This window comes from Salvelinus fontinalis, chromosome 22, assembly GCF_029448725.1.
Source record: "Salvelinus fontinalis isolate EN_2023a chromosome 22, ASM2944872v1, whole genome shotgun sequence".
NCBI classification, from domain to species: domain Eukaryota; kingdom Metazoa; phylum Chordata; class Actinopteri; order Salmoniformes; family Salmonidae; genus Salvelinus; species Salvelinus fontinalis.
Window position 1 is genome coordinate 9991359 of NC_074686.1, and position 72089 is coordinate 10063447.

At 42.3% G+C, this 72089-nt stretch overlaps 4 protein-coding genes across 4 annotated transcripts; 2 read left to right on the forward strand and 2 right to left on the reverse strand.

The window, feature by feature from the left end:
* Positions 1-15604: 15604 nt before the first annotated feature.
* On the forward strand, positions 15605-21454 carry LOC129819754 (E3 ubiquitin-protein ligase RING2-A-like). The gene is made up of 7 exons (XM_055876321.1): positions 15605-15887; positions 16517-16616; positions 16852-17012; positions 17185-17400; positions 17608-17931; positions 18066-18303; positions 18494-21454. The coding sequence occupies exons 2-7, from the start codon at positions 16539-16541 to the stop codon at positions 18644-18646; spliced, it is 1170 nt and encodes a 389-aa protein (XP_055732296.1). The 5' UTR covers positions 15605-15887; positions 16517-16538; the 3' UTR covers positions 18647-21454.
* A 3639-nt stretch (positions 21455-25093) lies between these two features.
* Positions 25094-27520, reverse strand: LOC129819764 (40S ribosomal protein S18). Its single transcript, XM_055876334.1, has 6 exons — positions 27412-27520; positions 26692-26790; positions 26499-26585; positions 26136-26237; positions 25862-25953; positions 25094-25216 (listed from the first exon to the last, which is right to left on the reverse strand). Exons 1-6 carry the CDS (start codon positions 27412-27414, stop codon positions 25141-25143), a joined length of 459 nt encoding a protein of 152 aa, XP_055732309.1. The 5' UTR covers positions 27415-27520; the 3' UTR covers positions 25094-25140.
* Positions 27521-28798: 1278 nt separating this feature from the next.
* On the forward strand, positions 28799-41397 carry vps52 (VPS52 subunit of GARP complex). The gene is made up of 19 exons (XM_055876325.1): positions 28799-28935; positions 29535-29622; positions 29798-29850; positions 30011-30086; positions 30202-30269; positions 30494-30669; positions 30858-31008; positions 31142-31242; positions 31367-31499; positions 31741-31932; positions 32355-32510; positions 32700-32818; positions 34126-34249; positions 34330-34425; positions 34548-34655; positions 34969-35034; positions 35147-35258; positions 39941-40059; positions 40315-41397. Exons 1-19 carry the CDS (start codon positions 28846-28848, stop codon positions 40459-40461), a joined length of 2175 nt encoding a protein of 724 aa, XP_055732300.1. The 5' UTR covers positions 28799-28845; the 3' UTR covers positions 40462-41397.
* Positions 41398-42340: 943 nt separating this feature from the next.
* Positions 42341-46723, reverse strand: LOC129819761 (uncharacterized). Its single transcript, XM_055876330.1, has 6 exons — positions 46594-46723; positions 43678-43721; positions 43212-43562; positions 42861-43130; positions 42705-42752; positions 42341-42567 (listed from the first exon to the last, which is right to left on the reverse strand). Exons 1-6 carry the CDS (start codon positions 46620-46622, stop codon positions 42488-42490), a joined length of 822 nt encoding a protein of 273 aa, XP_055732305.1. The 5' UTR covers positions 46623-46723; the 3' UTR covers positions 42341-42487.
* Positions 46724-72089: the final 25366 nt, after the last annotated feature.

Genomic DNA, 72089 nt, shown 5'->3' on the forward strand with positions numbered 1-72089 from the left:
ATTTTGGTGTAAATGGCCAATGTGTTATTTTTTTTTTACCACACTGGGCTTTTTCTGCATACTTATTTTCACCTCTACTATCCTCCAGCTTCTAAATGTGGCTCACGGTGGCGGCTAAGAGCCAGAACAAGAGGTTGAGTCTACTTGGAGGCTGAAGTCGTGAGATGGAGAGATGAATAGCACTTATCATGTTAAGTACAGTTGAATGTGTCCGGTTTGCACTTCGGTCCTTGTTTTCTAGGTTGCTTTTTCTTTCACAGCTATTTAGACAAGGTCCTAAAAAGATACGCACTTCTAGCAGGAACGGGGAGAGAGTGAGAGAAAATTTGATTGAATGAATTGAAGTGTGTGTGTTTGCATTTGCCTGTGTTTGGCAAAGTTCAGGGGTCAGGCTAAGGAAGAATAGGGAAAACGAGAGCGAAAGTAAAGGATTTGGAGAAGGTGGGGAGAGAGGGGGCTTGGGGCGAGAGAGGGGGATTATCAGGGAGGGAGAGATTTCGGAAGAGAAAGAAGAAGGAGGAATAGAGGGCAAGATTACATTTTTGGAGGGAAAGACTAGAGAAAGAGAAAAAAAATTGGTAAAGTCGAGACAGGCCCAAACCCAGTGCACACTCTTAGAAAATAGGGTTCAAAACGGGTCTAGAGCTGTCCCCAAACGATAACTATTTTTGGTTCCAGGTAGAACTCTTTTGGGTTCCATGTTGAACCCTCTGTGGAAAGGGTTGTACATGGAACCAAAAAGGGTTCTACCTGAAACCAACAGGGGTTCTTCAAAGGATTCTCCTATGGGGACAGCCGAGGAACCCTTTTTGGTTCTAGATAGCACCTTTTTTCTAGGAGTGCATAGAGAGAGGGAGAGTGCAAAATAATGAAGTTGAGAGAAAAATGGTCAGGGAGGAAGTTCGAGTGAGACTCGGCGCAATATGTATAGAAAGAAAAGAGAAAGAGAGAGCGAGCGAGGGGGAAAGAGAGAGGCAGAGAGCGAGAGAGATCAAGAGGGAGGCAGCATTAATATGCTAATGGCCTGAGTGAATGCACAACAGGCCCACTGACCAGGCTAATCACGGGTGGACACACACTGGGGCTAATCCTTAACGCAGAGCTTTCACACACACAGAGACGCGCAAACACTACAACACACACACACACACACACGAATTCAAACCCACCCACACATATACTATTTGCACTGACCCACACAAATAACACAATTTCTGAATGCAGATGCTTATTGACCACATTTTGCTTGTAATAGCAAAAAGTCACAGGAACATGGGCGCACAATGCTCTCTCTCTCTCTCACTTACTCGCTCACTCACACACACAGTTGTTAAGTCACTATCACCATGGTTATTGAGCTCTCTGAAGCCATGACTGGATTCTGTGGACAGAATGTGTCCTCTGATGGGGTTTCTACCACTCGTTTTGTGAGGGTTTTCTCTTCACTCTTCACTGCTCTGAGCTGGTGTCAATGAAGCCCCTAATATTTCCTGAAGAGATTGGCTGCAATATGTGGGTCTAACCCAGGCTGAAGGAGTGGAAGTTTTGAGTGAGCACAGGAAAGTAATGTCCGTTATTCAAAACAATTCCTGTAATAAATACTGTGTTCATAACTATGAGCTTCCATGTTACATGTATTATCAAGTCTTTCACTTAAATAAACACTTATCAAATTAGTTGATGTGACTTTTTCTGTTTTTGATTAGTAGCTATATATGAATGGAATCAAAATGCTTTACATGAATACAATTAAGTGTATTTGTTATTCATCTGAAGAGTTGAATTCAAAACAGGCACACTAAGACTGATATCTACAGTAACACAGATGTAACCTGACTAAGATTAGGATTTAGGTATTGTATCTTGAGCGGTCAGTTGGCTACCCAGGGTTAAGCACAAGCGGCCACTCAAGTCGAGTGGGGCTTAGAGGGGAGCAGTGGAGACAGCTGGTGGTCGATATTAGAGCAGCACCTAGGGGCAACCTAGCCCGACACTGACATAATGATCACATGGCTCAGCTAAGCTAGGCTAATGCTAACTGTGCTCTTGCCAACTCTTACGTCTGGCAGCAATTATGACAACAGTACAGTTGGAGTGACACAAAACCTTTATTTATAAAATGTATTATTCTACATTGCACAAATAGCACTCTCTAGGCAAACAATAATAGTACTGTACTGAGCAATTGTTTATGAAATAACATGAGAAGTATCACATAATGCAGTTAAAACATGATGATAATAATAAAATAAATTGCAAGGAAGTGCAGCCATAGCACAACCAATAGAAACTTAACACTCATTTAATTTCATTGGGTTTGGATAAAATCCCATCAAGTCTACACCAGTCCCATGGTATCTGGAAAACAAAAAACGGACCTAAGTTCAGCGTCTCTACGGTCAACTTCAGTTCGTGCTATCCGGGAATCTTGGGACGCCTACCCTAACCTAACCATTATCCTAACCTTAACCTTTATACATTTGAAATGACTTCAACTACATTTGAAACATTTTACATTTCAACTTCAATGGGGTGACGTCAGAGTTGGATGTGCCATGGACCCCACTTTGACTTTTCAGTCAACTTCGCCCTAGTCTGTCACCTGGGCTGCTCTCTCCAGGTCCGGCTTCAGCTCTGGTCCTCAGGGAAACCATCTCCAAATTCACCCCTTCCACTCGCCTCCTGGTGGTCTCAGAAAACACACACCAAGAGTCAGTAATGTAAAAAAATCCAACAGATTTTTTCAGTGATTAAACCAAGACTTCTAAAATATTAATTTTGTTCACCTGACTTGTCACTTTTTCATGTCTTTACCTTGATGTACAGATAGATGGCGGTGTTGGCTGTCAGTGACATCAGAAGTACTACAACCAGTCTGATGATGAAAGCTGTCAGAGGAGAGGCTGCAGCAGAAACACATTTAATTAGTGGATTGCTAAATATCAGATTCATCCGTGGAAAATCTGTTAATGTCAAAGTTCTAAGTATGGTTCATGTTCAGTTACCTGTGACAGTCAGGGAGAGGAGATCACTCTCGGAGGAGAAGTTATGAGAAAAAACATAAATCTCATAAACACAGCTGTAGTTCCCTTGGTGGGAGTCATCTGCAGTGAGAAAGAGGAAGGCAGCAGAGTGATTGACAGCTGGCTGAGTCTGGGTTATGTTGGAGTCAGGGTATGTGAGGAGGGAGCCTCCTGGGTACTGTGGCTGAATGGAGCAGGTGATAGTGAAGCTGTGGCACCTGAACACCTCTAGAGTCCCCTGGTGGCCCCTGGAGAACACTCCCATTGAGATGGTCAGGGAGATATTAGGCTTAAGCAGGAAATCTATAAAAAGAGAAAAAGAAAAACATCTTTAAAGGGGTAATCAGCAGTTGCTACATCCATTTTTTAACTAATAAATTCATGCTATGTACACATTGATTCTTGAAGAATATGACTTTTAAATGCCTCATGAGCTTAGTTCAACAGACAAACCCCATCAGAACCCAAAATATAAGCTTGTTTTATTCCATTGTTTGTAAATAAGATTAACGCAAACAAACACTATATAGCCTAAACTAACATTTTGATATCTTAGACGGTCAGTCCTTGCATCCATAGCTCTGTATACGAATTTGAAAGTGGTTACATTTTCCCAAACCTCATCCCTCAGTTTTTGATCGAAACAAGTGAGGGAGGAGCTTTGTTATTGTTTAAACTGCTGATTGTCGCTTTAACTAGTTTCATCATATACTGTAGATATAACCATAACATTAGCATGTAACCGTGCTAGCCAGCCTCCCTTACAGGGCAAAATCTGTGATGGGCCTATAGTGACTGAAATTACATTCAAATACAAAAGCATTGTGTGATACTTGAGGTAGCATTGCTATTGAATTATTACGAGTTCATCATTATTAGCGGCAAAGCAGCCATACAAGTTCAACCGTGAGAGGTGTAAAGTAAGTTGTATGTAAACATATTAAAAATCAGCTGTATACAACAACTTTAGTATTACCTGAGCAGATCACCTTTAATGGAGTCACCAAGGTTGGCCTTGAGGCTTTGCTCCCGATGTGCATGTTCAAGTCCATTACAGTAAACTTCAAACCCTCCAGTGCGGTATCTAAGCAGTGTTGAAACAGTGGAACGACGACAGCCCAGCTGTCTACAAACTACATCAGCGACACCCTTCAATTTCCAGAAATACACAGCCGACATATTCCCCTCTCCCAGTTGGTCCCACTCTACTCTACCAGCACAGCGACTGCCTCCTCCCACTAGCCTCACATCAGCAGGTTCTGGAAAGAAAAGTACATACTGTTTATTCATATATTCTCACCAACAAAACACCCCGACAGCGAAGTCCAAACGTTTTTTGGACATTGACACATTTTTTGTTGTTTAGGCTCTGTACTCCAGCACTTCTGAAATAATACAATGACTATGAGGTTAAAGTGCAGACTGAGCTTTAATTTGAGGGTATTTGCATCCATAACGGTTGAACCGTTTAGAAATTACAGCACTTTTTGCACATAGTCCGCTTTTAGGGAACCGAAAGTATTTGGTCAAATTCACTTGTGTATTAATGTTGTCAAAAGTTTAGTATTTTGTCCCATATTCCTAGCATGCAATGACTACATCAAGCTTGTAACTCTACAAATGTATTCGATTCATTTGCAGTTAGTTTTGGTTGTGTTTCAGATTATTTTGTGCCAAATAGCAATTAATGGTAAATAATGTATTGTGTAATTTTGGAGAGACTTTTATTGTAAATAAGAATATAATATGATTCTAAACACTTCTACATGAATATGGATGCTACCATGATTACAGATAATCATGAATGATGAGTGAATAATGATGAGTGAGAAAGTGAGAGGAATAAATATCCCCCCCTAAACGCTAACCTCCCCTGTTATTTGTAAAGGTACATGTTAGGTTAGCATATCTTGGGAGTTTAATCTTTGAGCCTCTGTAACTTTCTCCCTCATCAGTATTCACAATTCATTCGGTATTTAACCTCATAGTCATTGTATCATTTAAAATCCAAAGTACTGGAGTACGGAGTTAAAACACCCAAAAAATGTGTCACTGTCCAAATTAAGATTTTCTTTCCAAAGCGCTTTATATACATTTTCAGAATGTTGGTCAATTTGATTTTATTGTTTAAAGAACTTAGAAAAGAGATTGGTGGGTTTTTCATTATCTAATCATGATGTGGGGTTCAATGAGTCATCCCAGCTAGTGCATAACGTTCTGAGAACCATAGGTTTCTTAGAGCTTGGTGAGAGCGTGGTTGTCCTATGCTTATACCTTCCCACAACTTTCTGCGAATGGTGCAGGATAGTTGATTGCCTTTTGAACATTCTCAGCACATTTAAGGAACTTGACAAAAATAAAGTTTCATTTCATTACTTTAAACAGAATGTTTCCTAAAAGTTAAAACATGGTTACATTTCATTCCAATCTTGGTAATGTTCTAGGAACGTTCTCCAACTAGTTTGACACTGGGTATGTTCTCAAACAGTTTAGAGAACGTTAAGAAACAACGTTCTTCTGTGGGAATGTCAGTAATTCAGGACAATGTTTTGGTTCTATTTAAAGTTATGTTCTGAGATCATTAATAAAATCTTTCCATATAAACCACAAAAAAACATTAGTAATGTTCAAAGAACGTTGTAAGAATGTTATTTAAAGACATATACATTCTGTTCTCTGTGTTGTTAATTAATTGGCCACACCTGATCTTAATGAGTGCTTGTTTCCTTGAAATATTGTCTGTTTCAATAGGATAAAATGAACAGCTTCTCACTAACGCCATTCCACACAAAGAAAATACATGTGTTTGCATGATTAATGCCTAAGCAAATTCAGTTCCATGTCCCCTCTCTATGCTTGGAGTTCAAAACAGTAAACCCAAACTGAGCTAGCAGTGTTATTAAAAGTCTTATTTAAACATTCAGTAAAGGTTTTAAGTTATTCAAAAACCTCAAAATAACCTATAATTTCCATTCTTAGAATGTTAATAAAACCTTTCAGGAAACCATAGTAAAATGATCTCAGAACCTCCCTGAAACCTAAAAATGTACAGTACCAGTAGGATACACCTACTTATTCCAGGGTTTTTCTTTAATTTTACTATTTTATACATTGTAAAAGAATGGTAAAGACATCAAAACTATGAAATAACACATATGGAATCATGTAGTAGCCAAAAAAGTGTTAAACAATCAAAATATATATTAATATGAAATATATTCTTCAAAGCAGCCACCCTTTGCCTTGATGACAGCTTTGCACACTCTTGGCATTCTCTCAATCAGCTTCATGAGGTAGTCATCTGGAATGCAGTTCAATTAACAGCTGTGCCTTGTTAAAAGTTAATTTGTGGAATTTCTTTCCTTCTTGATGCATTTGAGCCAATCAGTTGTGTTGTGACAAGGTAGGGCTGGATACAGAAGATAGCATAATTTGGTAAAAGACAAAGTCCATATTATGGCAAGAGCAGCTCAAATAAGCAAAGAGAAACGACAGTCCATCATTACTTTAAGACATGAAGGTCAGTCAATCTACAAAATGTCAAGAACTTTGAAAGTTTCTTCCAGTGCAGTCGCAAAAACCATCAAGCGCTATGACCGCCATAGGAAAGGAAGACCCAGAGTGACCTCTGCTGCAGAGAATAAGTTCATTAGAGTTACCATCCTCAGAAGTTGCGGCCCAAATAAATGCTTTACAGCGTTCAAGTAACAGACACATCTCAACATCAACTGTTCAGAGGAGACTATGTGAATCAGGCCTTCATGGTTGAAGTTCTGCAAAGAAACCACTACTAAAGGACACCATTAAGACAAAGAGACTTGCTTGGGCCAAGAAACACGAGCAATGGACACTAGACCAGTGGAAATCTGTCCTTTGTCTGATGTCCAAATTTGAGATTTTTAGTTCCAACCTCCATTTCTTTGTGAGACGCAGAGTAGGTGAACCGATGATCTCCGCATGTGTGGTTCCCACCGTGAAGCATGGAGGAGGTGTGATGGTGTGGGGGTGCTTTGCTGGTGACACTGTCTGTGATTTACTTAGAATTCAAGGCACACTTAACCAGCATGGCTACCATAGCATTCTGCAGTGATACGCCATCCCATCTGGTTTGCGCTTAGTGGGACTATCATTTGTTTTTCAACATGACAATGACCCAACACACCTCCAGGCTGTGTAAGGGCTATTTTACCAAGAAGGAGAGTGATGGAGTGCTGCATCAGATGACCTGGCCTCCACAATCACCCGACCTCAAACCAATTGAGATGGTTTGGGATGAGTTGGACCGCAGAGTGAAGGAAAAGCAGCCAACAAGTGCTCAGCATATGTGGGAACTCCTTCAAGACTGTTGGAAAAGCATTCCAGGCAAAGCTGTTTGAGAGAATTCCAAGAGTGTGCAAAGGTGTCATCAAGGCAAAGGCTACTTTGAAGAATCTAAAATACAGTCTCACTATTATTCTACAACAGTGGTTCCCAAACTTTTTATAGTCCCGTACGTACCCCTTCAAACATTCAACCTCCAGCTGCGTACCAGGGTCAGCACTCTCAAATGTTGTTTTTTGCCATCATTGTAAGCCTGCCACACACACACTATACGATACATTTATTAAACATAAGGATGAGTGTAAGTTTTTGTCACAACCCGGCTCGTGGGAAGTGACAAAGAGCTCTTATAGGACCAGGGCACAAATAATAATCAATAATTTTGCTCTTTATTTAGCCATCTTACATGTGAAACCTTGTTTATTCATCAAACATTGTGAATAACTCACCACAGGATAATGAGAAAGGTGTGCTTGAAATGATGCACATAACTCTGCAATGTTGGGTTGTATTGGAGAGAGTCTCAGTCATTTAAATCATTTTCCACCCACAGTCTGTGCCTGTATTTAGTTTTCATGCTAGTGAGGGCCGAGAATCCACTCTCACATAGGTATGTGGTTGCAAAGCGAATCAGTGTCTTAACAGCGCGATTTGCAAAGACAGGATATTCTGAGCGCAGCACTATCCAGAAATCTGGCAGTGGCTTCTGATTAAATTCCATTTTCACAGAACCGCTTGTTGCAATTTCGATGAGGCTCTATTGTTCAGATATCGGTAAGTGGAATGGAGGCAGGGCATGAAAGAGATAACGAATCCAGTTGTTTGTGTCGTCCGTTTCGGTAAAGTACCTGCGTAATTGTGCACCCAGTTCACTCAGGTGCTTCGCTATATCACATTTGACATTGTCCGTAAGCTTCGGTGGCAGAAACATTATGTACAAAATAAGTTACAAATAAAAAACACACACAATAACACAACTGGTTAGGAGCCCGTAAAACGTCAGCCGGCGCCAGCTCAAATTGCCACATAGATGATTGTTGACAATTGATAATTTGGAAAACAAATGGCTATGGCTATAAAGTGAAGACAATGAAAAAACGAATCAGTCTTTTATAGTTTTCAAAATTCTCAACTTAATTGATTGAACAGTACAGCCTTATTGGCACTAGCATCAGCCATATTCTAGGCGAGTGCGCATATTCACTCTTTATCATTATTGGGTCAGTGCCACATGAAATTTAATTTAGCTGAACACTAGATGGTTTAATTGTATTTTTGACAGTGAAACGAGGCTACTCAGGCGAGAAAAAAACATCACCCAAATGTATAGCCCCGTTGGAAAATCTAAATGGACTGTTTGAAAATGTGATTAACATTTTTATTTGGGGTACACCCCACGGCTTTGCGCATACCCCAGTTTGGGAATAGTTGTTCTACAATGTAGAAAATTGTAAAAAATTATGAAAAACACTTGAATGAGTAGGTGTGTCCAACCTTTTGGCTGGTACTTTATTTTCCCATGACAGGCAATTTTCTTTACTTCTGTGGTCAGAACGTTTACAAAACGTTCAGTTTTACCAGTCAGGAAACGTATGGTTTCGTTGGGAAACCAAAACTCTACGTTCCCACAACTTCAAAGGAACCAAATCTGCTAATTGAAATGTATTTGTTTTAAATCTATCACTTAATGGTTTCATTTCAGAGAGACAAATAATCCTGTTTTTTTTGTTGCAAAACGCTATACAGTATATCCGCCTCACTCTCAGAGAAATAGGTAGTACTGCTAGGCTTAAAAAATGATTAAATTCAGTAATATGAGATCTGTATTTAAGACATTTAAATTGAACAGTTTAGTCATTTAGCCGATGTTCCTATCCAGAGCGACTTACAGTTAGTGCATTTATCTTAAGATAGCTAGGTGAAACAACCACATATCACAGTCAAATATACAGTATAAAAACATTACATTCCAGCCAAACAATGGATATATAGCGTTTTCCAAAAAAATTACATTTTAATACAGACCTAAAATCTATTAATACTTTTTGTTGTTGTGGATATAGCATTTTAGAAATAAACTCTTCAAATACTTTTGGACTCTTTAAAATATATCTCATATTCACTCCAGGTGAGAGAAAAAAAAAGTGAGTGAGTGATTGACTGACTGAAACAAATTCTTACCTGAGCAGTGGAGTCCAACAGCATTACCAGGTAAGCAGGTTTTACTTTTTCTCACTGAGGTGTCACAGTCCAGAAGAAGAGACTGATTGCCTTTACACAGGAATCCTTTAGGCCAGATTGGACCCTTAGCTTCTCCATAGAGCCCCCCCCCCCCCTGCAGAACTGAAGGAGCCCCACAGCCAAGCTCCCGACAGACTACCTCTGCATCCTGCCAGTCAAAGTCAGCTTCACACATTGAGACCCAGGACTGATTGGACTTCACCTCCACTCTCCCAGAGCACAAACCAGCTCCATCCACAAAGCTCACAGACTCTGAACAAAAGATGGTTCAATGTTCAATCGGTTTTGTTGATGCTACCAGCTATGTATTGGATAAAAGATTGTAATATGTTTCGATACAATGTTCGACACAATCCCTATCAATCTTAACTGAACAGATTACATTAGCATAATTACGACAACCATCACCTGCAGTAAAGGTGAAGTCACACTTCTCAAGAGTAGAATCCAGTGGTGAGCAAGCAATAAATCCTATTTGGTATCCTTCAATTCCCTCTCCAAAATGAGGTATGCCAAGTGCAGCTACAACATTCTCACAGCCCATCTTTCTACACACAATATTAGCATCTTGCATGGCCCAATAATTGCCACATACAGTCCTCCAGTGTCCAAATAAAAACACCTCTGCTCTTCCAGCACAGGAGCTGGTCCCATTCACCACTCTGAATTGACCTTCAACTGTAAACACCAGGGAGGGAAATACAATGGTTGGTGAGGACACATTTTGTGCCAGAGTTATTTTATCAGCAGTACACGCTTAGAAAGAAAGGTGCTATCTATAACCTAAAAGTGTCCTTCTGCTGTCCCCATAGGATAACCCTTTGAAGAACTGTTTTAGTTTCCAGGTAGAACCCTTTTGCTTCCAGGTAGAACCCTTTTTTGGTTCTATGTAGAACCCTTTCCACAGAGGGTTCTACATGGAACCCAAAAGGGTTTTACCTGGAGTCAAAAAAGGGACCTCCGATTGGGACAGCTGAATAATCCTTTTGGAACCTTTTTTCTAAGAGCGCAGTGTCAGTAATTGTGTGTGTGTGTGTGCTTTTTAATGCCACTAATCTAGACACATTTCCCACAATCAATATCCTGTAAAAAATGTTATGCTTAAAACCATTGAATCATGAGTACATTTTGTCTATGTGCTTTGATAGTATTGGCATTCAGTGAACAAGATAATGAAAATACATGAACTACAGAGGTAGGATAACACAGTCCTACATTTGCCAACACAGGTGGATATAGGTTTAATAGAATCCTACCTGTGCTCCAGTACAGGGTCATCAGTAAAAATGCAGGTATCATGTCTGTTTCAACATGGGGCTCCACTGATCTGTAAGCCTGCTGTGTGAAGAGTGGACTGAAGAGTGGAAAAAACTGGTACATCATGTTGTTATATGACTTTTAGCATCTATTTCTTAGTCAAACCTCTTCCAGCTAATCTATGATCAGTTTGAAGAAAACCACAGGAAACAGCTCAGCCAAAGTAAGTCAGGTTCAGCCTATAGTTTCCCAATGTGTGTGTTCGCTGTGTCCTCTGCTGAGGCTGTCTCCCCACTGGGCACAAACTGGTTGAATCAACGTTGTTTCAATGTAATTTGTCAACGTATTGTGACGTGACATTCTTGTGGAAATTCTACCACAGGATTATGTCATCATTGTATGAATTTTCAACATAGACAAACCTTGTATAAAATATGTAGAATTTTTACCTTTGAAACAAAATGATATCCACTATCAGAAAACTATAGCCTGGGCTGCACCTCCTGCAACCTGGTCTCAGAGCATTTTTTATTATTCTGTATGTACTGTAAATGACACTCCATTTAGTTTGATATGTTACGTTTCCTATGGTATGTACTAATTTGTGGAAGTCCATCACCCATTTCATATGATTTGTTACGAATTACAATTTGTATTATATGTTTCGAATTTGCAAAAGGGATGAAATGGCTAACATTAGCTAGGCTAAGGGTTAGGGGTTAGGGGAGGGGTGAAAGTAGATAACATTTCTTACCGGTGCGGGACACCCAAGTTCGCACACACTTTTTTTTAATACTACAAAAATGACAGGGTAGCCTACTTTGCTGACAGTGGCAAACAGGCCAATAAAAACAATGTTGGCCGATCCATTTAATGGGCCTACAAATAGGGGAGACACAAATACAATATAACATCTAACTAACCTGGAGGAAGAAATGTGGCACTGACCCAATGACAAAGACAGTGAATATGCACACTCACCGGGGATATGGCCGAGGTTCTCTGCTAGTGCCAATATGGTAGTCTACTGTTGGCTCATTTAAGTAGAAAATATTGATAGCCTGACTAAAAGACAGAATGGAGTCTTTTCATTGTCTCTCTTTACAGCAACAGCCATTTGCTTTCCAAACAGTTTTTCCGCGATTGTATATTTAAATATTGTGATATGCCTTTCTGAATCTTTCTGCTTTTCACTGACATTCGCAACTCAACAATCATCTATTTGATATTTGCAGCGTACGCTGCCCAAATTGCAGGCCCTTCCGACTGTAGGCTATGTGATTTAAAACATTCCACAGCTTTTTTTAAAGAAGCTAATGATCCTGTCACGCCCTGACCTTAGAGATCCTTTTTATGTCTCTATTTTGGTTGGTCAGGGCGTGAGTTGGGATGGGCATTCTATGTTTTTGTTCTATGTTGTCTATTTCTATGTGTTTGGCAGGGTGTGGTTCTCAATCAGAGGCAGCTGTCTATCGTTGTCTCTGATTGAGAACCATACTTAGGTATCCTTTTCCCTCCTGTGTTTTGTGGGTAGTTGTTTTCTGTTTTTGTGTCTGCACCAGACAGAACTGTTTCGCTTTCGTTCTCCTGTTGTTTTTGGATTAAATTATGAACACTTTAAATGCTGCACCTTGGTCCACTCTTCCTTCAGCCCATGAGAATTGTTACAGATCCTCTATGGTCAAATTATACTTTCTGGCGTAGTAGCCTATTTTGAGTGAGTTTATTTTTTTCTGTATAGACAGGAGTAAGCTAAATAAGCTACATAATTTTAGCAATTCAATTTACTTTAGGGAAAGCGTAGCTTCCTCTAGACTTATGGATATGCCGCCTATGCCTTTTAATGTGGCATGAACTAAACAAGTCATGATATTTTCATCTGATTGCCAAACAATCGCTTAACAAAGGCGCTCCTGTAGGCTATCTGTGCACATTCGTCCACTCACTAAATAATTTCAGCAACCAAACCCCGACAATGCACTGTGCAGCCGCAATTTGATGAATGGAAAGAGACACCTATTACAAAACACCTACATGTATTGTCATGACATTCTGCCATTGTCATTAGGCCTACACTTGTAGCCTGAATTGATGCATCCACTGTTGTCCACGCAGGCCTCAGACTCCGAATTGACCTCCAGTGTCTCGGCCTCTCATCTCCACCTTGACAAAATGTAAGTGTTCTCCTCAAACCACAATGCAATTTGGAGCATAGACCACCATGTTAATTCGAAAATGTTTCATGCGGCTGACATGCAGTAATGTTAAATAATTGTGTAGTAGCCTATAGTTTTTTGGGCAAAGTTCCTAATTAGCTAAAATGCTTAAGTTGTCCATGACGGAATTTGAACTAGCAACCTTTAGGTTGTTATTCGTTCGCATTATATGTCCACCCATCCACCCTGACCAACCACCTTACTTTCGTTTTTGCCTTAAGTAACCATCTGTCTTACAGTTGAAGTCGGACGTTTACATTCACTTAGGCTGGAGTCATTAACTCGTTTTTCAAACACTCCACAAATTTCTTGATAACAAAACTATAGTTTTGGCAAGTCGGTTAGGACATCTACTTTGTGCATAACACAAGTAATTTTTCCAACAATTGTTTACAGACAGATTATTTCACTTATAATTCACTGTATCACAATTCCAGTGGGTCAGAAGTTTACATACACTAAGTTTACTGTGCCTATAAACAGCTTAGAAAATTCCAGAAAATGATGTCATGGCTTTAGAAACTTCTGATAGACTAATTGACATCATTTGAGTCAATTGGAGGTGTATCTGTGGATGTATTTCAAGGCCTACCTTAAAGCTCAGTGCCTCTTTGCTTGACATCATAGAAAAATCAAAAGAAATTAGCCAAGTCCTCAGAAAAAAAATTGTGGACCTCCACAAGTCTGGTTCATCCTTGCGAGCAATTTCCAAACACCTGAAGGTACCACGTTCATCTGTACAAACAATAGTATGCAAGTATAAACACCCTGGGACCACGCAGCCGTCATACCGCTCAGGAAGGAGACGCGTTCTGTGTCCTAGAGATGAACGTACTTTGGTGTGAAAAGTGCAAATCAATCCCAGAACAACAGCAAAGGACCTTGTGAAGATGCTGGAGGAAACAGGTACAAAAGTATCTATATCCACAGTAAAACAAGTCCTATATCGTCATAATCTGAAAGGCCGCTCAGCAAGGAAGAAGCCACTGCTCCAAAACCACCATAAAAAAGCCAGACTACGGTTTGCACCTGCACATGGGGACAAAGATCGTACTTTTTGGAGAAATGTCCTCTGGTCTGATGAAACAAAAATAGAACTGTTTGGCCATGATGACCATCGTTATGTTTGGAGGAAAAAGGAGGCTTGCAAGCTGAAGAACACCATCCCAACCGTGAAGCACGGGGGTGGCAGCATCATGTTGTGGGGGTGCTTTGCTGCAGGAGGGACTGGTGCACTTCACAAAATAGATGGCATCATGAGGGAGGAAAATTATGTGGATATATTAAAGCAACATCTCAAAACATCAGTCAGGAAGTTAAAGCTCGGTCGCAAATGGGTCTTCCAAATGGACAATGACCCCAAGCATACTTCCAAAGTTGTGGCAAAATGGCTTAATGACAACAAAGTCAAGGTATTGGAGTGGCCATCACAAAGCCCTGACCTCAACCCGATAGAAAATTTGTGGGCAGAACTGAAAAAGCGTGTGCGGGCAAGGAGGCCTACAAACCTGACTCGGTTACACCAGCTCTGTCAGGAGGAATGGCCCAAAAAGCACCCAACTTATTGTGGGAAGCTTGTGGAAGGCTACCCAAAACGTTTGACCCAAGTTAAACAATTTAAAGGCAATGCTACCAAATACTAATTGAGTGCATGTAAACTTCTGACCCACTGGGAATGTGATGAAAGAAATAAAAGCTGAAATATATAATTCTCTCTACTATTATTCTGACATTTCACACTCTTAAAATAAAGTGGTGATCTAGGAATAAATGTCAGGAATTGAGTTTAAATGTATTTGGCTAAGGTGTATGTAAACTTCTGACTTCAACTGTATGTAACTATACCAAACGTAACATATCATACTATTTTGAGCATCTCGGGTATATACATTTACTATGTTACGTCTAGTCTTTGAGACCAGGCTGCTTACTGGAGAGTTGATCGACAGTATCTACAGCTATTAATTTGGTCTCCCATCCTGGGTTTTAACCAAGTCCTGCTTAGATTTTATATTTGTCACCGACGACTAAAAATGTGCCATCATGAGAATGATTATTGAGAGATCTCTTAATAACTAAATATATTCACTGTTGCTATGGAAATAATTCCAAAGGGTAGGTAAAATGTAACCATACTTTATAAGTCATATAGCATCTATACTATTTAGGCCTATATAGCATTTGCAAAGTCATCAACAGCTATTGTTTCAATTCAACCCAGAGTTCAACTAAAAATAGACAATACATATAGGCCTAGGGTTTTAAGCTTTCCAATCTCCCCTTCCTTTCTTTCTCTCTTCCTCTTTCCCCCATATGATTTCTCTCTCTCTCCTCCCCCAAACGTTGTGGGTTTCAATATGTCCAAGTGCACTTGATCGACATTGGACAGACACACTTTAAAAGTGTAAATGTTTCTTAGAAATATAGTGCTGATAAGGTATTCGCTATTTACCCCTTTCAAGAGAACAGGCTCCCTAGGAAAGTTTGTTGCGTGCAATACCCTAAATAACCACCAGGGGTAGCTAACAAACTGAGCTATTTTGCAAGGGAAATCAAGTTGCTTCCACATATCCGGCGAAAAAAAGAGAAAGATGGCTACAGAGGGTTTCCAAACCTGTCGTCTTTGATTAATTATTGTCTTTCTGGATGAAAAATAGCGATAGTATCACCCCCTCACCAACATACATCGTGATGGAAAAGAATCCCGTCACACGGTGGTCATAGTGGCACGAGCTTGAAAGTATTTCGTTACAATCCGGTGTTCGTAGCAAGCTAGCTAGTTGTGCTGCGTGGGCTTGCGTCACCGGGCAGCTGTCCGTCAAATTCCTTGGTAAGTAGCCACTAGCTATGCTAGCTAGATCCCATAACTAGCTAGACTGCAAGTCACTTTTTTGTTTTTACCAAAGCAAGCTAGCTACACATGGATAGATAGCATGATAATCGTGTGACATTACGATTCTACCGAAGTCTGACAGTTTGCTCGATGTATGTAATTGTGACAAAATAAGTTATTTACCAAAGTAGCTACGATACAACAAAGGAGGACATAATGCATGCAACCTCGCTCAATGTGCATGAAATGTCAAAGAAGGAGGGTGCAATGAGATGTAGCTAGGCTCGCTAACTGCATTGCCTTGGACATTTTACTGTTTTTAGAACAACAAACGTTAGCTAGCGAAACCCAATTCTCCCAACAACAAAAAAATCCCTTGTTTTTTTACTGCATAATTATTACCAGATAGCCTGTGTACCCAAAGACTTCAGTCTCATTCATCACTTGTCTTGACAGCTGTCAAACTGGGTTGCTCAGTTGCAAACTGTCAAAGTGATGTAATGCAATCAACTGCAATCTAACCTTTACACAGCACATCTCTCATCAGACTATGTAGGCCTAATTACCTAAAACGAAATATAATGTGTGTAACATTCATCTTAAACATGTTTAATGCGTTTCCATAGGGAGGGGTCTATAAAACACAAAATGGCGACTCCAGTCAACATCCAAAACCCCAGTAAGACGTGGGAGCTGAGCTTGTATGAACTGCACAGGAGCCCACAGGTAATGACAATCACGTTCCACATAGGAATAATTACAAATGCATCCAGGTGAAGTGATTTAATTGTATTGTATTCCCAGAAACAAGTGCTTTTTATAATTTCTCATAACAAAAATCTGTGTGAGGAACTGTGGCCATGGTCAATCAGTTTAACGCTGACCCACAAAGAACATGGATGGGCCATCATAGACTTGTCTGTGCCTGTATTGTCTGACACATTCTCCTCCCTGCCTGTAGGAGGCGATCATGGACGGCACAGAGATAGCGGTGTCCCCCCGGAGCCTCCACAGTGAGCTGATGTGCCCCATCTGTCTGGACATGTTGAAGAACACAATGACCACCAAGGAGTGCCTGCACCGCTTCTGCTCTGACTGCATTGTCACTGCACTCCGCTCAGGGTGAGGTCACACACAGCTGTGTGACTATTTGAGGATGACTATATTCTCGCTACTCCGGACTGTGCTCTCGTATAAATCTGAAGAGAACCTCCATACTAAAGATTATTACATTTCTGTGAAGATACTATGTAAAAGCTTATCTTTAACTCACTCTCTGTCCTCTCCTCCTCAGGAACAAGGAATGCCCCACGTGCCGAAAGAAGCTTGTGTCTAGACGCTCGCTCCGCCGCGACTCCAACTTTGACGCCCTCATCTCCAAGATCTACCCCAGCCGTGACGAGTACGAGGCCCACCAGGACCGGGTGCTGGAGAGACTCAACCGGCTGCACAACAAGCAGGCCCTCAGCTCCAGCATTGAGGAGGGGCTGCGCATGCAGGCTCTGCACAGGTAGGAGATGAGGGAGGATGGGGGAAGGGTTTATAGGTTTCTCAGAAATCCCAGTTGAAAGATTCTTTGAATTAGGAGAGAGTTGTCAGACTTAGTATGTAGACAAACAAACAACACTGACTGCACAAGTCAGGGAAAGTTCCTACTTTATTGAGGATTGGAAGTTTAAAATGGACTCTCGCGCTCTGCTCACCCTTGACGCCCCAGAGCCCAGCGAGTGCGCAAACCGGCGCAGGAGAGCGACAACACCACCTTCAGCGGCGGCGAGGACAACGGGGATGCGCGGTCACACCTCTCCCACGACTCTGCGCCCTCCCACCCGCCAATCCCCCCGAGCCACACACCCTCTGAGGCCGGGCCCAGCCGGAACCCTAAGCGGCCCAGGGTGTCAGATGAGTCAGGCCCGGAGGTGGATGGGGGCAGCCCCACGGCCCCGCTCCGGCACCACAAAGAGGGCCCTGGCTCAGAGATAGAGCTGGTGTTCCGCCCGCACCCCCTGCTGGTCAACACACAGGACTACAGCCAGACCAGGTGAGGGCTGTGTGGGGGAAGCTGTGAGGTGGTCTGTTATGACTTCTCAAATGATGGTAATTTCAATTCAAAATGTATTCCTGAAGGGTCTTTTTTAATAGTTTTGTTTTTGTCACTCCTCATTCCTGTCTCAGATATGTGAAGACCACAGCCAATGCCACGGTGGACCACCTGTCTAAGTACCTGGCTCTGCGTATTGCTCTGGAGGAGAGGCAAAGAGACAGCCAATCAGATGCAGCGATGGAGAAGGGGAAAGAGGGAGTGGAGGCGGGGGCTAAAGGAGAGAAATCAGCAGGAGGAGGGGCCAGCCTGAAGAACGTCAGTGAGAAGCAATACACCATCTACATCACCACATCAGGGGGCCAGTTCTCTGTGAGTACACAAGCTTATCCGTTCTCTTTTTTTCAGGGTGGGAGCTGTTATCAGCGACTTATCCTTTCTCATACCTCTGTCACACGTCTAATTTAAAAAAAATCTCCCTCCATTCAACATTGCTTTATTTTTCTTCCTACTATTCCTTTTGACTTGTTCTCCCTCACGTTTCTCTGTACCTCTTTCTCAGACTCTGAATGGCTCCCTGACTTTAGAGCTGGTGAATGAGAAGTACTGGAAGGTCAGAAAGCCTCTGGAGCTTTACTATGCCCCCACCAAGGACCAACCGCTTCAACCATCACAGCCACCGCAGCAGAAGTCCCCACAGCCCAAAGAAGGGTGAGGAGGACAGGAGCCCTGCCTCTTCAGCCGTTATCACTTGCTGTCTCTGACAGATTTCTGTGTGTTGTGTGTAGCTGCTTCTAAGGTAGTCATTGGGAACATTCCATAGATTGAAGGTCTTCAACTTTGTCCTCAGAATCTGAAGTTTTAATGTTTTTATCCTCAGTAGCTTCAAATCAAACCTGAGTATGAAGTTTTTGCAATTCCTACAAATCACATCTGTTAATTCCTTTTTTCCTTAATCAAATGGTTGACTTAAAATGCTGTCTGGACCGGTGCGCACACTGACAGACAACACCTACGTAGTCCAGCCTTCCTTCAGACCACCAAGTATTGCTTGACATTGCATCAGGACTGCCAGATTATGTTGATACATCATTTCAGATCAGCGTGAGGATTTTACACTACCTACTCATTCAAGGGTTTTTCTTTATTTTGACTATTTTCTACATTGTAGAATAAGTAAAGACATCAAAACTATGAAATGACATATATGGAATCATGTAGTAACCACAAAAGTGATAAACAAATCAAAATACAGTATTTTATATGAGATTCTTCAAATAGCCACCCTTTGCCTTGATTACAGTTTTGCACTCGTGGCATTCTCTCAAACAGCTTCACCTGGAATGTTTTTCCAACATATGCTGAGCACTTCTTAGCTGCTTTTCCTTCACTCTGTGGTCTGACTCATCCCAAAACATCTCAATTTGGTTGAGGTCAGGGGATTGTGGAGGCCAGGTCATCTGATGCAGCACTCCATCACTCTCCTTCTTGGTAAAATAGCCCTTACACAGCCTGGAGGTGTGTCGGGTCATTGTGCTGTTGAAAAGCAAATGATAGTCCCAGTAAGCGCAAACCAGATGGGATGGCGTATCACTGCAGAATGCTGTGGTAGCCATGCTGGTTAAGTATGCCTTGAATTCTAAATAAATCACAGACAGTGTCATCAGCAAAGCACCCCCACAACATCACACCTCCTCCTCCATGCTTCACAGTGGGAACCACACATGCGGAGATCATCCGTTCACCTACTCTGCATCTCAGACACGGCGGTTGGAAACAAAAATCTCCAATTTAGACTCCAGACCAAAGGACAAAATTCCATTGCTTATGTTTCTTGGCCCAAGCAAGACTCTTATTATTGGTGGCCTTTTAATAGTGGTTTATTTCAGCAAATCGACCATGAAGGCCTGATTCACACAGTCTCCTCTGAACAGTTGATGTTGAGATCGGTCTGTTACTTGAACTCTGTGAAGCATTTATTTGTGCTGCAATTTCTGAGGCTGGTAACTCTAATGAATGTATCCTCTGCAGCAGAGGTAACTCTGGGTCTTCCTTTCCTGTGGCGGTCCTCATGAGAGCCAGTTTCATCATAGCGCTTGATGGTTGTTGCGACTGCACTTGAAGAAACTTTTAAAGTTCTTGAAATTTTCAGTATTGACAAACCTTCATGTCTTAAAGTAATGATGGACTGTCGTTTCTCTTTGCTTATTTGAGCTGTTCTTGCCATAATATGGAATTGGTACTTTACCAAATAGGGCTATCTTCTGTATACCACCCTTACCTTGACACAACACAACTAATTGGGTCAAACGCATTAAGAAGGAAAATGTACTTTTAAGAAGGTACACCTGTTAATTGAAATGCATTCCAGGTGACTACCTCAGGAAGCTGGTTGAGAGAAGGCCAAGAGTGTGCAAAGCTGTCATCAAAGCAAACGGTGGTTGTTTGAAGAATCTCAAATACAAACTATATTTTGATTTGTTAAACACTTTTTTGTTTCCTCCATGTTTTGATGTCTTCACTATTATTCTACAATATAGTAAAAATAAAGAAAAACCCTTGAATGAGTAAGTGTTCTAAAACTTTTGACCGGTAGTGTACATTGGAAAATGTTGTAGAGATTAACCCCCTTTTCCCTTTGAGACAGACTTGGGATGACCAGAGGTCATATAGGATGGTTGAATTGAATATTATGCAAGAATATACTGCTATATAGCAGTAGATTGGGACTTTTCTATACTGAATTCAGCTTGCTTTGAAATTAGTTGATTGTAACTATTTATGTCATATTTAATTTCTTTAAGACATCACTGATGCAGTATGCCGCTTATGGAGGATATCAAGTAGCAACGGTTGGTGGAATTGAGCTAGTTAATGTGATTTATCCTAAGCTTGGACCCATAGGGCCCACAGGGCTTTTTCCTAATGCTTCATACCTTTCACTTCCTTTATTAAGTCTTACCTGATGCACTTTATACACCGAGTATACTAAACATTAGGAACACCCCCCATAGGGATGCTGGCCCATGTTGACTCCCAATGTTTCCGACAGTTGCCAAGTTGGCTGGATGTCCTTTGGGTGGTGGACCATTCTTGACACACACGGGAAACTGTTGAGCGTTAGTTCTTGACCCAAACTGGTGCGCCTGGCACCTACTACCATACCCCGTTCAAAGGTACTTGAATCTTTTGTCTTACCCAAACAATCCGCATCTCAAGGCTTAAAAATCCTTCTTTAACCTCCTCCCTGTCATCTACACTGAAGGGGATTTAACAAGTAACATCAATAAGGGATCATAACTTTCACCTGGATAGTCTGTCATGGAGAGAGGTGTTCATGTTTTGTATACTCAGTGTATGTTCTGCTGGCATATAATGGGTTTTCTTACCTCAGTTTTTCTATGATCTTTGTACAATAAGGCAATATATCCCACTTTGAACTGTTACTCAGCTTGTTTGTATTGCAATTCCTCTTGATCCATTCAGCACAATAAAAAAAGGCAAGGATTGCGTTGGTATGAAACTGGTGCTGTGGTGTTATGACACATTTTACATACAGCTCATTCGGAAAGTATTTAGACCACTTGACTTTTTCCACATTTTTGTTGTTACAGCCTTATTCAAAAATTGATAGAGAACTTATCCTCATCAATTTACACAAAATACCCCATAATGACAAAGTGAAAAGTTTTTTTTGCTCGTTTCTACAAAATAAAAACATACCTTATTTACAAAAGTATTCAGACCTTTGCTATGAAACTCAATTGAGCTCAGGTGCATCCTGTGTCCATTGATCCTTGGTAAATTCAATTGATTGGACATGATTTGGAAAGGCACACACCTGTCTATATAAGGTCCTACAGTTGACCGTGCATGACAGCAAAAACCAAGCCATGAGGTCAAAGGAATTGTACGTAGAGCTCTGAGACAGGATTGTGTCGAGGCACAGATATGGGGAAGGGTACCAAAAAATGTCTGCAGCATTGATTCTCCTCAAGAACACAGTGGCCTCCATCCTTCTTAAATTGAAGAAGTGTGGAACCACCAAGACTCTTCCTGGAGCTGGCCAAACTGAGTAATTGGGGTAGAAGGGCCTTGGTGAACCCCATGGTCACTCTGACAGAGCTCCAGATTTCCTATGGAAATGGGAGAACCTTCCAGAAGGACAACCATCTCTGCAGCACTCCACCAATCAGGACTTTATGGTAAAGTGGCCAGACGGAAGAAATTCCTCAGTATAAGGCACATGACAGCCCGCTTGGAGTTTGCCAAAAGGCACCTAAAGGACTCTGACCACGAGAAACAAGATTCTCTGGTCTGAATGCCAAGCGTCACGTCTGGAGGAAACCTGGCACCATGCTTATGGTGAACCGTGGTGGCAGCATCATGCAGTGAGGATGTATTTCAGCGGCAGGGATTGGAAGACTAGTCAGGATCGAGGGGAAAGATGAACGGGGCAAAGTACAGCGAGATCCTTGAAAATCTGCTGCAGAGCACTCAGAACCTCAAAATGGGGTGACGGTTCACCTTCCAACAGGATAATGACACTAAGCACATAGCCAAGACAACGCAGGAGTGGCTTCGGGACAAGTCTCAATGTCCTTGAGTGGCCCAGCCAGAACCTGCACTTGAACCCGATCTAACATCTCTGAAGACCTGAAAATAGCTGTGCAGCGACGCTCCCCATCCAACCTGACAGAGCTTGAGAGGATCTGCAGAAAAGAATGGGAGAAACTCCCCAAATACAGAAGTGCCAAGCTTGTAGCATTATACTCAAGAAGACTTGAGGCTGTTATCGCTTCCAAAGGTGCTTCAACAAAGTACTGAGTAAAGGGTCTGAAGAATTATCTAAATGTGATATTTCAAATCAAATTATATTTGTCACATGCGCCGAATACAACAAAATAATTCAGTAAAAAATAGATAAAATAAGTAACAAATAATTAAAGTGCCGCAGTAAAATAACAATAGCGAGACAATATACAGGGGGTACCGGTACCGGTTAGTCGAGGTAATATGTACATGTAGGTAGAGTTAAAGTGACTATGCATTGATAATAAACAGAGTAGCAGCAGTGTAAAAGGAGGGGGGCAATGCAAATAGTCTGGGTAGCCATTTGATTAGATGTTTAGGAGTCTTATGGCTTGGGGGTAGAAGCTGTTATGTCTTTTAGACCTAGACTTGTCGCTCCGGTACCGCTTGCCATACAGTAGCAGAGAGAACAGTCTATGACTAGGGTGGCTGGAGTCTTTGACAATTTTTAGAGCCTTCCTCTGACACCACCTGGTATAGAGGTCCTGGGTGGCAAGCTTGGCCCCAGTTATGTACTGGGCCATACGCACTACCCTCTGTAGTGCCTTACGGTCGGAGGCCGAGCAGTGGCCATACCAGGCAGTGATGCAACCAGTCACGATGCTCTCGATTGTGCAGCTGTGTAACTTTTTGAGGATCCATGCCAAATCGTTTGTTTTCTGAGGGGAAATAGGCTTTGTCGTGCTCTCTTCACGACTGTCTTGGTGTGTTTGGACCATGATAGTTTGTTTGTGATGTGGACACCAAGAAACCTGAAGCTCTCAACCTGTTCCACTACAGCCCCCTCGATGAGAATCTGTGCATGCTTGGTCCTCCTTTTTCTGTAGTCCACAATCTTTGTTTTAATCACATTGAGGGAGAGGTTGTTGTACTGGCACCACACAGGCAAGTCTGGCCTCCCTATAGGCTGTCTTAGTTGTCAGTGATCAGGCCTACCACTGTTGTCATCAGCAAACTTAATGGTGTTGGAGTTGTGCCCGGCCATGCAATCATGAGTGAACAGGGAGTACAGGAGACTGAGCACACATCCGAGGGGCCCCCGTGTTGAGGATCAGCGTGACGGATGCGTTGATACCTACCCTTACCACCTGGGGGGGCTGCCTGTCCGGGAGTCCAGTTGCAGAGGGAGGTGTTTAGTCCCAGGGTCCTTAGCTTAGTGATCTTTGTGGGCACTATGGTGTTGAACACTGCGCTGTAGTCAATGTTTGAGCATTCTCAAACCTGTTTTTGCTTAATCATTATGGGGTATTGTGTGTATAGGGGGGAGGAAACTATTTAATCCATTTTAGTATAAGGCTGTAATGTAACAAAATGCAGAAAAAGTCAAGGGGTCTCTATACTCTCGGAATACACTGAAGGCAAATTCATACTGGGGCGGCAGCGTAGCCTAGTGGTTAGAGCGTTGGACTAGTAACTGAAAGGTTGCAAGATCGAATCTCCGAGCTGACAAATAACAAAATCTGTCCTTCTGCCCCTGAACAAGGCAGTTAACCCACTGTTCCTAGACAGTCATTGAAAATAAGAATTTGTTCTTAACTGACTTGCCTAGTTAAATAAAGGTAAAATAAATAAATACTGAACGAAAATATAAAACGCAACAATTTCAGTTTACTGAGTTAGTTCATATAAGTTAATTGAAATAAATTCATTAGGTCCTACTATGGATTTCACATGACTGGGCAGGGGTGCAGCCATGGGTGGGCATAGGCCCACCCACTTGGCAGCCAGGCCCAGCCAACCTGTATAATTTTCTCCCCACAAGGGTTTAGACAGAAATACACCCCACAAATTTGAGAGAAATACAAGGCGCATTTATTTCAGCTCATGAAAACGAAATGTTGCACTTATTTGTATTTAGTGTAGTAAATTGACCTCATCTTTACTAAATTGTGATAATTCATCAAAATGAAACTTGGTTGGTTATGAGAATATGACCCATGTATAACACCAAGGTGGACAGTACAGCATTCCATTCACTAGGTTGCAACTGAACCTAGGACTTAGACCATCACTCCGGTCCCTTTTACAACCTTTTCAAAAGTATACCACATATGAATGAGTATACACGGCCTTTTCCATTCCTGGCCTTGAAGTCCGTTTACAGGTCCTGTGTTCGGTCCCCTCTAATTGGGGATCGATTCAGACTTGGGCACAACATTGTGTGACATTGTAGAATAAGAAATTACATGAGTTCCATTCATGACATTCCCACCTTTGCTTACAGAAGGTGACAAACTACCTACATGGGAGCAAAGAAAGCCAAAACTGCCACTGACCGAGGCTCTGTTCTGAGTCAACTACACAACCGCATTAAAACAACTCAGTTTGAAGAGATGAGCAAACAGCCAAATGTGTGAACTGTGGCATTTATTGATACATGGGGAGCAGGGAGACAGTTTACTTCTTCTTGGACACGCCAACGGTGCGACCACGGCGACCGGTCGTCTTAGTGTGCTGGCCACGCACACGCAGACTGAAAGAGAGAGGGACAGTCAGTCAGTACAAATGTATCCAGGAAGTAAACTTGAGAAATCCCATAATGAGATTTAGTAGGTTTGTAGGACAAACAGACAATTACTTGAACACGTTGACAGCAGAAGTTGACAAATGTGCGTACCATTATACCATAACATTGGTATGCCTACAATAAGCACTTACTCAAGGAACTTGTGCAACATTTTGAGTTTTACTGCAACGATCTACAAAATAAATAGGCTAATAATGCCTTCTTGATATAACATCTCAGCAGTAGAGATCAATCTAAACACCATTTACAGAGCATTTAGGGCCAGCTTCCTGGCATGGCTTGCAAGCATATTGAAAAGTCTTGAGCACTTTTTAGACCAAACACAAAAGGTTAGGGAGCTGACCCGTTTTCATTTTTTGTGCCCTATTAAACAACCCGGAACTAAGTAGTCTGTCCGGGAAACGAGCCCTTCAGCTGAAAAACGGGATTTCCCCCCTTTCATTAAATACAGAAAACACCCAAGAAACATACAAATGTATAATTTGGTGGGTGCTTTTTTGTCCTATTTTTGCATATCCCAAATCCTTCTGAGTGGGTTCACAGCCAGGGCCATAAAATGAACCTATAGCTGGACGTTAGAACAGCGCTTACCCCCAGAAATGCCTGAGACCACGGTGAGCCCTGATCTTCTTCAGCCTCTCAAGATCCTCTCTCAGCTTGTTGTCCAGACCGTTAGCAAGGACCTATGACACACAAACAAGGACCATTGTAAGACTGGACTCAGACAAATGTACGTTTAGCTTTCATAAATAAATTACCCAATTTGTATTGACAAACCATTGACGGGACGTCAACAAACTCAAATAGTTTAGTTCCAATTTGGAAATGAGTCACCAGACATCGCAAGTCTGCTGCAGTCACATACCTGGCTGTACTTGCCATCCTTTACATCCTTCTGTCTGTTGAGGAACCAGTCAGGGATTTTGTACTGGCGAGGATTCTGCATAATTGTCACTACCCTCTCGACCTGGGGACAAATGCATGTATACATCAACATTAGTGAGATGCTAAGTAGAAAAAGAAACTCATCAATGCAGACTGAGTTTGCAGATGACTGGGCCTATCACAATACCTTAGTGATGCATGATAATCCATGAAAAGAGTGTAAGGCTGGGATTCAATCAACCAGCACAGTGTTGTGTTTGAATTCCAGCCTCAGCCCCTCCGATACATACAGCTTCATGTTTAGAGAAACAGTGTGTACACAACAGCCCCATGCATTCCTCACCTCATCATCGGTCAGTTCTCCAGCCCTCTTGCTGAGGTCGATATCAGCCTTCCTCAGGACAACATGGGCATATCGTCTGCCAACACCCTGTGCAGGAAATACAAATGAAACATTACTTCGGTTCATTCCCACAATAGCCAACAGTGCAGACATCTCTACCTGGTTCTGAGAAAGACATTCTGAACTTGTCTACCTTGATTGCTGTGATGGCGAAGGCAATCTTCCTCCTACCATCAATGTTCGTGTTGAGAACACGAAGAATGTGCTGGAACTTCTCAGGAATGACCAGAGACTGCAGAGAAATAACAGAACAAACACGGTCAATAGAGATTCACTTTGCTAGGTACATTGTCCTTCGTTAATAATTTGTATTTCCACAACCAAAGCCTGGAATAAACTAGCAAACATGTAGTGTAAAAATGTTGAGTTCAAATGACAGCCTTCACATGGCTACCGTAGTGACATGGACTGACTTTAGATACTGTAACTCGTAAACAAGTTCTTACTAACTTTAACAAATCAGCCAATATTGAGTAGCAATAAGATTACCAAAACTAGTTGACAAGGATGGCTGAAAACTGATTGGCTAATACCAACCACACAAACAAACTAGTGTGTAAAAGTGAGGGTTAATACAATCTATTTTGAGAATAAAAGACCACAACCAAAGCCTATATTGACAAAAGCTGTACTTCCATGCAGCATAGTGTCAGCGAGGAATAGGCAATTTAGCATGGGCAGTTAGCTGTTCATTTGCATCAATATATGCCACTTCAAAATATTAAATACAGGCTAAAAGCTCTCAAAAAAAATCTCAACAATCTTACCATCGTTGTCCAATGTACAGAATGACCCTAAAAGTGACGATGAACGCAGATATTTAGAATAATTTGGTAGCCCAATTCGCACTTACCATCTTGGAAGCAGGTTCCGTTCAAAGAGGAAATTCCAAGGCTCTCGCGAGGGCTTTTGCCTTCGTTTCGAGAGTTCACAGAGGAAGTGGTTCCATCCGCAAAACGTGTCCGTCTGGGAACAAATCAAATCAAATTATATTTATCACATTCGCCGGATACAACTGGTGTAGACTTTACAATGAAATGCTTGCTTACGAACCTTTCCCAACGATACATTGTAAAAAAAAAATATATATATATAAAAAAAAATATATATATATATATAGTAACTAACTCAAGAGGAATAAAATACACAATAATGGAGCTATATACAGGGAGTACCAGATCAATGTGCAGAGGTACGCGATACTTATGTACATGAAGGCAGGGTAAAGTGTCTAGGCATCCAGATAGATAATAATAAAAATAAAGAACAGAATAAAGCAGCAGCAAATGATAAGTGTAAAAGTGTGTGTTTGTATGTTTGCAGTGGTCTATAGTACTCGAGGAAAAATACTTAAGTCGTTTTTGGGGGTATATGTACTTTAATATTTATATTTTTGACTACTTTTACTTCAGTACATTCCTAAATAAAATAATGTATTTTTTACTTCATACATTTTCCCTGACACCAAAAGTACTCGTTACATTTTGGATGCTTAGCAAGACAGGAACATAGTCAAATTCACACACTTATCAATATAACATCCCTGGTCATCTCTACTGCCTCTGATATGGTGGACAGACTAAACACAAATGCTTTGTAAATTATGTCTTGGGTGTTGGAGTGTGCCCCTGGCTATCGTAAATTAAAAAAACACGAAAATTGTGCCGTCTGGTTTGCTTAATATAAGGAATTTGAAATGATTTATACTTTTACTTTTGATACTTAAGTATATTTTAACAATTACATTTACTTCTGATAGTTAAGTACATTTGAAACTAAATACCTTTAGACTTTTACTCAAGTGGTATTTTACTGGGTTGACTTTCACTTTTCCTTGAGTCATTTTCTATTATGGTATCTTTACTTTTACTCAAGTATGACAATTGGGTACTTTATCCACCACTGTATGTCTGTTTGTGTTGTGTCGGTATGCGTGTGTGTGTTATATGTGTGAGTGAGTATGTAGTGTTTGAATGAGTGAGGGATTTGTGTGGGAGTGACAATGAAGTGTGTGTGAGTGAGTGAGTGAGTGAGGTCTAGTGAGTGTGCGTAGGGTCAGTGCAAGATAGAGATACAATATTTTAAATATATATTTTAAAACAATATACCAATAAATCAAATATACATCACCTTTAAGATTGTGTATATTTGTCTAATAATTGTATTCAACATACATTTATTTTCAACTAATTTCAAAATGATCTTTACTTATTGTTTTTCCTCACGTATCCCGGGGACATTGGGGAAGAGCACACTACCTTTGTAGTTTTTTTTAGGTTTGGAAGCTATGGCGGATAGAGCAGTGACTGCTGCTATGTCCGATGTAAACACAACTGTCAACTCAACGGCGAATTCCATGGCATATTTACAAGATGAGGTGACGTTATCTAACGATCCTGGCATACCATATATGTTTATGTTAACTTGACTGTTCGACGTCTATTGCTCTCCGTGTTCATTACATTGACAACACCAGCATAACTTACGTAGCTAGCGAACTAGATCATCGTCTGATCTGTCTAGTTAGCCAAGCTACTGTTATCTATCTATAACCAGCTACATTTCTGATGATTTACATTACCTGTAGTGTTAGTTGTCGTCGTCGACTGCATCATTCAGAGATGCAAGGCTAGCTAACCAGGCACTGATTTATTGCTATTATGTTTAAAACTATGGTCCGGGGCTTCGTTCCTGCACCAGAGCTAGCAAGTTATCTGCTAAGATGACCCATACCCCAGAAGTCCCCATTGGCCCCAAGTCAGAGTAGACCAGAGCCCTAGACTTTTTAGGGGCTAGGCCTCAGAGGTGGGAAAATATAAAGCAACTGTCTAAAACCTGCAATTGAAAAGGCCTATTTAAGTAGCTAGCGAAGTCTTTACTCTTATGAATGGAGTAGCTAGCTAGCTAAATTAATTGTTATATCTTCCTTTACAAAGTACATCAAAGCCATGTCAATTTACTGTCATTCTTTAACAGATGAAGCCTGACACAGATGCCATGGCCCCTCTCAACCTGGGTGACTTGGACTTGACCACAGATGAGTTCATCTTGGATGAGGTGGACAGTAAGTCCTTCAGCATTATTGTCTTTTCAATGAAGTAATGGTCATATCATCTGGTAAAATTTGTTCATAGCCAAATAGTAATTTAGCTAATTAGTTCAGTGTCTTGGATAAATGTAAGAACAGACCTTTTATGGAGATTTGACTAGCTACTTTCCTTTACTTCACCCCCCCCCAGTTCACATACAGGCAAATCTTGAGGATGACTTGGTGAAGGAGGCACTGAAAACGGTAAGATCATGGTACCACGGCTGCACCATGCATGACCCTAAACATCAACACATTTCAGTTTTAATTTTATTTTCGGTTAGTTTTCATTTTATAGATTGTATATAAGGCTACGTTCCATCAACGGATGGTTTCCTTTCATCTGAATCTCTGTTTCTTTCAGGGAGTTGACCTCCGGCAATACTCTAAACAAGTGGAGGATGAACTTCAACGGATTGAACAAGCCTCCATCAAAGACTGTATCCATTAATGTCTTGAATGATTGTGTGAAAGAATTAGTGCTTTATTTATGGTAATTCCTGATAGATACAGTAGTTCACCCTGATATGTAATCTTTGACCAAGCTTGTGTCAGATATCAAGGAGAGCCAGAATATTGCCTCTCTGCACAACCAGATCACAGCCTGTGACTCCATACTGGAGGTGAGTGGATGATTTCCTCAATCAAAAGTATCAAGTGGCTTCAGAAGTCCATTCTAAACAGATCAAAATTTTTGCATGTGCAGTTGTTTGAAAGAATGCTTTTTCCTGGCAAAAATATGTAACGAAGCCATTGACAAATCTATTTTCTCCCCGCTCTTTCTTGCTCTCTCTCTACCTCCCTCTCTCTCGCTCTATCCCCACCTTTCCCCTCTCTCTCTCTCCAGCGAATGGAGGGCATGCTGAGCGGCTTCCAGAGTGACCTCTCGTCCATCAGCAGTGAGATCCAGACTCTGCAGCAGCAGTCGGTCAGCATGAACATGCGGCTGAAGAACAGGCAGGCCGTACGCAGCCACCTCAGCCAACTGGTGGATGAGCTGGTGGTGCCCGGAGCTATGATCCAGTAAGGGAGTGTGTGTTTTATACAGATTTGTAACGATAGATGTACCTGTATGGTTTTAATGGGAGAGCACATGTCATATTGATGTCTGCAACGAGAAATGTACTTGACGGTCTCTATGATGTTGTAAGTGTTCCTACGGGTAAGCATGTGTTCTAAGAACTGTTCCCCACATGTTGTCCGGTCTGCAGGGTAATCTTGGAGAGCCCGGTGACAGAGCAGGAGTTCCTTGAGCAGCTCCATGAGCTCAACAACAAGATCAACTTTGCCAAAGAGCTCAGCTTCAGGGAAACTTTGGCCTGCTCTGACATCCAGGACATTGTGGACCGCCTCAAAATCAAGGTGAAGATACAGGGAGGGAGAGAAATAGAATGGGATGGGAAGAGGAGAAGGAGATATAAGCGAGGAATAATGGTGTGGAAGGTAACGGAGCAAAGATATTGTGTATAAAACTGGCTTTTATTTTGTTCCACAGGCTGTCACAAAGATCCGAGAATTTATCCTGCAGAAGATTTATTCCTTCAGAAAGCCCATGACCAACTATCAAATCCCTCAGAACACCCTCCTCAAGTACAGGTAATGATATAGGCTTATAACGGGCTTCAAAACCTTCCACATGTTTGGATACCTTGAAACAGACTAAAAAGTACCACCACAATCATGTATCTACCAAAATCTTAAATGTTTCTTCGTACTTTAGGTTTTTTTATCAATTCCTCTTGGCAAACGAAAGGACAGTGGCCAAGGAGATCAGGGATGAGTACGTGGACACCATGAGTAAGATCTACTACAGTTACTTCAAGTCGTACAGCGGCAGGCTCCTCAAAGTACAGGTGAGCGAATGGCACAGGTGCTAAGGGAGTGAAGGAGTTAAAATGCCTTCTCTTGGCTCAATATACAGTACCTTCATTTAGGTTGTCACTGTGAATTGTTCTGGAACAGCTTGCTGCTATAATGTACAGCAAGGGCTATGTTGTGTTTGATGGTACATTTTCAACAGTGTCGAGTATCATATCAGTCAAATTAGCTGATAATATTTAATACTGTTCACATAACATCTTTCTCTGTTGACAGTATGAAGAGGTGGCAGACAAAGATGACTTGATGGGAGTGGAAGACACGGCCAAGAAAGGTTTCTTCTCCAAGCCCTCCCTGAAGAGCAGGAACACCATCTTCACCCTGGGCCAGCGGGGGACCGTGCTGAGCCCTGCCGAGCTGGAGGGGCCCATCCTCATCCCCCACACTGCCCAGAGAGGGGACTGCAGGGTGAGACCACTGGCAGCGCTGTACAACCCAAATCAGACCCTCCAAACTATGCCATGTACTACTGCTTGAGAGTAACAAACATTTTGAATGAAATGAACCTACCTTTTATTATAAGATGTTAAGCACTACTCTGAAATCATTTGAACATGCATAGAGTATAAGGTTGTGAGGTGAAGACACAACGCCAACCCTAAACATCTAGATATCGTTAAGCTGTACTGCTCCAACTCCAATCTGTGCTTCTCTCACTACCTTCTTGTCACCACACACACATCTTAAAGGAATGCACAACGCCACAACTCAGACCACAGATTGACAGTTAAACGCAATGCTTCGCAGAAATGAATGTGGACTCCAGTTATAATATTAACATTGATGTAGATTATCAAGTCACCCAACCAGCCTTCTTCGTCCTCTCTCAGTATCCCTATGAGACACTGTTCCGCAGTCAGCACTACGCCCTCTTGGACAACGGCTGTCGAGAGTTCCTCTTCCTGTCTGACTTCTTCATGGTGGCTGGAAATTCTGCGCTGGACCTCTTCAACAGCGTCATGGGAAAGACGCTCAGCTTGTTCCTGGTACGATAAGACTTTTCACCAAAGCATTGCTGTAAAAGAAATCGTGAAGGCATAACACAGCGTTTTTAACAGTGCAGGGCTTCTTTTTGTGAAATGATCATGATGATGCTCTCTTATGATACGACTAACTCTTTCTCTAACGTACCTATACCCACCTTTCCCTCTCATCCTCTTTCCTTTCCCCTGCAGAAGAGCATGTCCACCTATGTGTCGGACTGCTACGACAGCATCGCCGTGTTCCTGTGTATCCACATCATCCTGCGTTTCAGAGCCATCACAAACAAGAGGACCATCCCAGCCCTGGACAAGTTAGTAGTACTCCATCAGCGCAAAAACTCCATACACTTTTAACTTGGAGCATAATGCTATAGACTTATCCTATTTCCTGCAGTATGCTATACACTCACCGGACAGTTTATTAGGTACCCCGTTCAGGAAAATGGATCGCTCCTGAAGACAGTGAGCCACGTGGCCGTGGCTTGCTATATAAAGCAGGCATACAGGAATCGAGGCATTCAGTTACTGTTTGATTGAACATTAGAATGGGCAAAACGAGTGACCTAAGCGACTTTGAGCGTGGTATGATCGTCGGTGGCAAGCGCGCCGGATCCAGTATCTCAGAAACGGCTGCCCTCCTGGGCTTTTCACTCACGACAGTGTCTAGTGTTTCCCGAGAATGGTGAGACAAACAAAAAACATCCAGTTAGCGGCAGTCCTGTGGACGAAAACAGCTTGTTGACGAGAGTGGTCGAAAGGGAATGGCAAGAATCGTGCAAGCTAACAGGCCACAAATAGACAAATAACGGTACAGCAACACAGTGGTGTGCAGAACGGCATCCCAGAACGCGCAACTCGATCCTTGTCACAGATGGGCTACTGCAGCAGACGACCACACTGGGTTCCACTCATATCAGCTAAAAAACGAGAAGCAGCGGCTCCAGTGGGCACGCGATCACCAACACTGGACGATTGAGGAGTGGAAAAACATCACCTGGTCCGACAAATCCCAGTTCGTGTTGTGTCATGCTGATGGCAGAGTCAGGATTTGGCATAAGCAGCATGAGGCCATGGACCCATCCTGCCTGGTACAGGCTGGTGGCGGTAGTGTACTGGTGTGGGATTATTTTCCTGGCATGTGTTAGGTCCCTTGTAGAATCCATCCCCTGATAAATTCAAGCTGTTCTGGAGGCAAAGGGGGGTCTGACCCGGTACTAGATGGGTGTACCTAATAAACTGCTAGAAGTAAAGGGAAAGTCCGAATTGTTAACTTATGATACAGTAGTCTTTTTACTGTATGTACTGTAAAATGTAACGTTTGGGGCCTGACATGCTGATGTCATTTTTTTCATGAAAATGGTCCTGAGTGGCTCAGTTGGTAGAGCATGGCGCTTGCAATGTCAGGGTTGTGGGTTCAATTCCCACGGGGGGACCAGTACAAAAAAGTTTGAAAATGTATGCACTCACTACTTTACGCCGTCTGCAAAACGACTAAAACGTCAAATGAAAATCACATATTGACGTCAATGGATTTGATACAGATTTGTTCAATGAAAACACATCTTAACTCAGAATCCACCCTTGATGCTTATGTGACTGTTTCTCCGTGGGTTGCCAGGTACTGGGATGCGGTGCTGGAGCTGCTGTGGCCCAGGTTTGAGCTTATCCTGGAGATGAACATTCAGAGCATCCGCAACACGGATCCTCAAAAACTGGGCGTGCTGGACACCAGACCACACTATGTATGAATACACACACACAGATGTTTTATGTATCATTATCTAATAATACCAGACAGTTGTTGACACCAGTTGTGTTTCAGATCACACGCAGATATGCAGAGTTCTCTTCTGCCATAGTCAGCATTAACCAGACATTCACCAGCGAGCGAACCCACACCCTCCTTGGCCAACTGCAGGTACACAACTAAACAATAATAAAAACAGTAAGACAGTAGAAATAGTGGGGATCCTACAATAAGCATAAACATTTGATATAGTGCTTTGTGTGATTTGATATAGCTAACACTGGTATTTTCAGGTTGAAGTGGAGAACTTTGTCCTGAAGATGGCTGCAGAGTTCCCTTCACGCAGGGACCAGCTCATCTTCCTCATCAACAACTACGACATGATGCTCAGTGTACTCATGGTGAGAATAACACAAGTTTAAAACCATAAACATGAACGATTCACTTATTTACCCACCTGAAATGACTCCTTCATTCAGTCATTTACATTAAAATGTTAGTCATTTAGCAGACTCTCTTATCCAGAGTGACTTACAGGAGCAATTAGGTGCCTTGCTCAAGGGCACATAGATTTTTCACCTCGTCGGCTCTGGGATTCGAACCAGCGACCTTTGGGTTACTGGACCAATGCTCTTAACCGCTAGGCTGTGTCTTGTGAATATACAGAATTGAAAGATGTCATGCTGTTTTCCTCTCTTTCTCTCCATATCATAGGAGAGGGCAGCTGATGACAGTAAAGAGGTTGAGGGCTTCCAACAGCTCCTCCAGGCCAGGAGTCAGGTAAACCTGCACAGGGATTCTGGGAAATTGAGTTTTGTCATGTGTGGCAGATTCACAGATAGTCAGTTTACTCAAAGTATTTACTCCAATGAAATCTTTCTCCTTTCATCAGGAGTTTATTGAGGAGATTCTGTCCTCTCCCTTTGGTGGCATGATAGCATTTGTGAAGGAGAGCGAGGCGCTGACGGAGAAAGGGCAGCTGGATAGACTAAAGAATGACGAAGGTGAGTATAGAGAAAAGATGCAGACCCTTTTATAATGGAATTCTTTGCCGAATGTTTTCATGATTATACAGTTGAAGTCGGGAGTTTACATACACTTAGTTTGGAGTCATTAAAACTCGTTTTTCAACCACTCCACGATTTTCTTGTTAACAAACTATAGTTTTGGCAAGTCAGTTAGGACATCTACTTTGTGCATGACACAAGTCATTTTTCCAACAATTGTTTCCAGACAGATTATTTCATTTATAATTCACTGTATTACAATTCCAGTGGGTCAGAAGTTTACATACACTAAGTTGACTGTGCCTTTAAACAACTTGGAAAATTCCAGAAAATTATGTAATTCTTTAGAAGCTTCTGATAGGCTTATTGACATCATTTGAGTCAATTAGAGGTGTACCTGTAGATGTATTTCAAGGCCTACCTTCATACTCGGCGCCTCTTTGCTTGACATCATGGGAAAATCAAAAGAAATCAGAAAATAAATTGTAGACCTCCACAAGTCTGGTTCATCCTTGGGAGCAATTTCCAAACACCTGAAGGTACCACGTTCATCTGTACAAACAATAGTACGCAAGTATAAACACCACGCAGCCGTCATACCGCTCAGGAAGGAGACGGGTTCTGTCTCCTAGAGATGAACGTACTTTGGTGCGTGAAGTGCAAATCAATCCCAGAACAACACCCAAGGACCTTGTGAAGATGCTGGAGGAAACCGGTACAAAAGTATCTATCCACAGTAAAACGAGTCCCATTTCGACATAACCTGAAAGGCAACGGCCTAGTAAGGAAGAAGCCACTGCTCCAAAACCACCATTAAAAGAAACAGACTATGGTTTGCAACTGCACGTGGGGACAAAGATCGTACTTTTTGGAGAAATGTCCTCTGGTCTGATGAAACAAAATAGAACTGTTTGGCCATAATGACCATTGTTATGTTTGGAGGAAAAAGGGGGACGCTTGCAAGCCGAAGAACACCATCCCAACCGTGAAGCACGGGGGTGTCAGCATCATGTTGTGGGGGTACTTTGCTGCAGGAGGCACTGGTGCACTTCACAAAATAGATAGCATCACGAGGAAGGAAAATTATGTGGATATATTAAAGCAACATTTCAAGACATCAGTAAGGAAGTTAAAGCTTGGTCGCAAATGGGTCTTCCAAATGGACAATGACCCCAAGCATACTTCCAAAGTTGTGGCAAAATGGCTTAAGGACAACAAAGTCAAGGTATTGGAGTGGCCATCACAAAGCCCTGACCTCAATGCTATAGCAAATTTGTGAGCAGAACTGAAAAGGTGTGTGTGAGAAAGGAGGCCTGCAAATCTGACTCAGTTACACCAGCTCTGTCAGGAGGAATGGGGCAAAATTCACCCAACTTATTGTGGGAAGCTTGTGGAAGGCTACCCAAAAAGTTTGACCCAAGTTAAACCATTTTAAAGGCAATGCTACCAAATACTAATTGAGTGTATGTAAACTTCTGACCCACTGGGAATGTGATGAAAGAAATAAAAGCTGAAATAAATCACTCTACTATTATTCTGACGTTTCACATTCTTAAAATAAAGTGGTGATCCAACTGACCTAAAACGGAATTTTGACTAGGATTAAATGTCAGGAGTTGTAAAAAACTGAGTTAAAATGTATTTGACTAAGGTGTATGTAAACTTCCGACTTCAGCTGTACATATAATTGGTTATGTTTATGATAGAGATACATTTGTTTATGCAAATGCCTGTGCATTTACCAGGGCCAAGATATCCTGTGGTGTGACACAGGGTTCAATAATTGTTATTCCTAATCTATATCAATGACTTTACTGCTGGGTCTTCTACCGTACTTCCCCTTCTCTTTGCTGATCATACCAATTTGATTTTATCACACAATTTTGATTCACTAATTAATGAGACCAACTCAGGTATGGCCACATTTTCTGAATGGTTCCAGATAAATAAATAATATTTAAATGTTTAAAAAAAATCCTACTTAATTGTATTCACTAGTAAGAATAAGAAATATTGTAAAATAAGAGCCAGAATCTCAATTGGTGGGAATAAAATCCACTAGATCCACATCCACTAGATTCCTTCGATTTATAATTGATGAAAAGTTATCCTGGAAAGATCATATTCAATTTGTCTGTAGCAAAGTACTGAAATCTGTACCAATATCTAATTTACTGTAATATTGTCTGGGCCAGTATATGCCTCCTACCTACACAAATTACTCATAACATCTTCAAGACTAGCCAGCTCCTTTAATTACCTGGCTTTACGACATGAATTTACCCAATTATGCACTTTTGTCTACAAATACTCATACCCCCAGACAGTTTACCAAAACCCTTCAATGGATTCTTCCAGGTTAATTCTGACATCCATCTACAGTGGGGAGAACAAGTATTTGATACACTGCCGATTTTGCAGGTTTTCCTACTTACAAAGCATGTAGAGGTCTGTAATTTTTATCATAGGTACACTTCAACTGTGAGAGACGGAATTTAAAACAAAAATCCAGAAAATCACATTGTATGATTTTTAAGTAATTAATTCGCATTTTATTGCATGACATAAGTATTTGATCACCTACCAACCAGTAAGAATTCCGTCTCTCACAGACCTGTTAGTTTTTCCTTAAGAAGCCCTCCTGTTCTCCACGCATTACCTGTATTAACTGCACCTGTTTGAACTCGTTACCTGTATAAAAGACACCTGTCCACCCACTCAATCAAACAGACTCCAACCTCTCCACAATGGCCAAGACCAGAGAGCTGTGTAAGGACATCAGGGATAAAATTGTAGACCTGCACAAGGCTGGGATGGGCTACAGGACAATAGGTAAGCAGCTTGGTGAGAAGGCAACAACTGTTGGCGCAATTATTAGAAAATGGAAGAAGTTCAAGATGACGGTCAATCACCCTCGGTCTGGGGCTCCATGCAAGATCTCACCTCGTGGGGCATCAATGATCATGAGGAAGGTGAGGGATCAGCCCAGAACTACACGGCAGGACCTGCTCAATGACCTGAAGAGAGCTGGGACCACAGTCTCAAAGAAAACCATTAGTAACACACTACGCCGTCATGGATTAAAATCCTGCAGCGCACGCAAGGTCCCCCTGCTCAAGCCAGCGCATGTCCAGGCCCGTCTGAAGTTTGCCAATGACCATCTGGATGATCCAGAGGAGGAATTGGAGAAGGTCATGTGGTCTGATGAGACAAAAATAGAGCTTTTTGGTCTAAACTCCACTCGCCGTGTTTGGAGGAAGAAGAAGGATTAGTACAACCCCAAGAACACCATCCTAACCGTGAAGCTTGGAGGTGGAAACATCATTCTTGGGGATGCTTTTCTGCAAAGGGGACAGGACGACTGCACCGTATTGAGGGGAGGATGGATGGGGCCATGCATCGCGAGATCTTGGCCAACAACCTCCTTCCCTCAGTAAGAGCATTGAAGATAGGTCGTGGCTGGGTCTTCCAGCATGACAACGACCCGAAACACACAGCCAGGGCAACTAAGGAGTGGCTCCGTAAGAAGCATCTCAAGGTCCTGGAGTGGCCTAGCCAGTCTCCAGACCTGAACCCAATAGAAAATCTTTGGAGGGAGCTGAAAGTCCGTATTGCCCAGCGACAGCCCCGAAACCTGAAGGATCTGGAGAAGGTCTGTATGGAGGAGTGGGCCAAAATCCCTGCTGCAGTGTGTGCAAACCTGGTCAAGAACTACAGGAAACGTATGATCTCTGTAATTGCAAACAAAGGTTTCTGTACCAAATATTAAATTCTGCTTTTCTGATGTATCAAATACTTATGTCATGCAATAAAATGCAAATTAATTACTTAAAAATCATACAATGTGATTTTCTGGATTTTTGTTTTAGATTCCGTCTCTCACAGTTGAAGTGTACCTGTGATAAAAATTACAGACCTCTACATGCTTTGTAAGTAGGAAAACCTGCAAAATCGGCAGTGTATCAAATACTTGTTCTCCCCACTGTATATAACACAAGACACTGTGATAACCTTCACCCTCCCCATTGCTGCATCTCACATAGTCAATTCTCTATCAGATACAGAGGTACAATACTCTGGAATTCTTATCTTCACATTGCCAAAATATCATCATCCCTCAATAACTTCAAGTGACGACTGGGGGTCCGCCTGATGAACCAAACTACCCAATAAGCCCCTCTATGTAGCCTAACTCTCACACTCACATGCGCACGGACACACACACACATTGTTTTTGTATACTGAGTATATCATGTACAATTATAATTAATATGCTTTGTTTAAGTGATTGAACACTTTTTATTTTATTTTTTTACTTACATTTGTGATGTGGTTTTCATATCAGCCCTTATGGACTTCCAACCTCATCTGCACACTCTTTTTTACCAGTTTTTATCTGTACGGTTTTGTCTTTCACTTCTTTTATTTGGTGCGAATAAATGAAACCTAAGAATGTGCCCGTTTCCACGGTAACCTTCTCTTTACTTCTACTTTTCCTCCTGTCCTGACTCATTGTTTATTTACCTCCACTGTTTGGACCGTTTGTTTCTACTCTCTTGTTTGACTTTCCACCATAACAATTGTCTTACATTTCTCCCACACCTTTTCACACCCATGCCATCTCTAAACTTATATTGTTTTCTTCTTCCCCCCCTTTTTCCTTCTTTCTTTTCTCTTAGCCCGAATCACCCAGCTGGTCAGGGGTTTCTCCAGCACATGGAAACAGTCTGTGGAGGCTCTGAGTCAGGACGTCATGAGGTCCTTCACCAACTTCAAGAACGGCACTGGCATCATTCAGGTACTGCCCTCAGAGCAAGCACAAACGGATGCACTGGCCGAAAACACGTTCTAAACCAGTAAAATAATTGTATGTAATTAAAGGCTATACAGAACGTTTGCCCCTAGGGGTGCTCTTAAGCCAAAAAGGGGTCCCTTAAATCGACAGATATGTAACATTTTTAATATTTAGGCAACCGTGAGCCACGGGCTGTTATTGTTTTTCTTCTTTTAAGCTTATTATTCAACTTTTGACTGCTGTCCTCCTATCCTCCAGGGGGCGCTCACTCAGCTGATCCAGTACTACCATGGCTTCCACAAGGTACTGTCCCAGCCCACCTTTCGCAGCCTGGCCGTGCGCTCTGAGCTCATCAACCTGCACCACCTCATGGTCGAAGTCAAGAAACACAAGCCCAACTTCTAACTGGACACTCCAAGAGTAGACTTAGGAATGATGTGATGGTTTAAATGAAGGAGCTCAAAATCTGACATGGCCTGATTGGAAACAAGTGAAAGAGTATATCCCTTTGCTCGTGACATCACTCCACTGATTTAAAGACTGTATTGCGCGTGGGAACCTGTCGTTTATGATTTGACCAATGTCAATGGGTAAGGTGTTGTGTAAAAGTGCTACCTTTTATTTCATGGGTGCTGGGTTCTTTGTTTTTTCGGGAGGGGATAAAGAGACAGAAATAGGATGAGGGAAGGTTCAGTGGTTATGGGGATTGACAGGAGAGATTATAGAAATCAAAGGCTGTCAGAAGAAACGGGGTAGATGATCTATTCCATTCAGGGGTGCACGACTCGAGTTGTGCTTGTTTTGGCTTTCGTCTTATCACATAATTTAACAATTACTGGTTTATGCGTGAACTCTCCTGGTTTCCCAAGTATAATCCAGGCTGGTTAGAAGGCAAGGGCAAAAACCACCAAACACTGCGGCCCTCAGAGCTGTGCACCCCTAGTTTATTAGGAGTTTGAGAGGGAGGAGCAGGAAAGGGGAGGGATTGGCATCTCCTGGGCCCCTGTTGTGTTCTGATGTGTATACTGTAACTGTAGATGATAACATATTGGAATGTATTAATTTAAGTGTAATATACTTGCAAGGCTGTAAAGGACCATCACATGGCTGTCATTTTCAATGCTTTATTTAACATAAATTAAGATTACATTGCTGTTTTAAATTGAACACCAAAACAACTCACACTTTCATTTGATTGTATGATATACTTTTTTGTGAATATAATGCTCATACAAATGTTGGTTTCATGGCTGTGGCCTTGCCCAGTCATGTGAAATCCCTAGATTAGGGCCTGATTGATTTCCTAATATGAACTGTAACTCAGTAAAATCGTTGAAATTGTTGCATGTTGCGTTTATATTTTTGCTCAGTATATATTACTATCATAGAATATTTACAAACACTGAACTTCCAAACTAAACATGGTGCTTTCAGGTTATTTGTACAAATCAAACCCATTAAAGCTAGAATCCTTAAATGAAACAATAACAAAGCAGCCACCCGCCTGTGTTTTGGTAAGAAGATAAGGGATGAGCCTGGAGAAATGTAGCCACTCAAATCCATAGACAGAGCTATGGTGCCAAGGACTGACCATCCATGATATCAACATTACAGGTTTAACATTTGCATTCTTTACTAACATTGGAGTAAAACAAGCATGTATTTGGGGTTCTGATATATACATTGTATTCTTCAAGAATTAATGAGTATATCATTCATTTAGCAACTAAGGATTCCAGCTTTAATGATGTGGAGTGAATAAACCATGTTTTAGGATGATTTAAAGAGAATGAGTTCATTTCAACTTTTAATTGTTACTGAATTGGATTGACCCAAACTCTGTAGAATACAATAGTAGGCTATACAGTGAGAAATCAATGTGACCGTAGCGGAGGGGAAAAAGGGGCGTCACCCTGAACACAATTGGCCGGTTTTACGGACCCAGATTAAACCTAGTCCTGGACAAACAACCACTTTCGAAAGAGATTCTCCGTTGAGCATGCTTTTTAGTCAAGGACTATAATTAAACTGCGTTCAGGAAACTGGCTCAACCATCTTTTATTTGAGGTAAAAGGTGCACTGGAGCCCACTGCCCAGACTACAACCAACATTTTATTAGCCTTTGTTATATTTAACTTTTGCTTAGCGAGGGGCAAGCACTACGCCACTCTGATTGGCTTACATGGCCCAAGGGTGTCGCAGACTCTACATGTTGAATTGGGGAAGAAGACCACCACACACAACCACACATCAGGTGGTCCCTAACAACATACCAAGGTGACCACATACTGCTTTCAGACAACCATCGGACCAGTATGTCTTCCCTCTATGCCTATAGACCAAAAATCACTTTCAATGGATGAAAGTGCGTTTTAGTATAGGGGTTTGTTTATTTGGTTCTGGGAAACTAGCCCAAAAGGTTTAAACCTTGTTAGAGATGTTGAATCAGAGGACTGATCAGCAGGACAAAAACAATGAGCAGAGAGGAGGACCTGTAAACAGTCGATTTACCTAGAGAGACGGAGAAGAGAGAGAGAACTTGTTCAAAATGTACTATTATTGTCCATCAGTCTTCTACAGTGTCATGAACTTGGTATACTTGCCTTGAATAAGTCATCTCAATTATTTAATTTACTTCAGTCTCTTACCTACAGGTTTGTCCTGGATGTGGATAATCTTTTGAGTTTTAGCAACTTCTGTGGGATACAAAATGTAAAATGTTAGCAGCGGTTGAATGTGTTTACAGATACATCACAAAAAAATAAGCAAAGTTTACGCATTAGTATTTGAGGCCATTTTATTACCTTCCACTGTGAGTTGCACAGTGCTCACCGAAAGCCCATGGGAATCCAGCACTTTATAAGTCCCAGAGTTGTCCATCCTTAACCCTCTGAGGACCACCACCCCTTCAGCCTCCTCAAGACGACCCCTGTTGACCTTCTCGTCACCCCTCATCCACAGGACCTTCCACTCTGTGCTGTTCCTCCCTTGGAAGACCACTCTCATGGCCTGTGGAGTGTGGAGCTTCAGGACCAGGTCTTCACCCATGCCCATTGACAGCTTGGACTTATGGTCTGGAGACAATAAGGAGAGATGAGGCTAACGAAATAAAACAACTATTTCAGCTCAGGTCTGACCTGTAGATCTATCCTTACCATAGACTGAGAGTTGGACACTCTGGATGAACACCCGCCTTTCCCTCCTTGTCCTGTCAACCACCATGAAGCTCTCGTAAAGCCCCACATCCCCAAACTGCACGTCGCGCAAGATCAGAGAGCAGTCGCCCTCCCAAAGCTTTTCCCCAGGTACCTCCAGCCGCCCCTCAAACTCGCTGGCCTGCCACCGTTGCTCCCCGTTCTGCTCAAACACGGGCGCATCGGGTGTCTGCCATTGGACGTGGCAAACTGTGACGTTGTCTAGCTGGGACTTCCATTTGCAAGGAAGGATGGCTTGGCTTCCAACAGGGGAAGAGATGGAGACAGGGCCAGAGGGCAGGGAGTAGGAGGCTGTAGGAGAGAGATGGAACAAATGTCTAGAAAATCATATACATTTTTGTTATGTTATTATTATTATTATTATGTACTCAATTAGAACTTGTGGATAGAGTTAATTTATACTCACCAACACAGCCCACAATCCACAGACAATGAAGATGTATAACATGTCTAAAAAAAAGAAAAAAGACGGATAAGGGGATTTCATGATATACACTGCTCAAAAAAATAAAGGGAACACTTAAACAACACAATGTAACTCCAAGTCAATCACACTTCTGTGAAATCAAACTGTCCACTTAGGAAGCAACACTGATTGACAATACATTTCACATGCTGTTGTGCAAATGGAATAGACAAAAGGTGGAAATTATAGGCAATTAGCAAGACACCCCCAAAAAAGGAGTGATTCTGCAGGTGGTGACCACAGACCACTTCTCAGTTCCTATGCTTCCTGGCTGATGTTTTGGTCACTTTTGAATGCTGGCGGTGCTCTCACTCTAGTGGTAGCATGAGACGGAGTCTACAACCCACACAAGTGGCTCAGGTAGTGCAGTTCATCCAGGATGGCACATCAATGCGAGCTGTGGCAAAAAGGTTTGCTGTGTCTGTCAGCGTAGTGTCCAGAGCATGGAGGCGCTACCAGGAGACAGGCCAGTACATCAGGAGACGTGGAGGAGGCCGTAGGAGGGCAACAACCCAGCAGCAGGACCGCTACCTCCGCCTTTGTGCAAGGAGGTGCACTGCCAGCGCCCTGCAAAATGACCTCCAGCAGGCCACAAATGTGCATGTGTCTGCTCAAACGGTCATAAACAGACTCCATGAGGGTGGTATGAGGGCCCGACGTCCACAGGTGGGGGTTGTGCTTACAGCCCAACACCGTGCAGGACGTTTGGCATTTGCCAGAGAACACCAATATTGGCAAATTCGCCACTGGCGCCCTGTGCTCTTCACAGATGAAAGCAGGTTCACACTGAGCACATGAGCACATGTGACAGACGTGACAGAGTCTGGAGACGCCGTGGAGAACGTTCTGCTGCCTGCAACATCCTCCAGCATGACCGGTTTGGTGATGGGTCAGTCATGGTGTGGGGTGGCATTTCTTTGTGGGGCCGCACAGCCCTCCATGTGCTCGCCAGAGGTAGCCTGACTGCCATTAGGTACCGAGATGAGATCCTCAGACCCCTTGTGAGACCATATGCTGACACATGCACATTTGTGGCCTGCTGGAGGTCATTTTGCAGGGCTCTGGCAGTGCACCTCCTTGCACAAAGGCGGAGGTAGCGGTCCTGCTGCTGGGTTGTTGCCCTCCTACGGCCTCCTCCGCGTCTCCTGATGTACCGGCCTGTCTCCTGGTAGCGCCTACATGCTCTGGACACTACGCTGACAGACACAGCAAACCTTTTTGCCACAGCTCGCATTGATGTGCCATCCTGGATGAACTGCACTACCTGAGCCACTTGTGTGGGTTGTAGACTCCGTCTCATGCTACCACTAGAGTGAGAGCACCGCCAGCATTCAAAAGTGACCAAAACATCAGCCCGGAAGCATAGGAACTGAGAAGTGGTCTGTGGTCACCACCTGCAGAATCACTCCTTTTTTGGGGGTGTCTTGCTAATTGCCTATAATTTCCACCTTTTGTCTATTCCATTTGCACAACAGCATGTGGAATTTATTGTCAATCAGTGTTGCTTCCTAAGTGGACAGTTTGATTTCACAGAAGTGTGATTGACTTGGAGTTACATTGTGTTGTTTAAGTGTTCCCTTTATTTTTTTGAGCAGTGTATATACAGTACCAGTACCATGCAATTGTGTTCACTGTCCGTAGCTTATTTCTACCCATGCCATAACCCCACCGCCACCATGGGGCACTCTGTTCACAATGTTGACATCAGAAAACCGCTACACCTGGGCTGCGGTTGTGATGTCGGTCAGACGTACTGCCAAATTCTCGAAAACAACGTTTTTGGTAGATACATTCAAATTAAATTCTCAGGCAGCAGCTCTGGTGGACATTGCACGCTCCCAAAACACTTGAGACATCCGTGGCATTGTGTTACGTGACAAAACTGCGGTCTTTTATTGTCCTCAGCAAAAGGTGCAATTGTGTAATGATCATGCTCTTTAATCATCTTATTGATATGCCACACCTGTCAGGTGGATAGATTATCTTGGCAAAGGAGAAACGCTCACTAACAGGGATGTAAACAAACATTTGAGAGAAATAAGCTTTTTTGTGCATATTAAACATTTCTGGGATCTTTTATTTCAGCTCATGAAACATGGGACCAACACTGTCAGCAGCATATCTGTAGACACTTCTGCCACACCTTCATTTATGAAATGGGGGGTGAAAAACATGCTATTCTCATGCTTAAATTCAAGGTCAGAATAGCATAGAGAGAAAAGTGCATGAAAAGGGAATTATGTTCCACTTATGCGTGCATAACTCGGGACGAAATGCACCCCTTGATGCACAGCCATATCATTATATCGTTATATTATTATATAACATCATTATGCAAAAACTGTAAAACAAAAGCCACAATTAGAAAAAAACGAAATATGTTTTACTTTCATATACTGCAAAATGATCTCAAATATTTGTAAAGTTTAAACCTCACTAGCATATTTGGCACTTGATGTGAAATCAGTTTCGTTTTGCCTCCTGTGGGCGTTTCTAAAATAGAACGATATAGTTTCAATTGAGTCTCTATTGAGACTGGCTGCGAGCCCTGCTCTGAAAACGAAACTTGATGAATATTGCGGTGCTAAGGAACCATGCATCTCATCTAGTAAACAAACTTGTCCACATATGATGACATCCACCAAGAAATGCATACATCTCCTCGTTTAAATGAGTTGCACGATGTGAGCACATAGCCTAGCGCAGCTCAGTGAATTAGAACAGTCAAGAAGCAGTTAAACAGTATCAATCAGACTGCAGATACAAATGCATTTTTTTCTATTTCACTCTAAGAATTCTTTAGATTATTTGCTAAATAATATGCAAATTAAAATTAAATACATATGTGTCTCTTACCGGTCTCGGTTTATGCCATGCATTTTCATTGCAACAGGCTGCTAGTTGGTTGACTCCTTCAGCTTCCAAGTTGTGAGCCTGAGCAGCCGCAGCAAGCAAGGCAGTGCAAGCCCCAGCCGCGTCATCTGAGCTACCAGAAACGAAACTTATGGAAAGAATGTATTTACTAATTACAGAGTATTTCCATTTTAAGTATGGGGAACTTCGCAGGAAACACAACCTAAGCCTTGCAAGCTACATTGTCCAAAACCGCAGCTCAGCCTCAGACGCAAACAATGTCAAATGTGGTGGTCTTTCTCGGGTACATAAGCATTTCCCCATTCAATCCATTACCATATACTGTACCATAGGCTTTCTCTTTAGTACTTCATTAGGGTTGTCTAGTGGGGAATAGACTGTCATCTTCACAGGTGAAATATCGTGCGATTATGGGGAAATGTGTCTACCTGATCATTTTATTTTGTAAGTATATTGATGGATGGTGAGACTGACTGACTGATTGATTGATAGAAAGACAGACATGTAGGTACTGATACTAGATAGATAGATAGATAGATAGATAGATAGATAGATAGATAGCAGAGGACGCTAGTGGACGGGGCTACACGAGGACGGGCTCATTGTAATGGCTGGAATGTAATTGACAGAACGGTGTCAATGTGGTTTCCATATGTTTGATACCATTTAATTTACTCCATTCCAGCCATTACAATGAGCACGTCCTCCTATAGTCTCCCACCAGCCGACACTGATAGTTTGCAAATGGGTTTAATAAACTATTAAATGTTCTTTTCTAGATGTTTCTGGACTACACTTTCTGTCCGCATCAGCTGTGGTCCATTTTGTTCAGGCTGGACAAAATGCTTCCCTGTCGTGCAACCTCACAAACAGTAAAGAAATAATCTGGTTCCAACTGCTCTCAGAGGAACTTGTTACCCTTATAACTGTTACCAGGCTATCACGTTTTCTAAATACTGCAGCAGTTAATGAGGAATACACGGGTCACTTTGACACAAAGGAAAACAACAGTTTGGAGATCATTGTGGTGACAGAAGCAGATTTGGGATTGTACTACTGTGCTGGTCGCTGCGATGGGACAGTGCGATTTGGAAAAGGCATCCGTCTGACTTTTGCAGGTATGTTGTTGGTCATCATTATATTAGTCAAATATGTATTTGGCCCAGTCTAAGAAATGCATTAGCTTGTCTTTAGTGTACTGAATAGATACCTTTATAATGAAGTCTCAAAACCTTGCGTTACTTAGACAGAGGTCAGGTAACCAGGTGCATAGGGTATTCAGATATATAAATATGGTATGTATGTACTATATACTGAACACAAATATAAACGCAACATGTAAAGTGTTGGTTTCATGAGCTGAAATAAAAGATCCCAGAAATTTTCCATACACACAAAAAGCTTATTTCTCTCCCATTTTGTGCAGAAATTTGTTTACATCCCTCTTAGTGAGCATTTCTCATTTGGCAAGACAATCCATCCACCTGACAGGTGTGGCATATCAAGAAGCTGATTAAAGATCATGATCATTACACAGGTGCACTTTATGCTGAGGACAATAAAAGGCCACTCTAAAATGTGCAGTTTTGCCACACAACACAATGCCACGGATGTCTCAAGTTTTGAGGGAGTGTGAAATTGGCATGGTGACTGAAGGAAGGTCCACCAGAGCTGTTGCCATAGAATGTAATGTTCATTTTTCTACCATAAGCTGCCTCCAACGTCACCTCACAACCTCAGACCACGTGTAACCACGCCAGCCCAGGACCTCCACATCCGGCTTCTTCACCTGCTGGATCGTCTGAGACCAACGACCCATACAGCTGGTGAAACTGAGGAGTATTTATGTCTGTAATAAAGCCGTTTTGTGGAGAAAAACTAATTCTGATTGACTAGGTCTGGCTCCCCGGTGGGTGGGCCTGGCTCCCCAGTGGGTAGGCCTGGCTCCAAAGTGGTTGGGCCTATGCCCTCCCAAGTGGTTGCAACCCTGCACAGTCATGTGAAATCCATAGATTAGGGCCTAATACATTTATTTAATTGACTGATTTCCTAATATGAACTGTAACTCAGTAAAATCCTTTAAATTGTTGCATGTTGCGTTTATATTTGTGTTCAGTATATATTCAGATGTCTGAATATGTGATTCAATATTACAATAACTTTTCAGGAACATTTTGGGATGTTATTCATCATACTGAAAGTGCCCTGTGCAGGTTACCAGTATAGAATTAGAATTGGCCATATGGTCAAAAATAAAAAGTCGATGCTGTCCAGTGTTCCATGTAAGCTTTTCAAGAGAAAAATACTTTGATGTTAAACAGGTGCCACATGAGACCACACGGAGGACCAAAAAAAGACAGTTGACCTTGTGGGTAACATACAGTGCATTCTGAAAGTATTCAGACCGCTTGACTTTTTCCACATTTTGTTACGTTACAGCCTTATTCTAAAATGGATTAAATACATTTTTCCCTCATCAAGCTACATACAATACCCCATAATGACAAGTCGAAAACCACCTGTGGTAAATTCAATTGATTGGAAATTATTTGTAAAGCACACACCTGTCTATATAAGGTCACACAGTTGACAGTGCATGTCAGAGCAAAAACCAAGCCCTGAGTTCGAATGAATTGTCCAAAGAGTTCTGAGACAGGATTTTGTCGAGGCACAGATCTGGGGAAGGGTACCAAAACAATTCTGCAGCATTGAAGGTCCCCAAGTACACAGTGGCCTCCATCATTCTTAAAGGGAAGAAGTTTGGAACCACCAAGACTCTTCCTAGAGCCGACTGCCCAGCCAATCTAAGCAATCGGGGGAGAAAGGCCTTGGTCAGGGAGGTGACCAAGAACCCGATGGTCACTCTGACAGAGCTCCAGAGTTCCTATGTGGAGATGGGGGAACCTTCCAGAAGGACAACCATCTCTGCAGCACTCTACCAATCAGGCCTTTATGGTAGAGTGGCCAGATGGAAGCCACTCCTCAGTAAAAGGCACATGATAGCTCGCTTGGAGTTTGCCAAAAGGCACCTAAAGACTCAGACCATGAGAAACACGATTCTCTGGTCTGATGAAACCAAGATTGAACTCTTTGGCCTGAATGCCAAGCATCACGCCTGGAGGAAACTTGGCACCATCCCTACGGTAAAGCATGGTGGTGGCAGCATCATGCTGTGGGGATGTTTTTCAGCAGCAGGGACTGGAAGACTAGTCAGGATCGAGGGAAAGATGAACGGAGCAAAGTACAGAGAGATCCTTGATGAGAACCTGCTCCAGAGCTCTCAGGACCTCAGACTGGGGCTAAGGCTCGCCTTCCAACAGGACAACAAACCGAAGCACATAGCCAAGACAATGCAGGAGTGGCTTCGGGACAAGTCTCTGAATGTCCTTGAGTGGCCCAGCCATAGCCTGGACTTGAACCTGATCTCTGGGGAGACCTGAAAATAGCTGTGCAGCGACGCTCCCCATCCAACCTGACAGAGCTTGAGAGGATCTGCAGAAAATGATGGGAGAAACTCCCCAAATACAGGTGTGCCAAGCTTGTAGCGTCATACTCAAGAAGACTCAAGGCTGTAATCACTGCCAAAGGTGCTTCAAACAAAGTACTGAGTAAAGGTCTGAATACTTCTGTAAATGTGATATTTTCATTATTCTTTACACATTTGTAAATGTAAATTGCTTTGTCATTATGGGGTATTGTGTATAGATGTACTAACAAAAAAATTTTTTTTTTTAACTAGGCAAGTCAGATTGATCAGGGGGAAAAACAATTCAATCAATTTTAGAATAAGGCTGTAACGTAACAAAATGTATAAAAATTAAAGAGGTCGTTACCCCAGAAATTGTTAGCCCAGAAAACCTTAAGTGTTATTACATACAGCCGGGAAGAACTATTGGATATCAGAGAGACGTCAACTTACCAGCACAACCAGCACTACGACCAGGAATACAACTTTTCCAAAGCAGATCCTTTGTCTGCACCTCCCAGGGCATTTGAACTGATTCCAGAGGCCGACCCAAAACAACGTCGCCGGAGAAGAGGGAGCCGAAGCGGTCTTCTAGTGAGCCTTTGGAGGCGCGCACACCACCCACCGCTTCCGAGTATATTACTCGCTAATGTCCAGTCCCTAGTTAACAAAGTCGACGAAATCAGGGCAAGAGTTGCTTTCACAGAGACATGGCTAGCTGGGATATGCTGTCGGAGTCGGTACAGCCAACAGGATTTTCAGTGCATCACGCCGACAGGAATAAACATCTCTCCGGTAAGAAGAAGGGCCCGGGGTGTATGTCTCATGATTAACGACTCGTGGTGTAATCTTAAACAACATACAGGAACTCAAGTCCTTTTGTTCACCCCACCTAGAATTCCAGACAATCATGGATTACAAACAGAACACCAGCCCCATCGCGGACATTGACATCCTGCTTCCAGACAAACTAAACACCTTCTTTGCCCACTTTGAGGACAATACAGTGCCACTGACGCGGCCCACTACCAAAGACTGTGTGCTCTCCTCCGTGGCCAACGTGAGTAAAACATTTAAACGTGTTAACCCTCGCAATGCCTCAGAGCATGCGCAGACCAGCTGGTGTGTTTACGGACATATTCAATCAATCCCTATCCCAGTCTGCTGTCCCCACATGCTTCAAGATGGCCACCATTGTTCCTGTTCCCAAGAAAGCAAAGGTAACTGAACTAAATGACTATTGCCCCGTAGCACTCACTTTTGTCATCATGAAGTGCTTTGAGAGACTAGTCAAGGATCATATCACCTCCACCCTACCTGTCACCCTAGACCCACTTCAATTTGCTTACCGCCCCAATAGGTCCACAGACGATGCAATCGCCATCACACTGCACACTGGCCTATCCCATCTGGACAAGAGGAATACCTATGTAAGAATGCTGTTCATTGACTACAGCTCAGCATTCAACACCATAGTACCCTCCAAACTCATCATTAAGCTTGAGACCCTGGGTCTCGACCCCGCCCTGTGCAACTGGGTACTGGACTTCCTGACGGGCCGCCCCCAGGTGGTGAAGGTAGGAAACAACATCTCCACTCCGCTGATCCTCAACACTAGGGCCCCACAAGGGTGCGTTCTCAGCTCCCTCCTGTACTCCCTGTTCAACCACGACTGCGTGGCCATGCACGCCTCCAACTCAATCATCAAGTTTGCAGACGACACAACAGTGGTAGACTTGATTACCAACAACTGCGAGACAGCCTACAGGGAGGAGGGGAAGGCTCTCGGAATGTGGTGTCAGGAAAATAACCTCCCACTCAATGTCAGCAAGACAAAAGAGATGATCATGGACTTCAGGAAACAGCAAAGGGAGCACCCCCCTATCCACATCGACAGTGGCAGTGGAGAAGGTGGAAAGTTTTAAGTTCCTCGGTGTACATATCACCGACAAACTGAAATGGTCCACCCACACAGACAGTGTGGTGAAGAAGGCTCAACACCGCCTCTTCAACCTCAGGAGGCTGAATAAATGTGGCTTGTCATCGAAAACGCTCACTAACGTTTACAGGTGCACAATTGAGAGCATCCTGTCGGGCTGTATCACCGCCTAGTATGGCAACTGCACCACCCACAACCACAGGGCTCTCCAGAGGGTGGTGAGGTCTGCACAACATATCAGACCGGTCCCGTGTGGCTCAGTTGGTAGAGCATGGCGCTTGCAACGCCAGGGTTGTGGGTTCATTCCCCACGGGGGGACCAGGATGAATATGTATGAACTTTCCAATTTGTAAGTCGCTCTGGATAAGAGCGTCTGCTAAATGACTTAAATGTAAATGTAAATATCACCAGGGCAAACTACCTGCCCTCCAGGACACCTACAACACCCGATGTTAGAGGAAGGCAAAAAAGATCATCGAGGACAATAACCACCCGAGCCACTGCCTGTTCAACCCGCTTTTATCCAGAAGGCGAGGTCAGGATGCCTACTTACAGACTTCATATCATTGGCCACTTTAATAAATGGAACACTAGTCACTTTAATAACGCCTCTGTAAGAATGTTTACATATCTCACATGTATATACTGTATACTGTATCCTACACTATCTATCGCATCTTAGCCGCTCTGTCACTGCTCATCCATATATTTTTATATTTATATATTCTTATCCCATTCCTTTACTAGATTGTGTGTATTGGGTTTTGTTGTGGAATTGTTGATATTACTGCTGCACTTTCAGATCTAGAAGCATAAGCATTTCGCTACACTCGCAATAACATCTGCTAACCATGTGTATGTGACCAATAAAATTTTATTTTATTTTGATTTGATTTGTTTGAGGTTTCTGTTTCTGCTCAGCTATCCTCCCACAGCAACCCTAGCCCTGGGCTGGTGTGTGTTAACTGCTGTGTGGTTTGTGTTCCAGACGCAGAGGTGGCAGAGAGGGAATTGGTGTCGTGTTGGACTCTCCTGGCCTGTGTTGCCCCAGTCTCAGTTTTGTTTGGCATCCTCTGTCTCTTTGGACTCTGTTTCCAGTCAGGTGAGCTTGCCGCAATTCCTTGGCTTGCCGCCCTATATTTATAGAGGAAAGTTTGCACTTATTTCTCATCAGTGCATCAAACAGAAGCATATGTTATTGCTGCCAAAGGAGGGTCAACCAGTTATTAAATCCAAGGGTTCAAATACTTTCCCCACCCTGCACTGTGAATGTTTACACGGTGTGTTCAATAAAGACATGAAAATGTATAATTGTTTGTGTTATTAGTTTAAGCAGACTGTGTTTGTCTATTGTTGTGACCTAGATGAAGATCAGATCAGATTTTATGACCAATTTATGCTTTAAGGGTTCACATACTTTTTCTTACCACTGTATATTATTTTAGAGAAAGAGATTTTGTTTAGCAAGTAATACCAAAATTCTTAAAAAGACAGTAGTCAAAATGATTGCCACCCCTGTTTTCAGTACTCCATCACCCTCCCCTTGCGAGCATAACGACACTGAATCTTTTTCTAAAATATTTATCCGATTGGAGAACACATCGGGAGGAATCTTAGACCATTCCTCCATACAGAATCTTTCCAGATCCTTGATATCCTTCGTCTGCGCTTATGGACTGCCCACTTCAATTCAAATCACAGGTTTTCAATGGGGTTCAAGTCCGGAGACTGAGATGGCCATGGAAAAATGTTGATTTGTGGTCAATTAACCATTTCTTTGAGGATTTTGATGTGTGCTTGGGGTTACTGTCCTGCTGGAAGATCCACTTGCAGCCAAGTGTCAGCCTCCTGGCAGAGGCAACCAAGTTTTTGGCTAAAATGTCCTGGTACTTGGTAAAGGTTATGATGCCGTTGACCTTAACCTAACGCGAAGCCAGCGCCATTTGGACTTATAACCCCTTTAAAACATCATCTGAACTACAGAGGTCTGGATACCATTGGATAAGTCTATTTTTTTTGCATCCGTTGGTACCGACCATTAGTCTGTGTGATTTACGGGGGCTGAGCTAGATCGGTGTTTGTGAGACAATGGCGGATCCCGAAGGGGTCCGGGGCCGGGTCTTTTTACAAAAACGTCTGTATAGTCAGAATGGTTTGGGCTACAAACTATTAAAAGCTCTCTGATATCTGCTATGTTTTGCTCTATGACGCTCACAAGCTTCACAAGACTCGTTAGAAGGTAAGGGTTTCTTCTAGATGGAAGATCATAGGAAATACAAGGCCATAGTGTCTATAATACTGTAATAAGCTCACATAGTTGCTGTCACAAACCCCAACCTTCACACAGTTCTGACTGAGTAGTTGGATATTTATTTACCACTGAGCAAACCATTTCTGTACTTAGAGCATTTATATAAATATATTTTTTATCAGGTTTTTGCTTTGGCTGACCAATTTTTTTTAAATGGACATTTCTCGGGTCACGAGGTCCAGGATCCAGTTGCAGAGGGAGGTGTTTAGTCCTAGGGTCCTTAGCTTAGTGATGAGCTGTAGTCAATGAACAGCATTCTCAAGTGGGTGTTCCTTTTGTCCAGGTGGGAAAGGGCAGCGTGGAGTGCAACTGAGATTGCGTCATCTGTGGATCTGATGGGGCGTTATGCAAACTGGAGTGGGTCTAGGGTCTGCCATTCTCCTTCGACCTCTCTCATCAAAGAGCTGTTTTTGCCCACAGGACTGCCGCTGACTGGATGTTTTTGTTTCTTGCACCATTCTCATTTAACCTTAGACACGGTCATGCGTGAAAAGCCCAGGTGGGCGGCCGTTTCTAAGATACTGGATCTGTCGTGCCTGGCACCAACAATCATACCACGCTCAAAGTCGCTTAGGTCACTCGTTTTGCCCATTCTAACATTAAAATGAACAGTAACCGAATGCCTCGATTCCTGTATGCCTGCTTTATATAGCAAGCCACGGCCATGTGACTCACTGTCTGTAGGAGCGATCCATTCTCGTGAATGGGTGGTGTACCTAATAAACTGTCCGGTGATTATAGACTGGATATTCACAAGTGTACAAAACATTATGAACACCTGCTCTTTCCATGACATACTGATCAGGTGAATCCAGATGAAAACAATCCCTTATTGATGTCACTTGTTAAATACACTTCAATCAGTGCTGATGAAGGGGAGGAGACAGGTTAAGTAAGGATTTTTAAGCCTTGAGACATGAATTGTGTATATGTGTCATTCAGAGAGTGAATGGGCATGACAAAACGATTTAAGTGCCTTTGAACGTGGTATGGTAGTACGTGCCAGGCACACCAGTTTGTGTCAAGAACTGCAACGCCGCTGGGTTTTTCCACATTCAAGAGTTTGCCGTGTGTATCAAGTATTGGACACCTCTCAAAGGACATCCAGTCATTTTGACACAACTAAAAGAAATAAAAGATCCCAGAAATCTTCCATATGCACAAAATGCTTATTTCTCTCAAATTTTGTGCACAAATTTGTTAAGATCCCTGTTTGTGACCATTTCTCCTTCGCCAATATAATCCATCCACCTGACAGGTGTGGCATATCCAGGAGCTGATTAAACAGCATGTTTTGTTACACAACACAATGCCAGAGATGTCTCAAGTTTTGAAGAAGCGTGCAATTGGCATGCTGACTGAAGGAATGTCCACCAGAGCTCTTGCCAGATAATTGAATGTTAATTTCTCTACTATAAGCCGCATATAACAACATTTTAGAGAATGTGGCAGTATGTCCAACTGGCCTCACAACCGCAGATCACTTGTAACTACGCTAGACCAGGGTCTCCACATCCGGCTTCTTCACCTGCGGGAGCGTCTGAGACCAGCCACCGGACAACTGATGAAACTTGACCTGACTGCAGGTAACCAACGTCAGTGTGCATATGCTCACCTTCGATGTCTACTAGCACGCTGGAGAAGTGTAACCTTCAAAGATGAACCCCGGTTTGGGCAGGCATAAGCTACGGACAACGAACACAATTGCATTTTATCAATGGCAATTTGAATCCACAGGGATGCCGTGATGAGATCCTGAGGCCCATTGTCATGCCATTCATCCGCCGCCATCACCTCATGTTTCAGCGTGATAGTGCACGGCCCCATGTCGCAAAGATCTCTACACAATTCCTGGAAGCTGAAAATGTCCCAGTTCTTCCATGACATGCATACTCACCAGACCTGTCACCCATTGAGCTTGTTTGGGATGCTCTGGATCAGTGTGTATGACAGTGTGTTCCAGTACCCGCCAATTTCCAACCTTCGCCCAGCCATTTAAGAGGAGTGGGACAACATTCCAAAGGCCACAATTAATAGCCTGATCAACTCTATGTGAAGGCAATTGTGGCTAGTGGGGGTCTACTTTGATATTGTTGCGTTTATATTTTTGTTCAGTGTAGATTAATGATAAAGACACTAACAAACTATCATGAGGTTAATTGTTCATATAACAAATGGAAAAGGTACACCACAAGAATACCACTAGGCAGCATTGTCCAATATTGGTGCTGTATAGATGCTGTGACTACAGCTTTTCAATTGTGAAGTTATATGTACTTAAAAAGCACACTTTTACCAAAATAACTGGTTTAAAAAATGTGGTTAGATAAGGTGGGGTCACTGGAAATAAAGTATAATGTAAATAAAAAATGCACTCTTCTTTTAGGTAATTTTATTACCCTTGAACACACATCCATAATAATAGCCTATCAGGTAAAGGCTATATTTACACTGGAAAAAAACGAAATCTTATGCTAATCCTATGACTACAATAAATAAACCTGGTTACTTAGTTGATATAGAAATGTACAGTATTGATCTGATGATACATCTCATTTTCTGATCAACCTATTTACTTATCTTTCAAACATTGCCTTAATGGATTACAACACTTCCTTAAGCAGCAGACCATAAGGGTGGGTGGAGTTTTCCACAATAGCTTTCTCTTGAACCGGAGATGATTCCTCAGGCACATAGACCAGCCAGTAACTCTCTCTCCTTTTCTGGGGGTTGATCCTATTCTGTAGCACCACCTTGTAGGTTTTGTTATCTACTTTGGACGTGAATGTCTGGGAGAACTACTCAGCTATGTTAATGTCCGGTGTTGAGTAGACTCCTCTTCCTAAAGTAGCACCAGCTCATCATTCCTGATGATGCCCTGGGATCCGTCCATAGCAGGTCTGTAGAAGGACACTGGCCAGTCCTCGTCTCCGGTCCCCAACCATACATCTCTATCCCTGTATTTGTTAAAAACCTTCAGGGCAATGCGGTTCCAGCCACAGCTCCTTTCCCCAGGGGAAACACTGTTTCCCCATCCTTAACATTTGTAAAGTCGTAGTCATACCGAGAATCAAGGAACTCATTCACGTTCACAGAAACAGTGATTTGTGGAATGGAAAAGCATCTGGTAAAGCTAAGGTGCGTGGTAAAGAAAATGTCCCCAAACTTGGGTATTCCAGCTCTGGAAGGCCCTCTTGTGAGTTGAACTCCTTTAGTGCGACAACATTGACAAAGTCCGTGGTGTTGGTGAAAGTGTTCCCGTGGTGTTAGTGAAAGTGTTCCCGTGGTGTTAGTGAAAGTGTTCCCGTGGTGTTAGTGAAAGTGTTCCCGTGGTGTTAGTGAAAGTGTTCCCGTGGTGTTAGTGAAAGTGTTCCCGTGGTGGCTGATTCCACCTTGCAACCCGAGACAGTAGACAGAGCCTCCAAGATAAGATTTACGTTTGGCATAGTGAGAGCAAGAAGGCAGAAAAACTCGTAAATCTGAATGAAAAAATCCTTCCCCGTGTGTGATAAGCACAATGGTGTCTGCTCTTGTACTTTCTATACATAGACTGTGCTGTGGAGTGTCATTTTAACTTTACATCCACTTTCTGCTGCAGTGACAAGAAAAGCAAGTAAGACAGTGTATTGTAAACATCGAAAGATAATGTACAAATCTTGGTAATCCCCATTCTTGCTTTGGTTGAATGGTAAATGTAAACACAATCAAACAGTTAATACTTTGAACGTATCTCAAGTTTGACAAGTTTACTTAAAGAGACATTATACTCCAAAACCAAAGTTAGTCTTTTGCAAATCTGCAGTTGATTCATAAATATTTTGACTTTCAAAAGTAATAATATGTACCCATTGATTCTTGAAGAATATCACCTATAAATGCCTCATGAGCTTAGTTCAACTGTCCTACCCCATCAAAACTCCAAATATAAGATTGTTTTACTCCAATGTTTGTAAACACTGTAATTGTAAACAAACACTGTATATCCTCAAAACATGATTAAAACTATAATTTGATCTCATGGATGGTCAGTCCTTGCATTCGTAGTTCTGTCTATGAATTTGAGAGTGGTTCCATCTCTCCAGACCGACTGCTCAGCTATTTACCAAAGCAGTGGTGGGCTAAGCTTTTTGTAATTGTTTGAACTGCAGATTGCCCCTTTAAAACTAAATTGTTCCCTCTTTCAGGTAAATCAAAATGTTTGTGCAACACCTGTGTGAACAGGAGTTCAAGTCTCAAGGTAAATGTACTTCTGTAAATGATTGAAGTCATAATAGTTAGGACTAAACCTTATCTAACTGTAAATGTATGCCTGAGAGGTTTGGATGGCATGATGTTAATATTTAATCTCTAATCATGTTTTTCATAGAAAGTGGATCTGCACTATGCCAGTCTGAAGCACATTGGTAATGCCCGCCCCACTGCTCAGGGAGTGCCAGGATTGGCCGAGGGGGATGTCACCTATGCAACAGTGGCCCAATGTGTTCATACAGGCACATGATACATCACATGTACTTCTGACATGGTTCTTTGAATATCCATTCTTGATGGAAATAAGATTGTATTTTGATTCGTGCATGTATGTGTGTTTCTGTAAATAATGAAAAGGCTAATGTAATAATTATTGTTAATGTTCTCCAAAGAATCTCAATAAAAACATTTAAGGCAACAGGATATAGAATTAGTTGGATAAAATAATAATATCTTGAAAGACGCAAATAAATGTACTATATTATTAAAGATCAACCTTTGTAAAATGTAGTCGTATTGTAATACAACTAAATAAAAGACTAACGGTCTGTTAAGGAGTTAATCCGTCAAATCAATGTGTTATTCTCTTCAAACCCTGGAATGCTGGTCTAGCAGTGACCACAGCGGAGTAGATGACGTGATGCTGGTCTCCCTGTACCCTCGATCTTTCCCTCCAGTTCTGCCGACCCAGAGATGCAAACTGAACCTCACTGTCTTCCACATGAGAAGGGCCCTGAGATACAGACATTCATTTCAGCAATGCTTTCAGTTGGCAGTGAGATGTATTCATTTGTACTCACTTCTTCCCCATCACCCTGTGTCTCAGACCCAATAAGACAAAATATGAAACAATCACTTGTTTACAATGAGAGCAATACTTGTTGGGAGAACGCACACATTTCACACAAACACTACTTTTGGGACTTTTTGGGAGCAAACAATTAGACAGTGTTCTTTACCTAGATTTGACAAGCACCTAGTCTGGAGTTCCTTCCTGCTTGTGTCCTGTCACTATAGGAAATAAGGTGATCATATCACATGTTTGTAAAAAGGTTGTTGCATGACCGCATAGGCCAATGTAATAGCTTAATATGGACCTAAAGGCTTGTACAAACAAGATCAGAGGCATATAATGTAACAGAGTTTTTAGACATTTTTACCTGTACTGCAATTCTTTCTTCCTGTTCAGTCTGTCTATCAGCAAAAAGGCCCATCATTCCAGCCAAAAGCACCATGAAGCATAGTCCAACGACAGCTATCATCACCACAACTGAAAGACAAAAGCACAGTTCAACATGTGAAAATGTCACCTGTATTAAAGATAGCAGGACGAAAGTTGATGCTCTCTGTAGTGAGCACAGCATGGAGGGTTGCTAACGGCAACCATAAAGCTGGGTGGCACTCATGTTCTTGTTTTTCAAGATCCTCAATTTTGACCAACACACACTGCCATTTTAGTTTCACCACAGAGAGCAACAACAAAGATTTGAAATCATTTTCATTCAGTCTAATTTGTGTCTGAATGTCCGTGGACAACCTACCATTTGTAGGGCCTTATCTCTCCCAACAACATCTGAAAATATATGGTGAAGAATATAGGTCATGGAATTTACAATCACAGTGTTACTTTCATACTTGTAATAAGAATTGCATAGTGTTGCTGTGTGTTACCTGTTTTCATAACAGCAGTGAAACTCTGGATTTTGAGGTGATCTGGGATTGCAAAAATAAATAAATAATCAAGTCAGGCATAAGCATGGCATTTTAAATGACAGGGGAATGGGATTAGAGGGGTCTCTAAAGTGTGGTTCCCCCAATGCGTTCTCTCACTGATTTTCCTAGGAAGTGATGAAGTTGATTGTTGAGCCTGATCTTTTAATTAAATGAAAATGTCACTGTTAAAATAAAACACGGACAATTAAATAGATAAAATGCTATTTGGAAAGCTCTACCTGTCAACACTGTTACTTTAGCTGCCGTTTCCCCATTACACAGGTACACTCCAGAGTCCCCTGGCTGCAGATTGAGGTTCTGCATGGCTCCATCTTCATCAAATGAAAACCTGTTCAGTGGGTCCTCCCTCTCCCCTTTCCTGTTTCGCATGATTATCTTTCTTGAAGAACCACCTCTTCTTGGCTTTTCTAGATACAGTACAGGGCAGCAATAGGGTTCTGCCAGCAGAAACAGCACATTTTTGGCCTGTGGGAAGACATTTATGAAATGATTGTAACAAGATGCTGAAATGTTACAGACAATGACAGGAATATGCTCATTAGACCCAAAAAATATGTTTCAGCTAATTTCCATAAAAATGTTTACTTATATTCTTCCATCACTCCAATGGCAGAGCAATTTCATTGGTGGTTGTCCACTTGTTCTGCTTGAAATTGATAATTGGTTCAACCATTATTGATCGTCCAGTCAGTGGTCCATTTTCAGCTCTCATCATCAAGGACGGCAACCAATATATTTATTAAAAACATATTCATTATTCTAGAGGGGTGGTCAGATAAGCGTTTAATTTCACACACTGTAGCCTCCTGTCCTCATACCTCTCAGTACCTCCACGTCTGCCACTAGCTGGTCGTTGCAGTGGTAGGCCCCAGAGTCGGAGGGCTCCAGCTCTTCTATAACCAGAGAGTCATCAGGCTGGGGGTCATATTTCTGGTGGTTCCGGTAAGCAACCGACTGGCCTCGTTTAATGACTATGATCTCGTTGACCTCGTGTCTCCACTGAGTCAACGGTGCCACTGCAGGCCAGGTACAGACGATGATCCTCAGTAACCGAGACTCTTCTCACTGAGGGCAGACATAGCAGGCGTGAATTGAGTTTAGTCTAACTAGAATAAACTGGACTAACTGATAGTGGGACATATAGAAATCATTTTGGCAAGTTGTCAATGAGAGGACATTGACATGTTTTTTCACATATATTATGTATCTTATTTTATGCACAATACATATTTTTTCATACTAATTTAGAAATGCCTTTTTTGGATTGATTGGCAAATAAGAGGCCATTCACACTAGGGCTAGGCCACGTTTAATGATCTCTTTGTGAGTACAGATCTGAACCAGGTGGGACCCCTGCAGAGAGACTTTCCAAACAATGCTATTAGAATGATGACAGTAGTAAATACTTTCTACTAGTTTTGTGCATTTGATATGCTCTCGAGACATACCAGAGATGGTTCTGAGAGTGATCTGTCTGTGAATTTGGACATACAGTAACCTACTTAGCCTACTTCATACAGTGGAGGGCGCCAGATAACAACAAACATTACATCCATGTAAGGAACACATTTAGTAGGGATCCTGTTTTCAGATGAAGACTTTCAGATATGAGGTACCTACATTCCATTCAGAAGTTTTTACATGGCGATGACCTCATATACCCTCGCTGGACCATTACGTAACATATGGCACTGGTGACTGAGAGGATAGCCCCTTGATACCTTACTGCAAGTTGTAGTTAATAGAGTAATTGATGTATGATACTACTATGACACCGATAAATAGTTAAATAAATAACTACTATCTGCATTGACCCTTTTTGCAGTATTTTTTTTATTTTTTATTTTGTTAATTTTTCTATTTTTTAAATGATAAAAAAAAAAAAAAATGTTCCCCACATTTTCTCCCCAATTTCATGGTATCCAATTGATAGTTACAGTCTTGTCTCATCGCTGCAACTCCCGTTTGGACTCCGGAGAGGTGAAGGTCGAGAGTGTGCGTCCTCCGAAACACAACTCAACCAAACCACACTGCTTCTTGACACAATGCCCACTTAACCCATAAGCCAGCCGCACCAATGTGTCGGAGGAAACACTGCACACCTGGCTACCGTGTCAGCGTGCACTGCGCCCGGCCCGCCACAGGAGTTGCTAGTGTGCGATGGACATCCCTGCTGGCCGAACCCTCCTCTAACCCTGATGATACTGGGCCAATTGTGTGCCAATCCCATGGGTCTCCCGGTCGCGGCCGGCTGCGACAGAGCCTGGACTCGAACCAAGAATCTCTAGTGGCACAGCTAGCACTGCGATGCAGATGCAGTGCCTTAGACCACTGCCCCACTCGGGAGGCCCCCACTAACTTTTTTTTATCATCACACATACTGTTACTGTTTATTATCCATCATGTTGCCTAGTCACTTATTCCCAGTTATATGTACATATCTACCTGAATTACCTCGTACCCCTGCACATCAACTCGGTACTGGTACCCCTGTATATACAGTTGAAGTCGGAAGTTTACATACACCTTAGTCAAATACATTTAAACTTTAATCCTAGTAAAACCTAGTAAACCTTTAATCCTAGTAAAACTTATCCGTCTTAGGTCAGTTAGGATCACCACTTTATTTTAAGAATGTGTAAAGTTAGAATAATAGTAGAGAGAATGATTTATTTCAGCTTGTATTTCTTTCATCACATTCCCAGTGGGTCAGAAGTTTACATACACTCAATTAGTATTCGGTAGCATTGCCTTTAAATTGTTTAACTTGGGTCGAACTGTTCGGGTAGCCTTCCACAAGCTTCCTACAATAAGTTGGTTGAATTCCTCCTGACAGAGCTGGTGTAACTGAGTCAGGTTTGTAGGCCTCCTTGCTCGCACACGCTTTTTCAGTTCTGCCCACAATTTTCTATGGGGTTGAGGACAGGGCTTTGTGATGGCCACTCCAATACCTTGACTTTGTTGTCCTTAAGCCATCTTGCCACAACTTTGGAAGTATGCTTGGGGTCATTGTCCATTTGGAAGACCCATTTGCGACCGAGCTTTAACTTCCTGACTGATGTCTTGAGATGTTGCTTCAATATATCCACATAATGTTCCTGCCTCATGATGCCATCTATTTTGTGAAGTGCACTAGTCCCTCCTACAGCAAAGCACCCCCACAACATGATGCTGCCACCCTGATGTTCTTCGGCTTACAAGCCTCCCCCTTTTTCCTACAAACATAACGATGGTAATTATGGCCAAACAGTTCTATTTTAGATTCATCTGGCCAGAGGACATTTCTCCAAAAAGTATGATCTTTGTCCCGATGGGCAGTTGCAAACCGTAGTCTGGCTTTTTTATGGCAGTTTTGGAGCAGTGGCTTCTTCCTTGCTGAGCGGACTTTCAGGTTATGTCGATATAGGACTCGTTTTACTGTGGATATAGATACGTTTGTACCGGTTTCCTCCAGCATCTTCACACAGTCCTTTGCTGTTGTTCTGGGATTGATTTGCACTTTTTGCACCAAAATATGTTAATCTCTAGGAGATAGATGTAAACATCTGACAAACAATTGTTGGAAAAATTACTTGTGTCATGCACAAAGTAGATGTCCTAACCGACTTGATAGTTTGCTTACAAGACATTTGTGGAGTGGTTGAAAAACTAGTTTTAATGACTCCAACCTAAGTGTATGTAAACTTCCGACTTCAACTGTAGTCAAGTTATCATTCATTGTGAATTTATTAGAACTTTTATTATTACATGTCTATTATTTCTCTATTTTCTCTCTCTACATTTTTGGGAAGGGCCAGTAATAAAGCATTTCACTGTTAGTCTACACCTGTTGCTAACGAACCATGTGATGAATAAAATACATTTAAAAAAGCCATATTGCAACCTACGTGTTGTGATAATTGCGTTGTTTGCTCTATAACCTGTTAGTTCATATCTCTTGTGACCATGATTTATAGGCCTAAGCAGAGCCAATTTTAGCATGTAAATCTTGGTGGGGCAAACAAAAAAAATTACGCATGCCAGCAAAGCCACTACACAACACAACACATTAATTGCACTATAACGGTGATAAACGGTGGCCACAAACCGTTAGGGCCTACATAAAGCTGTCCCAAAAGAAGAATCCCAACAGCAGTCCCATCACCTTACCACTGCTACACCTGGCTATCAGCGGAGCCTTGTCTGGCAGCGAAAGAGTTCATTCAGTCTCATTTACTGCCTTTTAAAAAACATTGCTGATATGGATGACTTGCTTAAACAAATGTGGTTTATACTGACAATTATGATGTACAAACTAGAGCATAAGGGGACGAGGAGCAGATAAGAGGAAATCCATTTCGATTAAGACATTAATGAGCGAGCTAGGATGGACGTAGTCGATATAACTATCTGTTCAGCACTTCTGAAATGTACAGAGACAGAACATGGGCCGTCCTTACAGTATTCTCTTTGTGCGTTTTGCCAGCAGCTCTTCGTTGTGCTTCAAGCATTGCGCTGTTTATGACTTCAAGCCTATCAACTCCCGAGATTAGGCTGGTGTAACCGATGTGAAATGGCTAGCTAGTTAGCGGGGTGCACGCTAATAGCGTTTCAAACGTCACTCGCTCTGAGACTTGGAGTAGTTGTTCCCTTTGCTCTGCATGGGTAACGCTGCTTCAAGGGTGGCTGTTGTCGATGTGTTCCTGGTTCGAGCCCAGGTAGGAGCGAGGAGAGGGACAGAAGCTATACTGTTACACTGGCAATACTAAAGTGCCTATAAGAACATCCAATAGTCAAAGGTTAATGAAATACAAATGTATAGATAGAAATAGTCCTATAATTTCTATAATAACTACAACCTAAAACTTCTTACCTGGGAATATTGAAGACTCATGTTAAAAGGAACCACCAGCTTTCATATGTTCTCCTGTTCTGAGCAAGGAACTTAAACGTTAGCTTTCTTACATGGCACATATTGCACTTTTACTTTCTTTTCCAACACTTTGTTTTTGCATTATTTAAACCAAATTGAACATGTTTCATTATTTATGAGGCTAAATTGATTTTATTTATGTATTATATTAAGTTAAAATAAGTGTTAATTCAGTATTGTTGTAATTGTCATTATTACAAATAAATAAATAAAAATCGGCATCGGATTTTTTGGTCCTCCAATAATCGGTATTGGCGTTGAAAAATCATAACCGGTCGACCTCTAATACAATACATTTTTGGACTCACCTTGTTGTGCTGTGCTGACTTGGCGGTCCTTCGTGGGAAAATTTTGTCATAATTTTTTGTCATCAAAGTCTGGCATTCTCTGGATTTATGGTGCTTGACAACTGGGAATTCAGAAAAAAACAAAGTTGAATCATGATGACGTAAAGGATCTCAGGTTGGAGCTAGAAAGAGGCTGGAGTTCCCGACTTGCAATTCCATATTTTAGTTTTTTTCTGATTTCCCAGTTGTCTTGAACTCACTGACGTCTGAGATTTCCCAGTTACGAGTTTCCAGCTGTTTTGAGATCGGCAGAAGCTTGGAAAAGAGACGCTTACACTCAGACTTGGACCACACACCCACTCAACTGAATAGCAGGTTAGTGATTGCTTTGCAACGCTTGCAGTTAGCCACTGATTCCTTCCAAACCACTCATTGTTGAATTTGTGATTTCCAACTTGTTGTGTAATGTTTATGTCCAACGACCGATGAGCACTAATATCTATAATTTCTCTTCATTATTTTCTTTTAATATGACAAGGATTGAAAAGGATTTGCCAGTAGATTGTCGACTTGATTCATGATGACTGCTAGCTTGTTAGCTAAGATTTTGAAAGAATGATGTACAATCAAAGCTACTGTAGATATAACGTGATTTTACGTAATTTTATCTGTGGCCAATGACCTTGAGCCTTCTTGGATGGGCACTTCTAATGTAACTCTATGGTAGCATCCAAGGGGCTTGAATTTTAGAGCTCTACCTGTAGATGTTGCGGTGATGTAGTGTCCCAATGAGTGACAGAACACTAAGCCAATCACAGTGCAACTAGAGAACATTACCAACCCGCACGCTCCGTATTTTCCGCTGGCTGCCACACCACCAAAATACAGAGCTAGGCTGCATTTTGGTGCGGCCTTACTTAAGAAAGCAAAAAAATACCAAGGTTGTGTCTCTTACCGATCTCAGTCTATTCCATACATTTTCACTGTAACAGACCGCGAGTTGAACTTGCAAGTTCTGAGCCTGAGAAGCAGGCCATGTCAACTGAGCTGCCAGAAACATTTTGTTCAGGCAGGACAAAATGATTCCCTGTCGTGCAACCTCAAAACCAGTAAAGAAATAATCTGGTTCCAACTGCTCTCAGAGGAACTTGTTACCCTTATAACTGTTACCAGGCTATCACGTTTTCTAAATAGTGCAGCAGTTAATGAGGAATACACGGGTCACTTTGACACAAAGGAAAACAACCGTTTGGAGATCATTGTGGTGACAGAAGCAGATTTGGGACTCTACTACTGTGCTGGTCGCTACGATGGGACAGTGCGATTTGGAAAAGGCATCCGTCTGACTTTTGCAGGTATGTTGTTGGTCATCATTATATAGTCAAATATGTATTTGGCCCAGGCTAAGAAATGCATTAGCTTGTCTTTAGTGTACTGAATACAGGAGGGGCAGGTAGCCTAGTGGTTAGAGCGTTGTACTAGTAACCGAAAGGTTTCAAGATCGAATCCCAGAGCTGACAAGTTAAAAATCTGTCGTTCTACCCCTGAACAAGGTAGTTCACCCATTGTTCCTCGGCCACCATTGAAAATAAGAATTTGTTCTTAACTGACCTGCCTAGTTAAATAAAATAGACACATTGATAATGGGGTCTCAGAACCTTGAGTAAATTCAGACATATGTCAGGTCACCAGGCAATCAGATATTCAAAAATTGTATGTACTATGTACAGAAAATATAAATGCAATGTTTCATGAGCTGAAATAAAAGATCCCAGAAATCTTCCATACAAAAAAAAGAAGCTTTTTTCTCTCCAATTCAGAACAGAATTTTGTTTACATCCCTTATAGTGAGCATTTCTCCTTTGCCAGGATTATCCATCCACCTGACAGGTGTGGCATATCAATAAGCTGATTAAACAGCATGATCATTACAGGTGCACTTTGTGCTGGGGACAATAAAAATCCACTCTAAAATGTGCAGTTTTGTCACACAACACAATGCTACAGATGTCAAGTTGAGGGAGCGTGAAATTTGCATGCTGAATGTCAACCCAAGCTGTTGCCAGAGAATTTAACGTTAATTTCTCTACAATAAGCCGCATCAAACATCGCCTCACAACCACAGACCATGTGTTACCGCATTAGCCCAAGACCCAGGCTATCAAGACTAATTGCACCCCCCCCCCCCCTCTTTTATGCTGCTGCTACTACTCTCTGTTATTATCTATGCATAGTCACTTTAATAACTCTACATACATGTACATATTACCTCAACACTTGTGCCCCCGCACACTGACTCGGTACCGGTAACCTCTGCATATAGCCCCGCTATTGTTATTTACTGCTGCTCTTAAATTCTTTGTTATTCTTACTTTTTTTAGGTATTTTCTTAAAACTGCATTGTTGGATAAAAACCTCTTAAGGATCCGCACTTTTTAAAATGTTAGCCTAAAATGACATACCCAGATCTAACTGCCTGTAGCTCAGGACCTGAAGCAAGGATATTCATATTCTTGATACCATTTGAAAGGAAACACTTAAGTTTGTGGAAATGTTAAATTAACGCAGGAGAATATAACACATTAGATCTGGTAAAAGATAATCCAAAGAAAAAAAATCATTTTTTTTTTTACCATCTTTGAAATGCAAGAGAAAGGCCATAATGTATGCCAGCCCAGAAACAATTTAGATTTTGGCCACAAGATGGCAGCAGTGTATGTGCAAAGTTTCAGACTGATCCAATGAACCATTGCATTTCTGTTAAAAAAATTGTATCAAGACTGCCCAAATGTGCCTAATTGGTTTATTAATATTTTCAAGTTCATAACTGTGCACTCTACTCAAACAATAGCAAGGCATTCTTTCACTGTAATATCTACTGTAAATTGGACAGTGCAGTTAGATTAACAAGAATTTAAGCTTCCTTCCAATTTCAGATATGTCTATGTCCTGGGAATTGTTCTTGTTACTTACAACCTCATGCTAATCACATTAGCCTACGTTAGCTACACCGTCCCACAGGGGGCCCACTGATCCTGTGGAGGGCTTGTAAGTAAGCACCTGTTGTATTCAGCGCATGTGACAAATACAATTTGATTTGAGACTCGAAATTGAGCTCAGGTGCATCCTGTTTCCATTGATCATCCTTGAGATGTTTCTACAACTTGGAGTCCACCTGTGGTACATTCAATTGATTGGTAATGATTTGTAAAGGCACACACCTGTCTTTATAAGGTCCCACAGTTGACAGTGCATGTCAGAGCAAAAACCAAGCAATGACGTTGAAGGAATTGTCTGTAGAACTCTGAAACAGGATTGTGTCGGGAACAGATCTGGGGAAGGGTACCAAAAACGTTATGCAGCACTGAAGGTCCCCAAAAACACAGTGGCCTCCATCATTCTTAAATGGAAGATGTTTGGAACCACCAAGACTCTTCCTAGAGCTGGCCGCCTGGACAAACTGAGCAATCGGGGAGAAGGGCCTTGGTCAGGGAGGTGACCAAAGACCTGATGATCACGCAGTCAGAGCTCCAGAGTTCCACTGTGGAGATAAGAGAACCTTCCAGAAGGACAACCATCTCTGCAGCACTCCACCAATCAGGCCTTTATGGAAGGGTGGCCAGACGGAAGCCACTCCTCAGTAAAATGCACATGACAGCCTGCTTGGAGTTTGCCAAAAGGCACCTAAAGACTCTCAGAAAATGGGAAACAAGATTCTCTGGTCGGATGAAACCAAGATTGAATTCTTTGGTCTGAATGCCAAGCGTCACGTCTGGAGGAAACCTGGCACCATCCCTACAGTGAAACATTGTGGTGGCAGCATCATGCTGTGGGGATGTATTTGAGCAGCAGGGACTGGTAGACTAGTCAGGTTCGAAGGAAAGATGAACGGAGCAAAGTACAGAGATCCTTGATGAAAACCTGCTCCAGAGCACTCAGGACCTCAGACTGGGGCGAAGGTTCACCTTCCAACAGCACAACTTTTATTTCACCAGGTAGGCCAGTTGAGAACAAGTTCTCATTTACAACTGGGACCTGGCCAAGATAAAGCAAAGCAGTGCGACAACAACAACAGCACAGAGTTACACATGGGATAAATATACAGTCAATAACACAATAGAAAAATATATGTACAGTTTGTGCAAATGTAGTAAAGTTAGGGAGGTACGGCAATAAATAGGCCATAGTGTCGAAATAATTACAATTTAGCATTAACACTGGAGTGATAACTGTGCAGATGATGATGTGCAAGTAGAGATACTGGGGTGCAAAAGAGCAAAAAAATAAATAACAATATGGGAATGAGGTAGTTGGGTGTGCTATTTACAGATGGGCTGTGTACAGGTATAGTGATCGGTAAGCTGCTTTGACAACTGATGCTTAAAGTTAGTGAGGGAGATATGTCTCCAGCTTCAGTGATTTTTGCAATTCGTTCCAGTCATTGGCAGCAGAGAACTGGAAGGAAAGGCAGCCAAAGGTGTTGGCTTTGGGGATGACCAGTGAAATATACTAGCTGGAGCGTGAGCCACAGGTGGATGTTGCTATGGTGACCAGTGAGCTGAGATAAGACAGGGCTTTACCTAGCAAAGACTTATAGATGTCCTGGAGCCAGTGGGTTTGGCGACGAATATGTAGCGAGGGCCAGCCAACGAGAGCATACAGGTCGCAGTGGTGGGTAGTATATGGGGCTTTGGTGACAAAACGGATGGCACTGTGATAGACTACATCCAATTTGCTGAGTAGAGTGTTGGGGGCTATTTTGTAAATGACATCGCCGAAGTCAAGGATCGGTAGGATAGTCGGTTTTACGAGGGTATGTTTGGCAGCATGAGTGAAGGAGGATTTGTTGCGAAATTAGATCTAATTTTGGATTGGAGATGCTTAATGTGAGTCTGGAGGGAGTTTACAGTCTAACCAGACACCTAGGTATTTGTAGTTGTACACATATTCTAAGTCAGAACCGTCCAGAGTTAGGTGGGCAGGTGCGGGCAGCAATCAGTTGAAGAGCAGGCATTTAGTTTAACTAGCGTTTAAGAGCAGTTGGAGGCCACGGAAGGAGTGTTGTATGCCATTGAAGCTCGTTTGGAGGTTTGTTAACAGTGTCCAAGGAATAGCCAGATGTATACAGAATGGTGTCATCTGCGTAGAGGTGGATCAGAGAATCACCAGCAGCAAGAGCGATATCATTGATATATACAGAGAAAAGAGTCGGCCCGAGAATTGAACCCTGTGGCACCCCCCATAGAGACTGCCAGAGGTCCGGACAACAGGACCTCCGATTTGACACACTGGACTCTGAGAAGTAGTTGGTGAACCAGGTGAGGCAGTCATCTGAGAAACCAAGGCTATTGAGTCTGCCAATAAGAATGCGGTGAGTGACAGAGTCGAAAGCCTTGGCCAGGTCGATGAAAACGGCTGCACAGTACTGTCTTTTATCTATGGCAGTTATGATATCGTTTAGGTCCTTGAGCATGGCTGAGGTGCACCCATGACCAGCTCGGAAACCAGATTGCATAGTGGAGATGTTACGGTGGGATTCGAAATGGTCAGTGATCTGTTTGTTAACTTGGCTTTCGAAGACTTTAGAAAGGCAGGGCAGGATGGATATAGGTCTGTAACAGTTTGGGTCTAGAGTGTCTCATGACCGCGGCAGCTTTCCAATCTTTAGGGATCTCAGACAATATGAAAGAGGTTGAAGAGGCTAGTAATAGGGGTTGCAACAATTTTGGCGGATAATTTTAGAAAGAGAGGGTCCAGATTGTCTAGTCCAGCTGATTTGTAGGGATCCAGATTTTGCAGCTCTTTCAGAACATCAGCTATCTGGATTTGGGTGAAGGAGAAGCGGGGGGGCTTGGGCAAGTTGCTGGGGGGGGTGCAGAGCTATTGGCCGGGGTAGGGGTAGCCAGGTGGAAAGCATGGCCAGCTGTTGAAAAATGCTTATTGAAATTCTCGATTATCGTAGATTTATCGGTGGTGACAGTATTTCCTAGCCTCAGTGCAGTGGGCAGCTGGGAGGAGGTGCTCTTATTCTCCACGGACTTTACTGTGTCTCAAAACTTTTGGGAATTAGTGCTACAGGACGCAAATTTCTGTTTGAAAAAGCTAGCCTTAGCTTAGACTGTGTATATTGGTTCCTGACTTCCATGAAAAGTTGCATATCACGGGGGCTATTCAATGCTAATGCAGTACGCCACAGGATGTTTTTGTGCTGGTCAAGGGCAGTCAAGTCTGGAGTGAACCAAGGGCTATATCTGTTCTTAGTTCTACATTTTTTGAATGGGGCATGCTTATTTAAGATGGCGAGGAAAGCAATTTTAGAGAACCAGACATCCTCTACTGACGGGATGAGGTCAATATCCCAGGATGCCCGGGCCAGGTCGATTAGAAAGGCCTGCTCACTGAAGTGTTTTAGGGAGCGTTTGACAGTGATGAGGGGTGGTCGTTTGACCACAGGCCCATTACAGACGCAGGCAATGAGGCAGTGATCACTGAGATCCTGGTTGAAGACAGCAGAGGTGTATTTAGAGGGCAAGTTGGTCAGGATGATATCTGAGAGGGTGCCCATGATTACGGATTTAGGG

Coding starts and splice junctions, on each gene's coding strand:
- LOC129819761 (XM_055876330.1), bottom strand. CDS start 46,622: ATGAAAATGCATGGCATAAACCGAGACCG. Junction 43,722..46,593: donor CATGGCATAAACCGAGACCG/GTAAGAGACACA, acceptor TCTTTTTTTTAG/ACATGTTATACATCTTCATT. Junction 42,568..42,704: donor CATCCAGGACAAACCTGTAG/GTAAGAGACTGA, acceptor CCGTCTCTCTAG/GTAAATCGACTGTTTACAGG.
- vps52 (XM_055876325.1), top strand. CDS start 28,846: ATGGCGGATAGAGCAGTGACTGCTGCTATGTCCGATGTAAACACAACT. Junction 34,426..34,547: donor CCCTCCTTGGCCAACTGCAG/GTACACAACTAA, acceptor TGGTATTTTCAG/GTTGAAGTGGAGAACTTTGT. Junction 35,259..39,940: donor TAGACTAAAGAATGACGAAG/GTGAGTATAGAG, acceptor CTTTTCTCTTAG/CCCGAATCACCCAGCTGGTC.
- LOC129819754 (XM_055876321.1), top strand. CDS start 16,539: ATGGCGACTCCAGTCAACATCCAAAACCCCAGTAAGACGTGGGAGCTG. Junction 17,401..17,607: donor CGCATGCAGGCTCTGCACAG/GTAGGAGATGAG, acceptor TTGACGCCCCAG/AGCCCAGCGAGTGCGCAAAC. Junction 17,932..18,065: donor CAGGACTACAGCCAGACCAG/GTGAGGGCTGTG, acceptor TTCCTGTCTCAG/ATATGTGAAGACCACAGCCA.
- LOC129819764 (XM_055876334.1), bottom strand. Junction 26,586..26,691: donor TCGCCATCACAGCAATCAAG/GTAGACAAGTTC, acceptor TTTCCTGCACAG/GGTGTTGGCAGACGATATGC. Junction 26,238..26,498: donor GAGAACTGACCGATGATGAG/GTGAGGAATGCA, acceptor ATTTGTCCCCAG/GTCGAGAGGGTAGTGACAAT.